The sequence below is a fragment of the Gracilinanus agilis genome, chromosome 4 (genome assembly GCF_016433145.1).
Source record: "Gracilinanus agilis isolate LMUSP501 chromosome 4, AgileGrace, whole genome shotgun sequence".
In the NCBI taxonomy this organism is placed as follows: Eukaryota; Metazoa; Chordata; class Mammalia; order Didelphimorphia; family Didelphidae; genus Gracilinanus; species Gracilinanus agilis.
Window position 1 is genome coordinate 472962792 of NC_058133.1, and position 53471 is coordinate 473016262.

At 40.1% G+C, this 53471-nt stretch overlaps 1 protein-coding gene across 1 annotated transcript; it reads right to left on the bottom strand.

Moving 5' to 3' along the window:
* Positions 1-384: 384 nt before the first annotated feature.
* On the bottom strand, positions 385-31061 carry FMO5 (flavin containing dimethylaniline monoxygenase 5). The gene is made up of 8 exons (XM_044672541.1): positions 30927-31061; positions 17057-17245; positions 13611-13773; positions 12602-12744; positions 10645-10844; positions 9300-9652; positions 4502-4574; positions 385-1549 (listed from the first exon to the last, which is right to left on the bottom strand). Exons 1-8 carry the CDS (start codon positions 31059-31061, stop codon positions 1204-1206), a joined length of 1602 nt encoding a protein of 533 aa, XP_044528476.1. The 3' UTR covers positions 385-1203.
* Positions 31062-53471: the final 22410 nt, after the last annotated feature.

The window sequence follows — 53471 nt, forward strand, 5'->3', positions numbered from 1 at the left end:
GAAGATTACCCAAGGTAACTGAGGAATCCTATAAAAGGATTTAAAGGACCGTGGAAGAGGCAGCATCTTTAAATGTCAGGTCAGCTCTGATTAGGAGGAAGTTGTACCTCTGAGGTTCAGTAATCACCTCTCCAGCACCCACAAAGAATGTGCTTTATTTAACCAGTCCAGTGTTGGGCACTGATCCCAGATATTATATAATATTGCACAAGAGTTGTTGCAAATAAAAATTGCCTCATGATGGGGTGTGGAAGGAACTCCTTTCTCAAAGGAGGACCATGAATTTTTTTTTAACCCTTACTTTCTCCCTTGGTAACAATTCTAAGAAGGGCAAGGGCTAAGCAATCAGGAAGCTAGGAAGTATTTGAGGCCACATTTGAACCCAAGTCCTCTCAACTCCAAGTCTGGCTCTCTCTCCACTATGCCACCTAGCTGCTCTCAGGAACAGTTACTCCTAAGGGAGAGGTAGAGAAACCAGCTCACCAAGGACAATTTCTGCCTAATGATGATGGCAGGGCTGGGACTCAAATGTGGCACATTTATACCTCACTCCTCTATTGGTGAGACCACAGGGGACAATTGGGTCAGAATAGAGGAGAAGTAGAGAAAAATCTTAAATTTTCCTCTGCCCTGGCTAATTCTAATCACAGAATGGCTTTCAGTTTTATCCTGATTACATAAAACCCATTTTATTTATTTTATATGATTACTATATATAACTATTAGCCTGAGCTAGTTTGTCTTAGTCTATCACTAAGGGGGAAAAGGTCTAATCGTGATAAGTGGAAAATTTGTGGCAAAATCTCAGGGGTGTCAGTGTTTCCAGATGAAACTCCTCTCCGGGTTTCAACAAATTCCCCGAGACAGATCATCACGGCTCCTGCCCCTTTCATGGTCACATCTGATCCATGGGACAATTATTGGCTGTCTCCCCATGGACATGTCCCTTTACTTGAGCTCCATCAACTACCCCACGTCCCACAGTTCTGTCTAGAGAAAGTGGTCCTGCTCCAGAACTTTGGGTCAAATACAGAATCTGGTGAGTGAAAAGAACTGAATCAATGAAAATTGGGAATAATTGGAAAGAGAAACCCAGAGTTGAAGAGTAGAGAGTAATTCCACAACTTTCTCTCTTGGCGATGAGAAGGCACTTTTGGATCCAGTTCCCCCATTAAAGCGGTAGCAAAAAAGACAGCTTAAAAGCTAAAAATAAGCCAACACAATGGAAATGAAGACTACAGCCAGCATAAATTTGCCAATCATCATCATGGAGGAGCTGTGCTTATTTTCCGCAATCACCCTTGTCTTCATTGGCTTCCGGATACGGTCATTCACCGTAAGGATGGCCTTTCGGGCGCCATCCCACTTCCCAGGGCCATGCACGCGATACTGCAGTGGGGTACAAGGTCCAAAGAACATATGATATGCCAATTTGGGATCGGTGAAGGCCAGGTTGAGCAGGTTAGGCCTTGCCCCCACCAGCTCAGCGAGCTCCTCCATGTATTCTACGAAGTCTGTCTGGATGGTATGGCGGGGGCTATCCACGTATCTATAGGAAGGAAGACAAAAGCAGCGGCCCTACATCAGTTCAACCAGTCAGTGACCCTCTCGTGAGCTCAGCACTGTGCTTAGACTTACTGGGAGACAGAGGGGGGATCCCACCTCTAGGAGCCCCCATCCTCTCTGGGAGACAAGACCAAGACAGAAAGCAGAAAAGGGTATGCAGACTGCATATAACTCAACACTAAACGGCGCTCTAGCAATTTAGAGAAAGGCGAACGAGCTGAGGGCTTGCCTCAATTGCTGGGAAATGCTTTAAATATGTGTCAGGGCCTCCTGCTGTAGTTTGAGTCCAGAATACCGACTTCCCCTCTCTTCTCCCTTTTCTCTGCCTAATTTCTAGTTCTTTCAAGGCTCAGCTCAAACTCTGTTTTCTCTGAAGTGTTTCCTGATCTGACCCAGAGAGAAGGGATTTCCCCCCTCTCTGAGCCAATAATGCATTTGTCTGTCTCATTGCTTATTCATTCATAGTCTATCTTGTATCAGTCATTGATGTGCAAGTTTGATCATTTTTCTATTCACCAACAGGCCAGTATTTAAGCATTTAATAAGCATTTAAAAAATTTAAGCATTTAAAAAAAATCCTTCCTTTAGGTCTTGGAATCGATGCTAAGTATAAGGCAGAAAAGTGGTGAAGCCTAGGCAATTGGGGTTTAGTGACTTGCTCAGATCACACAGCTAGGTAGTGTCTAAGGCCACATTTGAACCCAGGATCTCTTGCCCCCAGGTCTGACTCTCTATCCACCTGGCTAACTAAGTGGCCTGGAGTTGAGAAGACCTGAGTCTGAATTTGGCCTGAGTGACTCTGGGGAAATTGCCTCAGTTTCCTCATCTGTAAAATGGGAATAATAACAGCATCTACCTCCCAGGGTTATTTCAAGGATCAAATGAGATATAAAGCGCTTGGAACTTAGTATATACTATATTATTGGTATTGTTTATTAAGTGCTACTATGTGCCAGGCACTGTGCTAAGGGCTTAGGGGTACAAGAACAAAAGACAGTCCCAGCCCTCAAGGAGCTCCCCCTCTAATGGGTGCAACAACATGCAAACAACTATATAGAAACAAGCAGTACAGAAAAATTGGAAATAATTAACAGAAGGAAGGCACTAGAATTCAGAGGGGGTGGGAAAGGCTTCCTATAGAAGGGAGGATTTCAGGGGGGACCCAAAAGAAGCCGGATAAGCCTGTAGGCTGAGGTGAGGAGGAAAGGGGTTTTGGAGATGAGGGACGGTCAGTGAAAATGCCTGACGCCAAGAAATCAAGCATCCAGGACACCAGTGTCACTGGACAAAGGGCTCCTGGGGGCCTGTCAGGTGTAAGACTGGAAGGGGTAGGATGGCAGAGGGTATGAAGGGCCCCAAGGGGCCACCAGAATTTACGAAATAAGGAGATGACACCATCGGACCTGGCCTTTAGAGCCTGAATGGAGGGCTGATTGGAGCAGGGAGAGAACTCAAGGCAGGCAGACCCACCAGCAGGCTTTGGCTATAGTCTAGGCAAGGAGGGCTTTGTATTAGAGGGACAGCTCGGCCAGAGAGACAGGTACACATAAAAGAGATGTAAGAAAGGAAAAACTGACAGGGAGAGTTAGGAGCCTGGGGATCCAGAGAGATGGGGGGCTAGGAATAGTGCACGGAAGATAATGAGCTTGAGATGTCTACAGGGCGTCCCCCTCTGAGATGCCCCAGAGGCAGCTGGAGATTTCAGGCTGGCGGTCAGGGGCACCTGCCGCCCATTCTCCTTTGGGCTAGAGCAGTGATTCCCAAAGTGGGAGCCACTGCCCCCTGGTGGGTGCTGCAGCGATCCAGGACAGCGGTGATGGCCACAGGTGCATTTGGGGGGCGGTGAATAACTGTAAGGGGTGGTGATAGTATGTGACAGGGGGCTCTAAGTAATATTTTTTCTGGAAAGGGGGCGGTAGGCCAAAAAAGTTTGGGAACCACTGGGCTAGAGGAAAATAGTGTCAGTTAACAGGGCCGAGTCCCTGCTCAGTTAGACCTGCTGGACTCTGCAGTAATAGGGGAGTCCCGGCCTGTCCACACCTTGAAGCATGGCTTACTCTCACGTGTGGCCTGTCCATGGGCAAGACCAGTGCCAGAGGCATGAATGAAGAGATTTGTAGATCTGCCCTTCTAGGCTCCTTTTACCCCCTTCCTGCCTTGGATGTTTCTACCTGAACTGAGCAATAATGTTCTAAGCAAAACAACATTGCAACTAAATGCTTCATTTGTTCTTTTCCTTCTTGTCCCTGTTCATGGATCTCAGGTACAGAATTTGAGAAACTTCCCTGACCTGTCTCCTTTATCCCTACCCAGTTTGCTGGTAATTATACCAGACCTTTCTTGGTGCTATTGCTGAAATCTATTGTTCTCTCTCTCTCTGTGTCTCTCACTCTCTCTCTCTCTCCCTTCCTCTCTCTGTCTCTCCCTCTCTCTCTCTCTTTTTCTCTCCATTAAAAAAAATCAAGCCCCTACCTTCTATCTTAGAATCAACACTAAGTATTGATTCCAAGGCAGAAGAGTGGTAAGGACTAGGCAACTGGGGTTAAGTGACTTGCTCAGGGTCATATGGCTAGTAAGTGTCTGAAGCTCAAATTTGAACCCAGGACCTCCTGTCTCTAGGCCTAACTCTCTAGTCTTTAAACCTAGCTGCCCCATTCTTTCTCTATATTAAGAACAACTAGACTGATCAGGACAACATTCTGGTCTATATGAGGGGCCAATTAAATATTGCTACTGTCAGAGCTATATTACCTAGGTATGAAATGACAACATGTCTGACAGACTCAAAAAATGTGAGCACTGGAAGGGTCCTTAGAGATCCTTTTGTCCAAGCTCCTAATTTTAAAGACGAGGAAACTAAAATCTAGAAAAATTGTGACTTGCTTAAGGTCTGCTAGCCAGGAAGAGGCAAAGGTGGGATTTTAAAATGTCTTACCTTTTGGCCATTTCTGCTTTAGCTGCAGTGATTTCTTCCATCATTTCACTTTGTGAAGGCAAGGTCTTTAGTCCTAAGTCACAAACAAATGAATCAGACTTTGCACAGTGACGGTATCGTAGCCAGCGAGGTTTATCCGAGGCGTGATTATTGCTAATTGAAACAAACAGATCCTCAGATCCCAAAAGGTCAGATTCTCATCCCAGATGAATAGGTCAACAAGTACTCTAGCGCACACCGCACGCCTCCAGCGTAAGAATATGGCAGCCATGGTTCTCAACCTCAAAGAGTTTATCCCGTGGTGGTTTTAAGTTTTAACCCAAGTAATTCCATCTCAAGTTCCATGTGGAAGCTAAAATTATAACAGTGTTTAACTGGGAAGAGCTTCCTGTACCCCATAGCTGTCCTATGTGATCAGGTGTTTCTTTCTGGAGTTTAATTGCTTGTAGTATATATCATCTATATTCTGCTTTAATTATCTGCACCATATATCATTTTGTCTTGGAATTGATACTAAGAATCAGTTCCAAGGCAGAAGAGCAGTAAGGGCTAGGCAATTGGCGTTAAGTGACTTGCCCAGGGTCACACAGTTAGGAAGTGTCTGAGACCATTTTGAATACAGGACCTTCTATCTCTGGCTCTCTCTTCCCTGAGCCATCTAGCTGCCCCTTATCATATTTTTTAAGTGGATTTTTTTTTAACTGTGGGTTTATTTTTCTGTGCTCCCAGGAATTCCTGTACCTAGGGAGTCAGCTGGCAGAGTCCAGAGTGCTGGAAGGGGATTAGACCTGAGTTCATTCCCTGCTTTGCACACATGAGCCTCAGTTTCCTCATCTGTAAAATGAAGATAATAATAACACCTACTTCCAGGGTCGTTATGGGGCTTAAGGGAGTTGCTATTTGTAAAGTGCACTGCAAACCTATGTCAATGCTGGTTATTGGTATTATCTGGCTAGTGAAGCCATACAGTAAGTATTTCCCTTGATTTTTGTTGTTCTATATGATAGAAACCCTGCAGGAGAATTGAGTTGAGTTTGCATCCGGGATAGCTCATATTTGTTCAGCCAGTGATTGTGTCTCAAGAGCTTTTCTGTAAAGGGCCACAATAATACTCTACTCAATGGACTGAGCCACAGAAGAACCCCAAAGAGTCACTTAGTCCTTTGAAGCTAGGCGGCATGGTGAATGGGATGCCGGGCTGAGTGTCAGGAAGACCTGCATTCAAATCCAGCCTCAGATATTAATTAGCTGTATGATCCTGGGCAAGTCACTTAACCTTTGCCTGCCTCAATTTTCTCAACTGTAACATGGGGATAGTATCAGCTCCTACTTTCTAGGGTGGTTGAGAGGATCAAGGGAGATAATAATTGTAGGGCCCTTTGCACAGTAAGAATGATAGAAATGCTTATTCTTTTCTCATTTCCTCTTTACCTTAGCCAAACCTAGACTTAAGCAGGAATTGTTTCGGTTACATACCTGGGGAAATGGTCGTCTCTCTTTTCCTTAAAGGCATCTCAGTGGACTTGACTTTAGGGCAGATTGGGTTTTTCCTTACGTTGAACAAGAATTAGCTAAATCTCATTCCTGGCATCCTACCTCATTGTGGGGAAAAGATGCCAACTTCCACATTGTCTCCCTACCTCTCCTTCCCTCGCTCTGCTGGGTCCACCAAGTCATGATCCCCCTTCATGGAACTTTCCATTTCGGAAAGGTAACCTAGACTGGAGAGGACATAATTCTATTTAGGCATCCTTCCTCCCAAGATTGTGGTGAGGAAAGCTCTCAACTACCCTTAAATGTCAACTATCTTATTTGGTTTCAAGAGGAAACGTAAAGAAGCAAAACCAGCTCCCTTTTAAGAGTCCGCCTGATAACAATGGGGCATTAGGGAAGCTGGAAAAGGAGCCCAGTTACACAGAACCAGGGTCTAAGCCCAAATCCTCAGGAGACAGACAAGTCTCGCCTTCTAAAAGCTCTTTCAGGTGAAGGGCCAAAGGGGACTTCGCAGGCCAGGCATTTTGGAGATGAACACACAGTCCCAGAGACCAAGGGGGCAAAGTCAGGAAAAGGTCAAGAGGATTCTAAAGCACTTTGGCTTTGAACCCACATTTCTGGGTAATTACTGGGTAGATTTTATCCCGCATTATTTTCTGCATGAACATTTTCACAGTAGCCACCATGGAAATGAAAATTAATGACTCAATTGGTCAACAAATCTTTGTTAAGTAACAACTATGTGCTTGGCCTTGGCCTAGGTTCTAGGGATACAATGAGCTCCAGGAAAGCAACACAAGAGCCTGAAGATGCTCCTTTTAGAGTTGATTTATGAGCAATAAAATCCAAAAAACTCATTCCATCAGAACTTCTCTTTTCCTGTTAATGCCTCACACATCCATATACATATATGTACATATATAGAGATACATACATGTGTATACACCTGCATATACACATATATGAATGTATTATATATGAATTAATTAAATTAAAATTTTAATTTAAAGAAACAAACATTCTAAGGAAACTGAGTCTAAGCAATAAATTATACCATTTTTGTTAAGTGGTTAAACAAGAATGGCTGTGGGGTTTTTAAGAAGTCAAGCAGGGGTATTAGGTCTCAATTACACGGTGTCTTATAGCTTCCCAAGTGCTTTGCTTATATTTATCCCATTAAAGAAGTAGTAAAATAATGCACCTATTTTCTAAGTGAGAAAACTGAGACTAAAGAATTCATGGCCCATCCAAGGTCACAAAGCTAGTGATGCCAGGCCAGAGGCCTTGTGGATTGCTGGTAATGAATCCATAGTTATGGCAAAAGAACTTTCAGTCTGATCCTTGGGTTAAGTCAAGCTGCTTCCCCGGGTGAGAGATTTTCTCTCTCCCACTTGCTCTTTCCCTTTTATTTTTATTTCCAAATTGCTGTGTAGTGTGGCTTCTTACCAGCTTCCCCACCCTCCTGAGGCAGCTGCATTTCCTTTTACATGGCTGAGTATTGTGGGAGGCTAAAACCCGGTTAGAGATACTTAGAAGAACATTTCCTTTTAGAGGATAGAGTATCAAAACTTCACTTGCTAATAGTAACTGGTATTGAGGACATATTCCCTTGGCCTATTCTCCAGTATCTCAGGCTCATGTGTAGACTTCATTTGTGTTTAGATAGTTTCCTTCTTCTTATCAACAATTCAGTTTATCTTAGAGGTAAAGTTCCAGATTTCTATTTAAAATTGGGCTTGTTCCAGCCCAGGTGCTCTTAACCCATTTTTGCATCATGGACCCCTTTCACAATCTAGTGAAGCTAGCCTTCTCAGAATAATGTTTTTCTTTTTCTTTTTTTTCCTTTTCTTTCCTAGTCATAACTCTTAAGATAGAAGGGCAAGGGCTAGGCAAATGGGGTTAAATGACTTGCCCAAGGTCACAAAGTTGGGAAGCGCTTGAGATCAGATTTGAAACTGGGCCCTTTCTACACCAGGTCTGATGCTCTATCCACTGTGCCACCTAGCTGCCTCCACAATAATAGGAGGAAATGCTAAATTTCTGTTAGATGTTAGTGAAAATAACATATAATACATATAATACATTTTCAAGGTCATAGACCCCCTGAAATCTAAGTGCAGTCCATGAAGCCCAGGTTAAAGCCCTTATTTTAACAGAAGATTCTCCTCTTATATCAACCCACCTAGAAAAAGTAAACTGTTCACAAGAAATTGGCTTCCAGATCTATGCCATTAATGGGGAAATGATCCATCATGATTCTGGTGCTGGCAAATTTAGGAGAATAATAGGAGTCTTGGAAGTGTCCCGATTCCTTCCCTACTGTCTACTACTTTTTTGTGTTCCTTCATGAACAATTTCATGAGAGGATGGGAGGAGGAGGAGGAGACTTTTCCTAAATATTCCTGCCAAGACCTGTTCCAACCCCAGTTAGGGGTCATTATGGTGGAAGAACTCAGCACCTAGTAGGGAATCTGTCGGTGATGAGCCTTTATGAATTTAGCTAGGTTGGCCCCCAGAAACCAGACAGTCTGTCTCCAGGTCCATACAAAAAGGTTTTCTAGCATTATAATACCTATCCCAGCTTGGGCTCTCCCTGGCAAAGCCTTTGAGAACCCGGGTCCACCTTCATGCCATGATGAGACATGGTCTTCATGCTAATAACACTTTGTGATCACCCATTTTTAATGAAACCCACAAAAGCATTATCTCCATAAATGGCTTAAGGAAGCATGGCTCATACAATGATAATGATCGTTGTGATGATAGTAATCATAACTTAAGAGAAGTGATATGAAGAGGAAAAATAAAGCCCAGAGAGCCAAATTTATTGGAGTTTTGTTCTTGGCTTAACCAGGTTTCACTCTGTATTTGAAGAAAGCCTCTACTTTGCCTTTATATAGATGTAACACTGGTTTAATAATATGGATTTGCTTTTCAAGAATGTCATGAGATACAACCACCTAAGCCAGGTCATTATTATCTTGGGGTTGATGAAGTTTAAAAAAAAGTCTTGATAATAGTATTTCATTATAATTGTTTTCCTTTGTGTATCCTATGTGTTTCATTATATGTATTTTAAAAACATTTATCTTGAGAAGGCTTTGCCAGATTGTCAAAAGGGCCTCTGACACACACAAAAACTAGTTAAGGACTCCTGGTCTAAGCAATCAATAATCATATAGCTTTTAGCTGCTTAAAGGAAGAGTCTGAAATATAATTAAATTCAAATAATTTTTTGATGTTTCCCCAAATTATTGCATCAAATTGGTATAATAAAATTCCTTCCCACAAACCTATCACTTACCCTTAAAAACTTGTGTGGCCCAGCGGCCCTGGAGTTCTGAAATAGGCATGATGGCTCCAAGTGGCTGGATTAAGCCAATAATAGCGAGTGTTGGTTTCTCCAAGTTAGGAGGAAATACCTTCCTATACAGGGAAACCTTGTTCTTTACCACTCTGACGGAATCTTCAAGGAAGGGAAAGTCAAAGCTATAGCCGGTAGCAAAGACAACAACATCAATGTTATCTTCTCTTGATCCATCTTCAAAGATGGCGGCTGTCTCTGTGAATTCCTTTACATTTCCCTTGACTCGCACTCGGCCAGAAATAATTCTGTTGGGCAGGTCATCATTGACTGTTGGGTGCTGGCTTAGAGCTCTGTGTGGAGGTACAAGAAGAAGGAAGAAGAAAGAAAGGAAAAGGGGGAGAGACCATGAGAAAGAAAGATTATTTAGTACCAGGGAGATGAGATTTTGTTTGAGTTGAAGGGTTTTCAATAACATTCCAGTTCTTTCCCGGGGACATAGGGGCAATGTGTGCTAATCTGGCATATGTTTGTCTGTTCAGTAAGTGTGACATAAATGAGAACTTCATGGTGGAAAAGATGGAACCCCTGAATAGCCCAGAAAACTGAAGATAAGAGGAGTAAGAGGAAGACTGGAAAAGAAAAGTCTTGTAGGCAGTGTTAGCTAGAATGTAGGACTAACCTGGGTTTTAATATCACCTCTGACACTTATCACCTGTGTGATATAGGCAAATCACTTAATCTCTTAATTTTCTTATCTATAAATGGGGATAATAATACTTGCATTACCTTTCTATCAAGGTCAATATGAGGAAAGTGATTTGGAAACTTTGAAAACATTATATAAGGCTAAGTATTTTGGGAACATGTTTACAGGATCTACATGGAAGGTAGGCTGATATGATTTGAGTCAGGCTCCAAAAGATCAACTGTACAATATACCAAAAGTGTGTACTGTGGGAAAAGCTTAGGGATTTTCATAGACTACAGTATTGTGAGTCAACTGAGCTACCAAAATACACACCACATACATCACACACAGACACACACACACACACAGCTAATGTGATTTGGGATTGCATGAACTGAAACAGAATGTTCAGAAACAAGGAAGCGATAGGTCCATTGTACTCTGCACAATCACATCCAGGGTGCTCTGTTCAGTTCTGTGTACTTCAGTGGGAGAGGGCATTGGCAAGATGGGTTACTTATTACCTTCTACTGTTTACTTTTACTTGGGTAGCACGGATAGTCTGATTATTCTACTTATAGACAACTGGAAACACCTTTTTTTTATTCTATCCACTCAACTCCTATTCTCCTGCTTTAAACACTAGGAACATACCTGTGCTTGGGCTTTAGGCCATACATTTCGTGGTCAAACCTTGCATTCATCTGCTTTTCCAGAAATGAATTCAGAAGAGATAGGCTTAAGAACTTTGAGATAAGGTTTTTAAGTCGAGAATAGAAGACAACATCAAAAGGATATCCATTATTCCCAACACGATTCAGTACCCATGCTCCTCTCCTAGTGCTGAGGAAGACCTGGAAGAAGAGAAAAACAGTTTTATCAAGTCCCTGCTCAGAGGTATTCAATGACTCCCAACTGTCTACTGGATAAAAGTCCAAATCTCTTTGTTTGATATTCAGGACCCAACAGTCTACCTCCAATCCATCCATCCATCCATCCATCCATCCATCCATCCATCCATCCATCCATTCTCATTTTTAGCTACTCATATTTCCAAACTTTCCATTTCAGCCATCGTGTTTAACTCATTGTTCTCATATCACAAGTGCTACCTCTTTGATTTAATTCATCCCCTCTCCCCTGCTCAGAATCTTCTCTTCACTTCTCTCTGCCTATGCAAACCCTATTAAAATACAATTCAACTCTTTCCTGCATGAAGTCTTCCCAGACCATTCACTATAGCCAACAGTAACTTCTCTTTCTGAATAAGTCCCAAAGCATTTATTTTCTTTATCACTCATCTGGGTATTGAACATGGATTTCATTGTCAAATCTCTTATATTGTTGTTTTGAATGATTATCTTTTGTACAAACGTATTCATATTTTATTTTCCCAACTAGACTGAAGGTCTTGGAAAGCAGAGATTATGTCTTAGATTATGAATCTTCGATATCATTTCAATGGGGTACTTGTGGCATGGAGATACTTTTAAAAATTATTTAATAGACTCATTATCCCACTCACCACAGTGGCTCTTCCAAACTTTTAGAGCCCTCCTCATGCTTCTCCTTCCTTCACCCAAGATCTTAACTGAGAATTTTGTTTTGTATTTTGCTGAAAAATTTGACGCCATTTGACAAGAGCTCCCTCTTCATCTCATATCACTCAGATACTTGCCACCACTATGTCCTCTCTCACTCCTGTCTTACATGAAGACATGATCTTTCTTCTTGTTAAGAAAAACCTTTCCATGTGCCCAAGTGATCCCATGTTCTCCATCTCCATTTCAACTCCCACTCATCTTCAAAGTTCCTTTGGCTACTGGCTACTTCCCTACTGCTTACAAACATATGTATGGTTTTCCCACTCTCAAAAACCCTCCATTTGATTCATCTATCCACTCTAACCATTATTCTACACCTCTTTCCCCTTTTGGTGACTAAACTCCTTAGAGGTCTCACAGTTGCTTCACACTATCTTCTTAACTCTCTTCAGTTAAGTCTATCTTCAGACATCATCTTTCAACTGTAATCACTCTTTCCAAAGTAACTCAAGATCTCTCCATGATCAGATCTCATGGTCTTCTCTTAATCCTCATCCTTTTTGGCCCCTCTGTAGCCTTTGACAGTCAGTCTTCTGTTTCTCCTTGATACTCTCTGTGATCCAATGACTGGCCTCATTGTTGTCCTTCATAGAAAACACTCCATCTCTTGACACAACATATTTTCACACCATTACATTTCCACATTCTGATGCCTGAAGAGGCAGTGGTTGGAATATTTTCCCTCCTTACAGATCCATAAAATTCCACTTCTACAGGAACCCATTCCTGGTCCTCTTTTAAATGAAATTTTATTTTCAATTACTTGGAGAAACAATTTTTGACAATTGTTTTCTGACATTTGTGATTCAGATCTCTGTGCCCCACCACCTCTGCCTTCAACTAGAATGTAAGGCATTATCATTGACTTGATGTTACCTGGATCCCAAATATTGTCTCCATTCATAGGTGACTAAGCTGATTTTGGCTGCTTGATGGCACAGGTTTTCCCCTTTTCTGTGTGATGCTGGGTTGGGGTTAAACAAAGCAAATAATTCACTGACTCAAACCTGTTTGGCTGTGTGGCTGATCTCCACGGCAAGATCTCCTCCAGAATTCCCAATGCCAATCACAATGACACGTTTTCCAGCAAATCCCTGTGGGTCCTTATAGTCTCGGCTGTGAAAGTATTGACCTCTGAACTTCTCTATCCCTGAGGACCAAAGGCAGAGTGATTCCATGGAGGAGGGTAGAGACTAGCTTAAGTTTGTTTGATATCAACTCCCTTACGTGGAACCATTTGCACATTCCTTCTAGTTCTGCCTTCCATTAGCTTCAGCCCAGAGCTTTGTAGCTTTCATGTCATAAATAAGTTATTTAAACTTTGATTTGTCTTCCATGGGAATCTGTTTACCCCAACTCTTTTACTTTATCCTTTAAGTCCCTTTTGCCTTTTTGAATTCTGTTTCCCCTGGATCTTCTGAAACATCCTCCCTGAGGCCAGAGAGGGATCAATCAATATTTCCTTTTGACTGAGGAACATTTTTTTCCTTCATAGCTGAAAAACTCCAAATTTCTTCTACATTCCCACAAAGATATATTCATGACCATTACATGTTCATAAAAATTTGGTACAGCAGAAACAGAGCTGGAATTCAAGTCAGAAGACTTGGGTTCAAACACATTCCTCTTTTACTGACTATTATGTGACCTTTGGCATTTTATGGGATTCAGTTATCTCTATGATTCTTTCTCATTCTAAATCTATGATCTTATGATACCTCAAAGCCCCAATATCTCAGCAACCACAAAGGCAACTCTTTTTAGCATCTTCTCATTACTTTTGGCTCCCAAAAATGTTAAGGTAAGAGTGAGATAATAAAAGTTGGCTGCTTACCTTCCTTGTTGTTAATTTGATAACTAAATCTTTGACAAAGGTTAGAGTATGGTCCCTTCTTCAAGATAAAAATACAGAAAGTCAGGGCAAACTGCAGCTTCCTTTCTGACCACAATTCTCCCAGATCCAAATATAGTAATATATATGGAAAGCTCAAGGTTCTTTCTTCTTGGATAACTTACCTGGGAAGCACTCAAGAGGCATGTGGGCATTGGTATGATGACCAGTGCATACCATGACTCCATCAAAGACATTTGCTTCCTGTTTACCGTTAGATTCAGTGACTATATCCCATTGGCCTGAAGTGGCAAAATCAGGTCGCTTCTTCACACTGCAAACCATAGTCTGGAAAGAAATGGGATAGATGCTATAGACTAGTGGTTAGATTTCTAATCTAAGAAAGGATGAATATCCAATCCCAATGTTAGATTCCTTATTCTTGAGCCCAAAGGTATCCTCAGTGCAATGGGAAACCTTGAAGGGACAGCTTGTTTTTTGAAGGATTCTTCCAATAAGAACTATCTCACAGAGAGGACTATATCATAGGCCAAGTGCTAGAACCACATTCCTCACTCTGATGAATGTTTTTTTTTCTCTAAGGTCAAAGTGAGATAATTTTTACAAGGGAAGTTGGATAAATTCTAATAGTGCTAATCTACTGACTGAGTTACAGGGATCATGTATGATGGCATTCATGATTTCAAATCATTGTATCTGTCTACCATGATTTGTTTAGCCATGTTATTATAAAACTGCTACTATGAAGATTTTGGCACATATAGGACTTTTCTTACTTTGACTCCTTTTAGAATATATTTAGCAGTGGAATCTCTAGATGAAAGGATATGAACAATTCCAAGTTGTTTTCCAATATGGTGGGGCAAGTTCACAGCTTCAAAAATAATTTATCAGTGTGCCTGTTCTACTTCAATTCTTCTAAACTATTCCTAGTAAATTTTTTTTTTTTTGCCAAATTGCTAGTTGTGGAGTAAAATTTAAGAGATGTTTTCAGTTGCACTTATTTTTAGGACTTTGGAGCATATTTTCATAAAGTTGTTGAAAGTTAGCAATTCTTTTGAAAACTGTTCACATATAATAAATTGATTGCTTTCAATAGAGGAGGGAATGAGAGAATTTGGAATGCAAAGATTTAAAAAGGTAAAATTGTTTTTACATGTAATTGGAAAAAATATCAATCAGAACATAAAAACCATTCATGTTGTTTGACCATTTATCTATTGGGGAATGGCTCTAGTTTTTAATATATTTATATTAATTCCCTATATATTTTAATATTAGAACTTTATCAGAGACAACTGATCTAAAGATTCTTCTTCAAATTATAGCTTCCTTTTCTGTCTCAGCTAGATTATTTTTATTTGTGTACAAGTTTTAACATTTTTATATAGTAGAAATCATCTATTTTCTCTTTTAGGATCACCTCTCTTTTTTATTTGCTTAAGAATTCTCTCTCACCTAGCTGGGAAAAAAAGTTTTTTGATATTTTAAAAGATATATTCTTTTCTTTTTAGGACTTAAACCCATTTGGAATTTATTGTAGTGTATGGTGCAGAATGCTGATCTGAACTTATTTTCTAGCAAAATGCTTTCCAGTTTTCCTGGTTAAAAAATGGGTCTTATTAAAAAATAGGTCTATCTCTCTAAATAATTTTTATTCTTGACTTTACTGAACACTGAGCTACTGAATTAGTTTTGAATTATTTCTACCTACTCTATTCTACTGATTTACTTTTCTATTTTTAAACTTGAACTAAGTAATGTTAATGATTAATGCTCTATAATATTGTTTGAGGTCTAAAAGTCCACACTAATTCCTATTTTTTTTTCATTTTTCCATTGAGATTTTAAGCCTTTTGCTTTTCTAAATCATTGCCATAGCATTAAATATACAAATTAATTTAGTTTCAGCATTTTTATTATGTTGGCGTGGTTCCTACCACAAACAAAGGAGATTCCTCTAATTATTTGCCTTTATTTCTGTAAAGAATGTTATGTAATTGACTTAAATAAAAGTTAAGCATGCCCTCATATGTGGACTCTCAATTAATGTTTATGCTTTTTATAGTTATTTCAAATTAGATTTCTATTTTTATAATTTCTTCCTGGATTTTGTTATTATAATGTAGAAATACTGATGACATTTGTGAATTTATTTTGTATTCAGCTACTTCATGGAAGCTATTTATTGTTTAAATTAGTTTATTTGCTGATTGTGTGGCATTTCTGTTGTATCATCTGTCAATTAGAATAATTTTATTTTCCTTTTCCTGATGTTAATGTTTTAAATTTCTTTTATCTTATTATTGCTAGCATTCCTAGAGCTATATTAAATAGTAATGACAAAAGAAGAGCACGCTTGCTTTATCCTGATACTCATTAGGAACACTTCAAGTATTTATCCATAAAAATAATGCTAGCTCATGCTTCAGATATACTTCTTCTTAGGGGTTTTTGCATAAGCGAATACTATACTTCTCAACAATTATTTTTAGTCACCTGTGGATATAATTATGTTATAATTTTTAACATGCTAATAGTTTTCCTAATATTGAGTCATCTTTAGATACTGGTAGAAATCCAACTTGAACATAATAACTAATTTTTTGATCTCCCTCACTTCCTCTATGGGTCATTGAAAACATTCTTGAATGTCTTGGGTTGGGACAGCAGTTAGTCCTCTTTGTGATCCTTTATCTGAGGGTTTATTGGTTAATGAAAATAAGTTCATATCCTTTTATTTTTATGATACTCTACTTGTCATATCAGTTTAACATACTCAGAAGTTCCCCTGATATCCTCTCTAACAACATAAATTCATAGATCCTGGCATATATCACTAGTATAAAGGCATTTTCTTCTAAAATGTGGAAGGAAATTCAGGGAATAATATTTTATTTGGTCAAGTCCTTCCTTATCTCTTAGAAATGCTCAGATTCATGGCCATCTGTGAGATCACCCCATTCCATATATATTTTAAGAAAGAGACCACCCATCTTATCTACATTTTAAGAAAGAGATCATTCCATCTCATTTAAGATTGCTATTATATATCTCCAACTCTTCAGGTCGAGTTGACATTTCATTAAGAAAAAGAGTTATGACATCTAACCCCAGGAAACATCTAAGTGTCTAGCCAGATGGGCATTTAGTATTCTGGTATGGTACTTTAGGTCAAAATGGAATGGTAGAAGATGAGAGGGAAGAATCAGCGGGAAGGTAATTGACTTAATCTGGAAACTTACTGGAAACTATAAAAATTATGTTCTATTTTATTACTGTTCAACAATAAGAAGCAGCATGAAAAAGAGGAAAGCATACTAGGCCAGGGGTCAAAAGAATAGAGCTTTATTCACAATTATGCCAGACTTATTGTATGATCTTGGGCAAGTTACTTAACCTCCCCATGACTCAGAATATATTTCACAGGTGAAGAAATTCATTCCTAATCTATGTACTTCACAGCATTATTGTGAAGATCAAATGAGATAAAAAAGAAGTAAATGTGCTTTAAAATACTGATTGATATATCCTTGGAAGTCATATTTATCCTATAAAAACACCTGCAAATGTTATGTAATCACAAGCAGACAGACGCAACATCTTCTACCTTGAAACGGATGTACTTTATGAGGTCAAATTCCTTGGCATACATCCTGAAGTACTCCATGATTTGAGAATTGTGCATAAAGTTGGGAAAATCATCAGGGATGGGATAGTCACTGAAACACATCATTTCCTTGGAGGTATTGATGATTACAGATTTATAAATGCTGGCCCTTCCTTCTTCAGGATTCTCCTGCAGGAAAAATGAAACACATACAAAATCCTTAAAATTGATTATTGGAGTTCTCTACAGTTAGTGGAGATGTCATCTTTCCTGGATGATCAAAGACACTGGGGGGGACAAATAATGGTCAGATAGATCAAACATTGGGATCCACAGCTGTATAAATATAGGTAAGTGTCCTGTTTGTTCCTTAGTCTCACCAAATATTATACTTAAAAGTGGACCAAGAGGAGGAAGGGACAGGAAGAAGAAAGGAATGATTCTCTCCTTCAGATGAGGAGTTTTATAAAGGTTAATAAGCTGAAACCTACAAACTAAATTGAATTTCTTGCGAAATAGATGTTACATCAGCATCCTTTTAATCAACAAATATTTATTAAGCACTTGCTATCTGTCACATCCTCTGCTTTGGCCTGGGGATACAATGACAAAAATGGATTTGCTTCTGCCTTCAAGGAGCTTTCATTCTATGAGGGGAGATAACATATACCTCTACAGGCATATATATGATATACACAGTAGTTTGGGAAGGAAGTTCAACAGCTCTCCATAATCTGAAATAGCCCAACCTTTCTAGTCTCAGCATATATTCCCCTCTGTGAATGCCATACTTGAATTAAATTTGACTATTTTATCCTGGAGATGTTCTATGCTTTCCTGACTCTGTGCCTTTGATCATGCTGTTTCCTAAGTATTTCCTTATATTACCTTTTATTTTTATTATTTATTTATCTATTGTATTATATTATATACTATTCTATATAGCTATATATAGAATAGTATATAATATTTATTAAATTATTATTTCCTATGTATTATCTTCCTAAGGTCTTTCTTTGCTCTCTGTAACTGCTGAATTTTAAAGGCCAATATAAATATCATCTTGACTTTGAAGCTTAACAGCAAAGATCTCCTGTGAGTAAAAGTATCCAAAAGCCTCCCCTAGTAATTTGTTATACAATTCACTAAGGCACTTATCTATTGTATGTGACAGTTATCCATCTTATTTTAAAAAAGGTTTTTTTTAGTTGCCTATCTTCTGATGCTTTATGGCAGCATGGGAGGCAAGGAACTCCGGGTTCTTAGAGTCTATGCCAGCAGAACATGAGTTCAGATGGGTCTTACCAAGCTAGAAAGACTTTCTAAAAATGTCTGTCTGTTGTTAGAGGGCCAGATTACTAGCGAGGTTCAGAGAGACTCAAGATCAATTTGCCTATAAGATGGTGTTTGGTCACACGAACTTACACAGATCAGTTAAAGTCTATGTCACAGAACTTCAAAAGAATCTCAGAATTAGAGAGAACTTAGGGGGCAGCTGGATGGCTCAATGGATTGAAAGCCAGGACTCGAAGTCTGAGGTTTAAATCTGGCCTCAGAACTTTCTAGCTACATCACTTAGAAACATTCCACAGACAATGCAAGTCCCTAAGGTTGTATTTTTACAGCTGAGGAAACTGAGAGCCTCTGAGAGGCTGTGATTTATCCAAGGGCATACAGGTGGAAAGTGTCTAAGGAAGGAATCAAAACCAAGTTTCTGGATGTCAGGTTTTGTTTTGTTTTGTTTTGTTTTTTAAACCCTTGCCCGATCATTTAGAATCAATACTGTGTATTGGACATGGTAAGGTAAGGGCTAGGCAATGGGGGTTATTAAATGGCTTGCCCAGGGTCACCCAGCTAGGAAATGCCCAAAGCCAGATTTGAACCCAGAGCCTCTTTCTCTGGGTCTGACTCTCAATCTACTGAGCCACCTAGCTGCCCCCTGGACTTCAAGTTTATCACTCTTTCTCATTAAAAATTTTTTTAACTTAAATTTTTTAAATTTAAGAATTTTCCATGGTTACATGATTTAGGTTCTCTCCCTCCCCTTTTTCCCTCTCTTCCTCCCAGAGCTGACAAGCATCTCATTTTTTATCTTATCCTAGTATCTACTGATTTATTTGCTTATTCCTTCATTCATTTATTTTACTCTGTATTTTCTACTAACAGAAGAGGAATCACAAATCAAATCACTGTAGAATTGAATGCAATATGGTGAAACCAGGTCAGAGTCCTATCATTTCCCTTTTACTATGCCTTTCAATGCCTGCCTAAAAATGAATGAGTTCTTCTAGCTGCCAAGTCACACTGGTGACTCCAAATGACCTTACAATCCATTAAACCTCCACTCCTTCCCAATCTTTTTTCCACAAACTTCTGCTTAGCTGCAGCTTCCTACTTTTACTTGTGAAGCTCATTTTTTTTGAACCCCACAGCAGGATTGTACATTTATCCCTTCTAAACATCATCTTATATGATTCACTCCATCAATCTAGCCTTTCTTTCTGTATCCCGACTTTGTCATCCCAAATGTTAGTTTTACTGTTTGGCTTTAAGCTGGCTGAAATTTGATAAGTGTGGCATCTAGGCTGTTCCTGCCTCTAATCATTAATAACAGTTTTGAACTGCACAGGGTCAAGGGCAGCTTCCTGGGACTCTACATTAGAAACTTCACTCCAAGAGGAGATCATTCCAATAATGACTATGCTTTTGGTGTAGTCATTCAGAGTTCTCAATCTACCCAACTAGACAATCATTTAGTCCATTTCTATTGTGCCCCTAAGGATAGCTTGAAAGCCTGCAATTTCGAGCTCTGAGCTTATACAGAAATGAGCACCCACTCCCTCATAGAACACTAAGCACAGTTCCTACATGACTGCTATTATTAAGGTAAGTTTTTAAAAGCTTTTGTCTTCACTCTTTTCCCAGTCCCAGATAATAGCACTGTGATGCTGGGGTTGTCTGCTCATCCTGTTCCCCCCATTCTCTCTTTTTCTTTATCTATGATATCTACTCTTGAAGTATTCTCTCCCTTATTATTTCCTCATTTGTTTGTTTCTATTAATTACTAATAGAAAGAACTCTGTTTTCCTTCTGGGAAATTCTGAGGTATTGGAAGGAGGTTGTAGCTAGCCCAGGAGAGGGAGGCATTGGCTGGTCATGTGCTCTACATGTCCCTCTCCCAGGAATCTTTGCAAGTGAAGAAAAGGAAACTGAGAGATGACACTTTTACATATATGTGTGCTGGGGGATCAAGGGGTGAGTGACCAGGGGAAAGAAGCTGGGTATTCATGTCCTTTGGGGCAAAACTTTTTACCTGAAGTTGTTTTCCAAATGAAAAAGTTATAGTACCGAGGAAGCTATATGGCACAGTGGATAGAATGTAGGACTTAAGAGTCAGAAAGACAAGCATTCAAATCCTGCTTCAGACATCTACTAGGGTTGTGACACCATACAAGTCACTTGGCATTTCTCAGCCTCAGTTACCTTAACTATAAAGGAGATAATGGCATCAACCTCATAGGGTTGCTGTGAAGATCAAATGAGATAATGTATGTAAAGTAGCTTGCAAATCATAAAATGCTAGATTTCTTCCTCTTCCTCCTCCTCCTCCTTCTCCTCCTCCTCCTCCTCCAGCACAGGAGAGCTAAGTTCAGGTGACACTGGAAGACCCAACTGCTGAAACTGCTTCTATCAAGCAGATGAATCCCATATGTACCAGGAAAATCTGGAACAACATTGGTAAATGATCTTTTATCATCTCTGTAATGGAAAAAGGGAAATATGAATGAATGTTGCTAATGGAGGCTTGTACTTTAGGGCTCTGGGTGGTATCAGTTGGGTCTTCAGGCAAGGGAGGCTATCTTTGGAGTACAGGATAATTTGGGACAGCCAGAGATTGTGAGAGTCTGGCTGAAAGGTTTTATTCAGCCTCCCTGCTGTTATTCTAAGCTCCCTTGAGGGGAAGAGTAAAGAGCCTCTCCCTTCTGGAGAGCAACTCCCAGTGCACAGGAAGTGAAAGCTGGTTCACTTCCTACCCAAGATGGATGCCTGGTTTAGCCCTCAAGAAATAAAGGAAAGTTATTCTTTCCCTCTTCAGCCTTTGCCCTAGTTGTTGGCATAATGAATCACCAGAAGCTCTTTGAATAAAAGCCAAAGGGGTTTATTATTGCCAAGGGTAAGCTAAGGGAAGAGGGTAAGGTCTGGTAACTGCTGCTAAGGGAGAAGTTGGTGCTGAGGTCACAGAAGAGAGGAATCAGGCTGAGGGAACTGGCTCCTCAGCCAGGGATGAATTCACTGTCCTGATGTAATAAAGTTTAGCAGATTACTAGATGAGGTGATGGCTTGGTTTAAGGTTGTCCCTGCCTGCCTATAGAAGCTAATTCCTACGATCTCCACCCACCAAAAATACCCTCCTCCCAGGGCCCAATGGGGAGATTCAGGGAATAGCAAGATGTCAAGGGAGAAGTCAAGGGAAATCAGGCAAAGCCCAAAAAGCAGAAGCGAAAGCCCAAAGCCAAAAGCCCCTCCAGTTGGTTCTGCAGGAATATTTATAGTCTCAGGCTCCAACAGTTTTTGCCCGTGAGACCCCTGGCAGGCTGGGTCAACATTCCATTTTTCCAACTGTCAGGGTTGCTTCAGTTAGTTTTGCAAATGCAAGGGATTCTTGTAGCAACCCTGCATTATAATCTGCTTATTTGTCTTTTGGAAATTTGCATCTTGCAACATTTCCTGGTCCCTAAGATCTTGAGGAATTCTACTCTTACACTAAACTAACCACAACTATGCTCTTATCTCTAAGTTTTGCAAAATAAGAAAAGGGGTTTCTTAACTCCTATTTCTATTCTAAGACTATTCTAAGCTAAAGCTAAGATGAGTTCTAGGAAAGGCATAGGAAAGAAATGGGGATTTAAGTTTTGCAAAAATTTTGAACAGAAAGGAAAAGCAGATTAAATGCAAACATCAACAAACAGTTTTAAAGCAAAACATTTGCTAACTAAAACAAAGTAATAAATTCTAGCTATGTACTTTTCTAAATTCATGAACTAACAAAGTATCAACTAAGAAAATTTTAGCAAGTTTCTAAATTCTAATTCATTTTTCCCAAGTTAGTATATCAATATGTTAGTACACTTATGCCTATGTTAGAATTATTAGTAAGAATAAGTAAGCCTAAAACTATTTATAAGTCCTTTTGGTTGCACCATAGACTTAAGCTATTTACAATATTTATAAAGAAAAGTTGAGACAATTCTGACCCTATTCTAACTTATCAGACTAACTAACTGTCCCTGTGTGTTAGTAAAACTTATTGCTAAGGATTAGTAAGCAAACATTTACATATTTATATTCTTTAAAGAAATGTCAGGTGACTTGAGTAAAATGTGTCTGAACCAAAGTAAGAGGAAAACTCTATGCTAAGGCAGACAAACCCTTCTCTCTTAAGTGTAAATTTAGTGTTTCACATGTAGATGTGAAGTCAGAAAATGTTTTATGTGTTGTCCAGTGTGACCTGCCTGTGTAATGAAGTGTTTCATACTTACTTTTCTGGAATTCTTCTGCCAATTGCATGTACTGCATGGATGGAATTCTAAAGTGTTGGGTGCAGTGAGAATTCTGTTCGGTGTAAGTTGTGTTCTCCAAGTGCATGGATGCAACGCTGATCAGATGATCCTCTTCATAGCACAGTTGTCCCATATACCGATTGTACGTTCAGGTCACAGTTGTCCATTGTAGTCCTCAGGGTTGCTGTCCTTGCGATGATCTGAGAAGTCAGCAATGTTTCTGTTGTGTTGTATGATGTTTCCAAATGTGCTTGTCAACTTGCACAGGAACTGATGTTCTGTTGTATTGACTTGTGTCATGAACAAAGCTGAATGTCCATGAAAGGTGATTAATCTTTTCTTTCTTTTTCCTTGCAGTTTAATAAAGATGATTACAGGTAACAGGAGTTCATCATGATGTCTTTTGTGCTTTCATTTATTCATAGATGTCACTGTCTAGGTCTTGGATTGATTGAAAATCAAATGTTGTGTCTTCTGCCACTGATTCTTTTTTACTGTCATGATGGTTTATGGATGATTCTTCTATGTTGTAACTGGTTTTGGGATAATCATTTTGGTGTAAAATTTGGTTGCTTACTGGTTCTTGCTCTGACTCTGGTTCTGATTCTTGCTCTAATTCTTGTTCTGATTGTTGCTCTGATTCTGTGGTCTTATGTATAGGTCGTGGACTTGCTGTGGTCTTACTTGGCTGGCTGGTTGGTGCTAATTGATTACTGTGTTGTATAATGACTGGGTCTTGTTGTTGGGACATATCTTTTGCTGGCTTGACATGAGTGACATGGAACCAAGGATCCCTCCCTTTAACCTTTTTTTTTAAACTCTTAACTTCTGTGTATTGGCTCCTAGGTGGAAGAGTGGTAAGGGTGGGCAATGGGGGTCAAGTGACTTGCCCAGGGTCACAAAGCTGGGAAGTGTCTGAGGTCAGATTTGAACCTAGAACCTCCTGTCTCTAGGCCTGACTCTCAATCCACTGAGCTACCCAGCTGCTCCCTCTCCCTTTAACCTTGATTGCACTAGGGGTCATCAAGATTATTTGCGATGGACCATGCCATTTAGGTTCTAACACAGACTTCCTGGTAAAGTTTCTGATGTAAACATAATCTCCAGGTTGGAAGTTGTACAGATTAAAATCAAAGGGAACTCTCTAATGTATCAAAGCCAGTTTATGAAGTTGGTTTAAGCGCTGTTTGAGTAATTTAATATATTCATAGAACTTGCATTCCATACCCAGATGTGATAGGTTATGGATGCTATAAGGTGACTTGCCATGGTAAGGTGGGTGTCTATATACCATTTCAAATGGTGATAAGTGAGTTATGCTATTGGGCTGGCATCTAAAATGGAATAGTGCCAATGGTAATGCATCAGGCCATTTCATATGTGATTCTGCACAGATTTTAGCCACTAGGGTCTTCAAAGATCGATTCACTCTCTCAATCTGTCCACTCAACTGGAGTCTGTATACAGAGTGGAGATGCTGCTTGACTCCTAGGGTCTCATAAATTGTAGCTAAAATCTTGTTCATGAAGTGGGAACCAGAATCTGAAGCAATGTATAGTGGAATAGAGAATCTTGGTATTCTCTCAGTAAGACTTTCACAACAAAGGCTGAAGTATTGTGTCTGGCTGGGAAAGCTTCTGGCCATTTGGTTAATCTATCCACTATCACTAATGCATACCTGTAGCCCTGACACCTTGGCATGATGATATAATCGATTTGTAGGCATTCAAACGGTGTATAGGCTAGTGGTTTGCCTCCCAGACTGTGGACTTTGGTAACAGACTGGCTGAATTGCATACAAATTCTGCACCTCTGAGAAACATTCATTACAACTTCATATATGCCCCTTGCATTCCAATACCTAATTATAAAATCTGCCAGGCCCAGAATTCCATAATGCCCTTTTTGGTGTAATGCATTGCAGAAGGTGAAATACAGGGATCTGGACAACATAGGTTTTCCATTTGCCCCCAGCCAAACTCTGTTAGCTAAGTATGCACCATGGTGTTTCTTCCAATCTGTAGCAATCCAGGTATACATTAATTGTGATATTATTTTAAGAAGTACTAAAAAAAAAACTTAACTCTTATACTGCTAATGATTGATCTCTGTAATCTTGAGTCAAATTGAACCTAGACCATGCCAAATCCCTAGCCCTTCCCTAAGGCTACACCCCAGAGGAGAGGTCAGTTATCTCAGTCTCCTTACTTTTTCTTCAATGATCATTAACATAGGTATCAAACATCAGTAGATGCCTTAGGCCATATCCGCTCTGGATCCGGATCTTAGCTCTACCTATTGTTTCAGGTTTTGGCAGTTTGCATCTTATGATGATTACCTCACAATGTTAATGTATCAGGCCACTGGCCTCTCCCCTTCCCCCCATACTGTTGTAACTCCAATAAAAGTGACAAGAAATCAGTTGGCAAGAGAGCTCTTGACCATCAGAGCTTACTCGCTGTCTGTCTACCTTGTACCAAAACTTTCTGTGTCTGTGTGTCTTTATTCTCCCCTTATGTTCTCTTTCCATTAATCTTTAACCCATAACCCATTTTCACTCAGTCCTTGGTTCCCCTTTCTAAGTGTCCAACCCACTAGGAATCTTCGTGAAGCTACTGGACGGCTTCACAATCCTTCACTTCCTTTGGGGAGTATGCGTTTTTGAGATCATCTTCCTCCACCAAAGATAAGTTTAGAATTGAAGGTGGTCCATACCTCACCCCGAATTTGGCTGTAATGTCTCACGTCTGTTCCCTGATTCCACTGGCCTTTGGGTTTTGGTGTGGGCCTTGCAATGAATGATAGATTCTTGGGCTGGTAATTGGAGTACGTCTAACAACTGATTTATTAAGGATCCATATGCTATCTATTTTCCATTTGATGTTATGAAGCCTTGGTTCTTCCAGAGTTCACCAGAATGATGCACCACTCCGAATGCATACCAGGAATCAGTGAATACGTTAGCTTTCCGGTTTTCAGCAAGCTTCAGAGCGTGAATCAATCCGACTAATTCTGCCCCTTGAGCACTCATAGTAAATGGTAATGATGAGTACCAGAGGGTTTCGGAGGCTGTTACCACTGCTGCACCGGTAAATCTCTGATTGTCTACTAGATATGATGATCCATCTGTGAAGAGCGTCAAATCAGGGTTTTCCATGGGTTTTTCAGATAAATCTGCCCTTGTCTTATGCACGATGTTAAGTGCATCCTCACAGATGTGTAGACTTTGTCCTTCCAGAGGTAAATCTGGGATCAGAGTCACAGGATTTAAGTTTCTGTACTGGTGAAATGTGATGTTTTCATTAGCCAACAGGATTGCTTGGTATTGTGATAGTCTTTGGGAGATGAATGCTTGAAGTATAGTGTTTCTTAAGAGTAGATTCCACCTGGGATGGGGAAAATACTTTTAGCTCACCCCCTAATACCAAGGAAGATGCTTTTCTAATCATGATGGCTACAGCAGCAATCGCTCTCAAACAACTTGGCATTCCACAGATTACTGAATCTAGTTTTGAGCTGTAATGGGCAACTGGTCTAAGGGTATTTCCGAATGACTGTGTGAGAACATTAGAGGCTATCCCTTTATCCTCATGCACATAAAGGAGGAAAGGTTTGTTATGGTCAGGGATTCCTAGGGCTGGTGCTGATAGAGTGAGTGATTTTAATTTCTCTATAGCATGAATATGGTCTTTGGATAATTTTAACGGTTCTGGAACTTCCTTCCTGGCTAGCTCTATCAGAGGTTTAGCGATGAGAGCATAATCTGGAATCCAGTTTCTATAGTAACTTGTTACTTCTATGATTGTCCTGAGTTGCCTCTTGGTTTTAGGCAAGCTCAGCCTCCGTATGTCTTGTGTTCTCTTTTGGGGAAATCCTTCTGGAGCCTTTTTCCAAGATGAATCCTAAATAATCGACTTTTGTTCTCACAAATTGAAGCTTGGATTTGGAGATTTTATGGCCCCTTTTGCCTAGCTCTTTAATCAAGTGCATGCTGTCTGTATAGCAGACTTCAGCAGATGGTGACATTAACAGGATGTCATCAACATAATGTACCATCTTGCTGTCTTGTAAAGTGATCTACTCAAGGTCTCTCTGCAAGATTTGGCAGAAGACAGAAGCTGAATCTGAAAAACCCTGGGGCAAACGGGTCCATTGGATGGATTTGCCCTCCCATATGAAGGCGAACAGCTTCTGGCTATCACTGTGTAGGGGAACAGAGAAATAGGCAGAGCTCAGGTCCAGAATGGTAAACCAAGTAGCTTTGGGTGGTATGGCTGCTATGATTTGAGAGGGACTTGGTACCAACGGCATAGGTCTTCTGCACATGGTCATTGATAGCTCTGAGATCTTGTACTAAATGCCATTGAGTCTTCCCATCAGGAGATAGTTTGGCTTTCTTCACAGGCATGATTGGAGTGTTGTACTGTGAGAAGCCATATCTTAATATACCCTGCTGCAATAAACTCTCTATGATTGGTTTCACTCCCTCGATCGCCTCTTGGCTTAATCTGAACTGAGGAATTCTTGGTGGTAAACCTTCTTTCACCTCTATTCTTACTGGTTCTGCAGACAATATTCTGCCCACCTCATTAGAATTTTTACCCCATACATAATCAGGAATGTTGTTGGGAACCTCATAGATGATGTCACTTTGTTGGTAAATTGGTTCCTCACTACATGGGTCTAAAAATAAAACGGGGTGGTGTTTCAGAGATCTCTTGGGTAGGTGGAATCTCTTGGGTAGGCGGAGATAGATCTGCCCATCCGGTTGGCATTGGATGGTGGCAGCTAATTTACACACGAGATCCCGCCCCACGAGGTTCAAAGGACATGATGGAATTAATAAAAAGGTGTGCTGGAGAGTTAGAGGGCCGAATTTTATCATTTTTAATTTTAGTTTTGGGACTTGTTGAGCTATCCCAGAAGCATCTCTCACTCTCAAGGAACCTGATATTGGCATCCTTTGGGAGCCTCGCGTAGAATGGAGCATGTTGCACCAGTATCCAGGAGTCCATCATAACATATCCCCCTGATTTCCAAGGTAACAAGGGGTTCCCCATTGCTATTGGAATTTACTGGTACTAGGGGCAACAAAGAATCCTCAGTTTTATCTGTGCACTTGGTTTCGATCCAGTTATGTGTATGGTCTTTTGCAAGCACTTCTTCAAGTCTTGCTTGGTCAGTGTCAACTAAACCTGGACTTCCTGTAGCACCAACAGGCAAGTCAAGTTTAGGATCAGAACAGAATTCAGGCTTAGAGAGCAAGCTCTCTGACTCACTGAGAGCTGGAGAATCTGTAACCGTGGTTACTATCTGTGTAGAGTTTACAGAATCTTCATGTTGGCTTTTATTAAGGGCTGCAGAAATGGAGGTTTGATCTGATTCACCATCCACTCTGTTGTCTAGAGAACTGCCAAGCCCCAAATCAGGAGTTTTCTCATTGGTTGTGTCAGGGAATATTTGATAGATAGTTTGTGTTCCCTTCCACACCTCTGGTACGACTCCCAACTCAGAAGCTGACTGGAGTTCACTATCTAGCCCTGCAGTCTGTGTGGCTGAAGTCAGTTGATTTGTGTCTCCAACTACTGAACAGACTTCACTGATGTTGTTCATAAGCACACTAGCCACTGGAGATGACAACTGCCCCCTCTGCCTTCCCCAAGCTTCTGGTTTGAATTCTTCAGCTAAGGGGTTGAGAAAGGTAGATGTAGAATTTTCTGAGCAGCTGCCAGCACCCTGTAATGCAGTTTTTTTTAACTCAGCACTTTTAAAGTCAAGCCTCTGCCAACATTCCAATGGTATTGCTCTCTAACTTCATTCTGAGACTTTGTGTCTAAAGCAAGTGAATGGGTTTGGATATTGGGATCTGACTCCATTTTTCCAACTGTCAGGGTTGCTTCAGTTATTTTTTTTTAAACCCTTAACTTCTGTGTATTGGCTCCTTGGTGGAAGAGTGGTAAGGGTGGGCAATGGGGGTCAGTGACTTGCCCAGGGTCACACAGCTGGAAAGTGTCTGAGGCCAGATTTGAACCTGGGACCTCCTGTCTCTAGGCCTGGCTCTCAATCCACTGAGCTACCCAGCTGTCCTGCTTCAGTTAGTTTTGCAAATGCAAGGGATTCTTGTAGCAACCCTGCATTACATCTCTCATCTGGTTGCTTTCTTGGACTTCATGATCTTCAGAAAAGGAAGTCAGGAAAGATTTGTGACCAGTTAGAGCTCTTCAAAAGGAAGTTTGCCTTGAGAGGTAGTGAGCTCCCTTTCCTTAGAGGTCTTCAGGTAGAGCAGGGGTTCTTAATTTTTCTGGATCCTTTGTCATCTAGTGAAGCCTATAGACCCCTTCTCAGAATCATGTTTTTAAATGTATATAAGAGAATACGTAGGATTGTAAGGGAAGCCAATTTACTGAAAAGTAGTTTTCAAAGTATTAAAAAAAACTTAATAGACCCCAAGTTTAAAATCCCATAAGCAGAGACGGAATGACAATTTACCAATTATGTTATAGTGGAGATTCCTATCCTGTATGGTTGGCCATTGTCATACTTCCCCAAATTCTGTGATTTTGGAGTAATAGTTTTCATCTTCGGAAAGAAACATACCTAAGCCTGTGGCTACAGACTCATTTTATATATTTGATCTCATTTTATTGTGTAAGATCCATTTCTTTATTTGGCTTAAGATTGGGGAGTTTTATTCCCACTTAACCCCTTACAGGGATTCTGTGTCCCTAAAATCCATTTCAAGAAGTCTACTAAAGAATCATCCTCAAAAGCAATACAGAAACTGAGCTTTATTCAAAGAGGCTTCTCTGGATTGGTGAAGAATGAACAACAATTCAAATCCAAGCAAGAATAGAGTCAGACATTAACAACAAAGTCAACAGTCTCCATTCTCATGGTCCAAATCATTGCTTTTATTATTTAAAGCATAGCCACCAAACAATCTTTTAGACTATGAGTCAGGCGATAGAATTAGACTGGTCTATAATAAATTACTCAGGCCATCCTATATCTATAATATTGGAAGTTCATGTCCAGGAGATCAGTCATGCCTTTCCACATTTCCTTTTGGACTACTATCAGTCCCAGAGAACTGGTCATGATCCAATATGGCTGAAACAGCTTTTTTCTTGCAAATCAGAATAAAATATCACCCTTGGTCTATTGAGTCTTGTTAGCTCCTAAACGGTATTTATTGCTGTGCTACCAGCAATTACTTTACATAAGAATTTGGGGGGGAGAGATGCCATTGAGGTAGAGGGTTGGTGCAGAAAAGGAGTTATGGGTATTAGATTTGGCAATCCTTACTTTACTTAAGTATCTTACTTTACTTAAGAATAATTGGTGACCAAACTGCCAGGACCATAACAACATTTGATACCTAGCCATGGGGTATAATGACATTTGATACCTAGGCATACTGTTAAGATTAAAAATGACAAACAATACCCACATGTGGGCAGGAAGTTGAAAGAGAGATGAGAGCAAAAGGAAGCAGAGTTAAGTAAAGTCAATATTAGAAAATGGAAGAGAACAACATGAAGGTCATACTAAGTAGAGTAGAAAAAGAAAAACAGAGCCCTCAGTCAGAGGATTCAATATAGATGAATAAATGTATAGTCTGCCCTTCTGATAGATTATCAGAAGGAATGAATAATCACCATTGACATTCTTTTCTCCTGGGGTGGAGGTAGTGGGCTTGCCACAGTTTTTATCATGCTTTTAATATAATCTTTTAATTACATTTTATATATATGCGTATATATATAAAATAACCACCTTTCAGCCTGATATCTCAAGCTTTACAAATGGCCTCTTACTTAATTTCCCCTGGGAAAATTGAGGCAGAAGCCCTAGGGTCATGGGATGACTTCATGAACAGATAACCACTGCTTTTGACTCCTTGGTGGGAATATCAATCTAGCTGTGGTAAACTGGTCCTGTTGAGTTCCTGTATCTATCAAAGGGAGTTGAAATATTTCCAAAGAATCTCTATCAAGAGATCTTCCCTGCCAACCTATCTCAGTAAATGATCGGAAATTAGGCAATTTTCTTTGGGCAGATGATTCTTTAAGGGAGCTATAGCAGGTTTTATTCCATAGTGGAGAACAAAAGGGTCCTTTTATCCAAAAGACCAAACATGCTACGGTCCATGGGGTCACAAAGAGTTTGACAACAAATGAATAAATAGACAACAAAAAAATACAATGCGGCAGTAGTAGCATCTACCACCGCATTACCCGTAGGATACTAGGTACTACAGCACCCAGATAAAGAGAGCATTTTGAGGATAAAGGAAATGGGCAGCTTACCTGAAACCTCCAAAGTCCTCCAATGTCATCGGTCCTTTCGAAGCAGACTGGCTCGAGGCCTTCTTCCAGGCAACATTTGATAGAGCTGAGTCCACTCACACCTGCTCCAATCACAGCAATTCGCTTCTTGGCCATTTTCTCTGGAGAGATTCACCGGGGAAGGGTTCCACCTGTTAGAGAGAATGGGAGAAGAGGAATCCCTGAGCACAGAAGAGAAGCAGAGAATCTTGGAGTTAAGGGGACAAACCTGGCAGACTTACAGCATCTTAGAGTGGGAGGAAAACTAGAATACTCCTGGACCCACAAATTCCCTTCTACAATAGCTCTCAGAGCCTGCTCAGTGGCTTTCAGTTTTTGTCATTCAAACATGTGCAGAGACCAGAGTTGTCTCAGGAAAACCAGATGTTGTGCTCTCCCTGTTTAGCCATTATCAGATACTAAGAAGGGCGATAGATTTGAGAGTTAGTCTTTGGTCTGCAGGGTTCTTTCTATGGTAGATGAGAGAAGCTGGATTGTGGGGACATGGGTCCAGAAGGTCCCTGAGCTTACCTCCTCTGTAGTCCTGTCTTAATCAGGTCTGTGAGCTCTGGCACTCACTGTTGTTGACAAAGAAGGATGCAACTCCAAAGCCAATATCAGAAAAAAGCTGGGGAGGAGCTCCTTTGCCCCACCTCCCTAATGATTCCGCCCACTTCCTCAGAGCAGGCTGGGTGATTAAATTATTTTTTCCTGAGGTGGAACAAAAATCCCAAGCAGTGAAAAACATTGTTTTTACGTTTGGTTTTGGACTGGACCTATAATTTCACTGGCCTAAGGAAGTCCAGGTGAGGAAACTGCCCCTTTATCTGCTCTGAAATGCAGAGTCTAGAGAAGGAAGTGGTCACACACATAGTAGATATGTGTAGAGGCATGATTTGAACAAACCACTATTTCAGACTGCTGATCACCTCAGGGAGTAGGGACAAGAGGGAAGATGAGAGGGAAAGAATTTGGAACTCAATTTTTTTAAAGGATATTAAAATTTGTTTTTACATGTAATTGGGGAAAAAGAAAACATTATATTAAAAAAATGATAGATACAGAGCTGGAAGGGATCTTACAGACCATCTTATTTTACCAATGAGGTCCAGAGAGGGAAAGGTTAAGGGAGTTGTGCAATGTTGCATAGACAGTTAGCAGCAGAGCTGCAATTTGTTTGTTTGTTTTTTTAAACCCTTACCTTCCATTCTGGAGTCAATACTGTATATTGGCTCCAAGGCAGAAGAGTGGTAAGGGCTAGGCAATGGGGGTCAAGTGACTTGCCCAGGGTCATACAGCTGGGAAGTGTCTGAGGCCACATTTGAACTTAGGACCTCCCATCTCTAGGCCTGGCTCTCAATCCACTGAGCTACCCAGCTGCCCCAGCAGAGCTGCAATTTGAACCAAGCATCTCTGCCTCCAGATTTGGCACAACTTTCACTGAATCCCTCTCCTTCCTTAGCTTTCCCTTTCTGTATTCTTTTCTCTCTCTGCCTCCTCCCTCTTCTTTCCCTTGTAGGCACCCAAAGTCTCTTTTGAATCTCTTTCTTTCTCTCTTGTGAGTCTTCTCTCAAGGGAAAACTATAACTAAATTAAAAACATTTTTACACCATATTGTGACAAGTTTGCCAGATTTTCTAGGAGTATTTGCTTTTTAAACTTTTTCCTAATTATAGAAAGAAAAGCTTAATTTCTGCTTAAGGGGATATATCAGCCAGGAAGGCCTTTTCTTGGGGCTTCTGAAATGAAACCATTTAGGCAATAGCCAATCAATGAAATTCTTTAAAACTCTCAGCCTGTTTTCTCATCTGTAAAATGGAGGGATTAGATTAGATTAGTGTTTCTCAAACTGTAAAAGTGGTAAGGCTGGTGAATACTCAAATCAGCTTTGTTGTTTGTGTGGGTAGTGCCTGATGTAGGTGTCCAATCAACACTTAGATGGAAGATTGATAGAAAATATTAATTTCTATCATACAAAATGTAAGATTGAAAAGTTAGCTGCTTCCTGGTCTAGAATCAAGAAGTAAATTTGTCCAAAAAGTCATGCAAGTTGGGTTTCTAGCCAACATTTTGCCTAAGAGTCTCCTGTGGAAATCTGGGATTCCTTATGACACAGTTATAGAATCACAAAATTTAAGTCAGAAGAAATGACATCAGTCAGTCATCTAGCCCAACCCATACCCAGGAAAAAAATCTCCACTATGACATATTCAACAAAAGATCATCTAGTTTTTGCTTAGAGATCTCTAATGAAGAATATTCTGGTATCTTCCCTCAGGTAGTCCATTCCAGTTATAGAAAGTTGTTAGCTACACACACACACACACACACACACACACACACACACACACACACCCTCTAAATTTGCCTCCTTGAGATTTCTACCCATTACTCCTATTTTATTGCTATGTTTGGCTTTTAAAGTTTGGCCCCTTCCAGTCTTTACTATTATCCTTAAACATTGCTCCCATCTATGCCTCATGTGTTCTGGTTACACAGACCAACTTATTGTTCCTTACGTACAATACTCCTATCTTCAGTCTCTTTTCCTTAGCACTGGCTCTCCCCAATGCCTGGAATGCTCTTGCTCCTCACTCCTGTCTCTTATAATCCCTGGCTTCCTTTAAGACTCAGCTCACCTTTTTGTAGGAAATCTTTCCCAGCCCACCCTAGTGTTAATGCCCTCCCCTCTAAGTTTACCTTAGAGCTTCTTTGTGTGTATCTTGTGTAGACCTATGTGTGTTCATGTTGTTGCCCCCATAGAATAGTCAACTCTTTGGGGGTAAGGTGGATAGTATTTGGGTGTGGAGGCATTTTTACTTTTTCTTTTATAGCCTTAGTGTTTAGTATATTGTTGTTGTTGTTCAGTCATGTTCAACTCTATGTGACCCCATGGGACTTTGTCCACTGGTTTTTCTTGGCAAAGATACTGGAGTAGAGTGTGCCATTTCCTTCTCCAGTCTGTTTGTTTTATGGAAGAGGAACTGAGGAAAATGGGAATTAAATAGCTTACACAGGGTCATGCAACTAATCAGTGTCTGAGGATGGATTTGAAACTCATGAACTTTTTCCAACCTCCAAACCTGGTGCTCATTCACTGAGTCACCAGATGCCCAAATAGTAAGTGCTTAATAAGTGTTTTCTGATTGATCAATTGAGTACTAACTATGAAGCTAGGAAGCCTTAAGACCAAGTCCTGCCTATAAAAGCATAAGCTATGCAGCCATGAACAAATCACTCAGGGCCCCCAAGCAATTATCCAAAACTTAAATTTACAGGAGTTTTCAAATATGTTTTTCACAAATTAAAACATTAAAAATAAGCAAGCAAACCACAACTTATTCCCCCTCCAAAGAATCCCAGATTTTCTTCAATGACCTGTGAGATTATTGAGAGAGGGACTTCCTTTACCTACACAGATAGCAACATTTCTACAATGTGACTTGTCTTTCAGAATTATTGTCATCAAAAAATTCAACATGTCTCAGTTGTCCTGGATGTTGACGATCTTGTGGGGCTTAACTGGAATGGTCCTGGGATGACACAGTCAGTCACAGGGCCCTGCTGGAAGCTTTTCCATCTTGGCAGAATTTAAGATCAGTTGGGAATAGCATTTGGAAGCCAGAGTCATCTCTGAAAACACAAGGGATGTAGGTATACATCCTTTTGTACCAGTGCTGATTATAGATAATGAAAACGGTTTTGAGATGAAAGAGGCATGTCTCCAGGTTTTAGTACCAAATCTCCAATATGGAAGACTCATACTTTCATCAATTCTTTTAGTAGTTCTGATGTACATTGTGGGTATGTTACCAAAATAAAAAAAAATAGTTTCAAAGTCTGACAAAATTGCAAAGGTACTTACAAATAAAATTCTTGACTTTTTAAACTTACGGTGAGAAACTGAGCAGTCTGTTAAAATCTTGGCTTACACAGTGAAGTTGCTCTTCATTATGTGAGCCAGAACCTTCTGAAGTACTTTACAAGGTAAGCAATTGATTCTGCTGTTGTTCCCAGCAACCAAAATACTTACTGATCAGAAACAATGACATTCTTTATCAAGTTAAACTATTGTTAGAGTTGGTATAAAATTAACTGCCCTGAGATGCTCATCTGAAAATTTGAAAAATTCAGCTTCCTGTTATTTGGTAAGGTGAGTATAATGCATCTTACATAATTATTTTAAAAGATTTGACAGTAGGGGTTTTGCCATAGTTATGCCAGTGAAATAAAAGAAAGGTAAGACCCAAGCAAGGAGTTTGGAAATCACTGATTACATGATCCCCAAAGTTCTGTTCAACTCTCACATTCTGGGACTGATCAGGTTTGATCTCAGTATCAGAGGCTGCATATCTGAAATTGGGCTGTCTTTCCTTGCCCTCTTCCCTCTTTCTTTTCTCCTGCATGTATCTAACACTCTCTCTCTCTCTGTCTCTCTCTGTCTCTCTCTGTCTCTGTCTCTCTCTTTATCTGTCTCTGTCTCTGTCTCTGTCTCTCTCTCTCTCTTTCTCTCTCTCTCTCTCTCTCTCTCTCTCTCTCTCTCTCTCTCTCTCTTTATCTGTCTCTGTCTCTGTCTCTCTCTCTCTCTTTATCTGTCTCTCTCTCTCTCTCTCTCTCTCTTCATCCTCTCTTTTGCTTTGCTTATTATGTTTTTGTTTGCCAATGGCACCCCTAGGCATTATTGAACCCTCTCGAGATCTGCAGTTTCTCTGTGCCTTTCTGGATTCAGTTGACCAATGCAGAGGATTTTAGGACACAGCCCTGACTGCCCTTTGACTCCAAATAATCTTTACCCAGCAGCATCTGATTATCAGCCCAGAGAAATAGCATTCACTCAAAGGTTATTATGTTCTTCAGTTACCTATTAAAAAAGTATTTTCTATGCAAATAACTCCAATGCCCATTGATCTCCTTCAATCTAACAATCATTTACAAAGGACCTACAATGTAGAAGGTACAGTGATAGGCATACAAAGCAAAAAAAAAAAAAAACAAACAAAAAAACCCCCAAACCAGTTTCTATCCTCTGAGAGCTTAAAGTCTCTCATATCTGGAGAAACACAACCTGTAGACAAATAAGCATATCCATGTGAGGAGCTCTAACAACTAGGCATACCAGGAAAGGGTTCCAGAGAGAATGATGAAGGAAGCCACAGATTATAAGCAGTGGAGCTGAGTAGTAGGAAGTCCCCCTTTTCCATGCACGGGGGACAATTTGTACAAAGGTCCCAGAGGAAGGAGATGGCAAATAGCAAGCAGCCAAATTTGGAGAAACAGAAATCTACCATCTACCTTGAAGCAGGACCCTCCCAGGTGTTGTCTCCCCCAAGTATAACGTGAGCTCAAGAGTAGGGATTGTCTTAGTGCATAATAATAATAGCAATAGCTATTATTATAAATGGCACTTACAATAATTATCTCATTTGCTACAACAACCCTGAGAAGTAGGTGCTATTTTACTTCATTTTACAGATGAAGAAACTGAGGCAGAGGTTAAGTGACTTGCTTAGGGTCACACAGCTAGGAAGTATCTGAGGCTAGATTTGAACTGTAATGCAAGATTGATGCAAGATCTCTTGCATTTGCAAAATCACCCTAGGCAACCCTGGCAGTTAGGGGAATGGAACTTTGACCCAGCAAGGGCCTGTCTCAAGACCTGACTGTTGGAGCTGGGACTATAAATATCCCTAGAGAACCAACCTGGGGGTTCTGATTTCCTTGACCTCATCCAGACATCCAGCTACCCCCTCGACTTCCCCTTGGGGCCCCGGGAGGTGGGATTGGTAGGTTGTGGAACCTTCCCCTTGGGGCCCCGGGAGGTGGGATTGGTAGGTTGTGGAACGTGGGAAGAAATTAGTTAAGTTAGGCTAGCCAGGACACCCCTAGGCCAAATCATTACCCTTTTTTGTCAAACTGGTAGACCACTCTATATCAGGGCAGTGGAATTTATCCCTGGCTGAGGGGCCGGTTCCCTCAGCCTGATCTTACCTTCTGAGGCCCTCTGCCAGCACTGGCCATTCACCCATAGCAACAGCTTCTCCAGACCCTAACCCTCTTCCCTCAGTTTACCCTTGTGTTTAAAATAAACCCTTTGTCTGAGTCTGAGAGTTTCCATAGTTCATTTATAACATCAATCAGGGCTAAGGGGCTGAGGAGAAGGAGGATAGCTACCACTTGTCTCCAGAGGGGGTTAGACCAGGCATCCATTTTGCTCAGGAGGTGTGACAGGTTTACTTCCTCTTGGTTTCTAGTTTCTCACCAACAGGAAGGGGCTCCTCACTCCCCACCTTAAAGGAGTCTACAGTCAGTAGGGAGCCTGTCTGGACATCTCAGCTCAGGCCCACACATCCCTGGCTGTCTCAAATCAACAAATACTGTAGTTGTAGGTTCCCTGGCCCAGGAGACTACCAGCTCCCCTAACATCAGCCCGTCTAGCCCCTTATTACAGAACTCAGCTCTGGCAAACTCTACAGTGCCCCCTAGCTATTCCTTGTATATCTTTTGATACTACCTCCCAGAGTAGAGTAGTGCTTACATAGGACAACAAGTCAGCAGAAGGGTAGCAATGGGGAATTAGGAGAAAACTAGAATTCTCAATAAAATGTAAATTTTTGTCATTTAAATACAAATATGAAATGTAAATCACAGTAAAATGTAAATGGCGAATGATAAGGGTATAAATAACATTGTTCCCAGATGCATTTTGCCTTTAGTGGGGATAGGAGTCTAAACTATAGGAATGATAGCAGTAGAATTTCAGGCAGCAAGGAGGAGCTACATTTGGGGGGCAACAAGACCTTTTCCCCAAATCCACGTGGTATTACATCTCCCAGGTAGCTTTACCTGCATGTAAAGATGCCTCTGACTATGTATTTCTCACTTCCCCAAACAATGTGACAATATGCTTACTGTCCATTTACTTAATTACACTTTTCTTAAATTGTTTTCATTTAACACTCACACACAATTTTACAGGTTCTGTTGTCCACCTGGAAAGTAGGCATTTTGGGAAAACTCACTCCAAACCATAGATCCGAGTTCATTTCTCAACTCTACCAGTAGTGGGTGCAGGTTCAGTCACTTATTAGCCATTTACATTTAGCCATTTACTAGCTTTTGGGCATGGCTATACCTTTAATCAAGATACATTAGGAAGAACAAACCAAGATGCTGCTAGAATGAATGGAAAATATACTTTGCGTCACCTGGGGCAAACACTTGACTTTTTGTTTTTCTGAGTATTTTGTTTTCCCCGTGTGTTATGTTATGCCACAGACTCCCGAGTCATGAGTTTCAAATAAATAACACACAATCCTTATTCTAGTCAGGCAGCATTTCTTGATGTTTTTTGACTTTATTCCTGTTTCCATGTCCTTGCTCATGCAGACAACCCTATCTGATTTTATCCACTTTAAGTTCTAATAGAAGTCCCATTCTTTCAAGATTTCTCAAGTTACTCTAACCAAAATTGATATTTTTTTCCTCTGAACAATTACTGTATTTATAGTTAGACACAGTTTTGCTCTTAATTGTTGGGTAATCACCATGTTATTTATATTTGTCTTCTCAAAAGCATTGGTAAGTACCACAAGGGCAGTCTTTTTTGTTTGTTTGTTTGTTTGTTTAAACCCTTAACTTCTGTGTATTGGCTCCTAGGTGGAAGAGTGGTAAGGGTGGGCAATGGGGGTCAAGTGATTTGCCCAGGGTCACACATCTGGGAAGTGTCTGAGCTCGGATTTGAACCTAGGACCTTCCTAGTCTCTAGGCCTGACTCTCCATCCACTGAGCTATCCAGCTGCCCTAGGGCAGTCTTTTTGAGGGGTGTCTCCTAAAATCAGAGCAGGCTGCCAAACTTGTAGGAGCTATTCAGTAAATATTTGGTGACTGATTACTGTAAGAGGAAGCACATTCAAAATGAAAGTCAAAAGATCTACATTGGAGAGGCATCTCAACCACTTAACACCAGTATCATGGTGGGCAAAGTCTCAAACTTATTGAATCTCAATTTCCTCATCCTCTGTCCTGGTCACACCATATAGATATGCTCTCTCTAGGGTTGTTGTTGAGTTGTTCAGTCATGTCTGACTCTTTATGACTCCATGGACCACAGCATACCAGGCCCTTCTATCTTCTACTATCTCTCAAAGTCTATCCAAGCTCATGCCTATTGCTTCCATGACCCTATCTATCCATTGCATCCTCTCATATTCCCTTTTCTTTTTGCCTTCAATCATTTCCAACATCAGGTCTTTTCCAGTGAGTCCTGTCTTCTCATTATGTGGCCAATGTATTTAAGCTTCAGCTTTAGCATTTGACCTTCCAATAATAGTCTGAATTGACTGATTTGATTTTCTTGACAGCCAAAGGACTCTTAAAAGTCTTCCTCAGCACCACAGTTTGAAAGTGTCAGTTCTGTAACACTCATCTTTCCTTATAATCCAACTCTTGCAGTCATATGTTGCTACTAGAAAAAACTAGAATCACTTATCTCTCTCTCTGTTAAATCCTTTAATCTCCTAGGACTAAATACCAACGTTATTGAATATACATCTTCTTAAAGTTAAATTAATAATAAAATAAATGTATGGATAATTATTTATATTATCTTAGCTGTGAGAAAGATCACAGTTAGTCCCCTGAAATTCCCACTTTAAGAACAGATGACTGATTTTTTTTTGGAAAGCTTATTCTAAATTAAAAACCAAATGAAATGACCCTTTTCATAGTCATAGTAAATAGAAAAAGACTTAATTGTCCATGAAACTGCAGATATTTATTCTGTTCAATTTGCTTTCCTATTAAAGAACAGAATAAATTCTGTAATTTTTACCTTCAAGAGGGTTGTCCTTTTCTGTGTCTCTTCTCTTCCTCTTTGTTTATTTTCATATTAAATTACAAATTACTAAAATTTTAATCTCTTTCTCATTAATTTCCATGAAGCCATAATGAACCCTTATTCCAATTCCAAATATTATTTTTTGAATAAGTTGGAGAAACATACTTTTCCAATACTAGTTACTCATCTGTATTAGTTCTCAATCTCTATTAATGTTACTGAATATAACATTTATTAGCATGAGATTAATAATAAAACAAATGTATAGATAATTATTTATAACATTTTGGCTTTGATAAAGATTATATCAAGTTATTTTAAGCCTCAATATAATTACAAATGACTTTAATTTTTTTTTAAACCCTTACCTTCCTTCTTGGAGTCAATACTGTGTATTGGCTCCAAGGCAGAAGAGTAGTAAGGGTAGGCAATGGGGGTCACATGACTTGCCCAGGGTCATACAGCTGGGAAGTGTCTGAGGTCAGATTTGAACCTGGGACCTCCCATCTCTAGGCCTGGCTCGCAATCCACTGAGCTACCCAGCTGCCCCCGACTTTATTTTTTAAAAATGTTTTTATTCTGAATTTAAATGCCAAATGAAATGAAATGGTGTAATTCGTGGAGCAATGGGCCAGAGTTAGAAAGTCTTGAGTTCAAATCCAGCCTCAGTCATTTACTACTCTGTGACCTTTGGCAAGTCATTTAACCTCTGTCAGCCTCAATTTCCTCATCTATAGAATGGGGATAATAATAGCATCTACCTCACATGGTTGTTGTGAGGATCAAATGAGCTAATGTTTGTAGGCATATAACTGCTTGGTCCTTTCTCCCCTTCCCAAACGAAATGGGCATTTCCATATTCTTAGTAAACTAGCAGAACAGAAAAAGAAGATCATACATGAAACTGAAGATCTCTATTAAGTTTAGCTTGCTTTTCTTTTAAAGTATGTACTACATTCAACTGTAAATTTGCTTTCAAAGTAATCCTTCTTGCCTGTGCTTCTTTCTGAGTTTCTTTCTATTCTTTCACTTGCTAAAAAAAAAAAGTGATGTCAATGATTCTTTCTCTTTCCCCCCTCTGTTTCCATTCTACCCTTCCCCTCACTGGGTAAAAAGAAAAACCAAGCCCTTACAAAAATATCCACAGTCAAGAAAAATAAATTCCCACATTGTCTTTGTCTGAAAATGTAGACCACATGTCATATTCTGTATCGTGAGTCCTCTCTGTCAAGTCGTGGGTAGCATGCTTCATCACGAGTCCTAGATAGAAGCATTAAATTCAGTCTCTCGGGAAATGCCATTTTTAGTTCTTTTCACTTTTCTTCTTTTCAGTCACCATAGGCAAAAGTCCCTCCAGAACAGCACTTATAAACTTCTGGTTCTCAGATTCTTTAAAGAATTCTTTCTGTATGTTTCATAAAATAACAATTGAGACAATTCTAAAACACCCAGAACTTTCTGTTTTATCCACTCATTCCTTATAGATCAGTGTTAATGTCCTCCCACTCTCCCTGGTTTAGAGGGAAAAGTACTCTTAGAAGGACAGTAACAACCGTAGTGTCCGATCTCCCTCTCCACAACATTCCATTGGGTTCTTAGTAACTCTACTCTGTGTGGGAGGCTACAAGAACATTTCCTCGTAGAGCCAGAAATGATCAGTCCCTGACTTGGGAGTAAGTAAATCAAGTAAATACAAATCATTAAATATGTTGCTATTGATGATAAACATTATATCCATCACTCCCTCTAGGCTACATTTTATCCAAATTGGTCTTCTTGCTTTTACCGCCTAACTGATATTTCTTCTTTTATTTCCAAGCCTTTGCAGGTCTGGTATGCATTTCCTCCTTGCCTCTGCCTTATAGAATCCCTGGTTTTCTCAACGCTCATTTTAAATGCCAAAGATTACATGAAAATTTTTTTCAATATCTCCACTCTGCATCCCACTATCTTGTAGGTACTTATTCTTTGTTATTTTTTAAAATTAATTTATTTATTACCAATTACATGTAACAAGTTTCCACACAAGTTTTCCTCTAAGTTATATGATTGAATTTATCTTCCTCCTTTCCTTTCCTCCCCACTCCGGGTGCTGGCAGGCTATTCAGTCTGGGGTATTGTACATATACTTACTTATGCCCACATCACTTCTGCTAGAATATAAGCTTCTGGAGGGTGGGGGCTTTTTCACTTCTGACTTTGTGTCCAGAAAGCCGATCAGTCCTGGACACGTACTAGATATTTAGTAAATGCTTGCTAATTGATCGAAAGGTTCTCATTTCAGGCAATGGTTGCCTCGTTATGGAGAAACCCACAGATTTCTGGACTCAGACACTTCCTAGCTAGATATCCCTGAGTAAGTCATGTAACCCCCATTTCCTAGCCCTTACCACTCTTCTGCCTTGGAACCAATATCCTGAGGAAAGGTGAGTAAATGAGGCATAAATTTAGGAGTCAATAATGCATTAAGGCAATGAATTAAGTCTGCTTGGAAGAACAAATTTACACCCCTAGAAAAGAGACAAAGATCTGAAAATTACCCACGAGGGAGTAGAGCTAAGAGTTGATATGTGACTGGCACTCAAAGTTCTAAGATCCTGGTAGAAAGAAATAAGAAGGCAGACGGTATCTAGTGTTGGGCAGGCCATGTTTCAGGTGCAATGAAAGTAGATGAAAGTAGATCTCTAGTTCATTTTGATTATCCATTTTTTTGGTGCATTTTTATATAAGTTCCTGAAATTGTCTCCTGTCTTAGATTTTGATTCTTTGATTTTAGGGTGCCCCTTCAGCTTGGCCATTAGATGGAACCTTTCTTTTTCTTTCCTTTTCTTTGCCTTTAAATCCCTCTTCATTATATTTTCAGACTCCAGTAAGATACATTCTTCCTCCCTCCCTCTTCCCTCTTAATTTCAGTTTTAGAATAATAGTAAGTATCAGTTCCAGGGCAGAAGAGCAACAAGGCTTAGGCCTAACCAATTGGGGTTAAGTGACTTGTTCAGGGTCATACAGCCAGGACATATCCACAGTCACATTTGAACCCAGGAACTCTTGTCTCCAGACCTGGCTTACTATCAACTGAGTCACCTACCTGCTCCAGTAAGATATGTTCTTATCTTCAACAAAGACCAGGAGTCAGTTATGCCAGTGTTTTAAACTGTGGTCCAAATGGCTATAAACTTGTTTCCACATTGTTGTTGTTGAGTTGTTTTTCAGTTGTACCTGACTCTTTATGACCCCATTTGGGGTCTTCTTGGCAGAGATATTGCAGTGGTCTACCATTTCCTTCCTTAGCTCATTTTACAGATGAGGAAATGGAGACAAATGGAGGTAAGTGACTTGGCCAGGGTCACATAGCTAGTGTCATATTCAAACTCTGGGAGCTGAGAGCCTCACCTTGATCAACAGGGGAAGACAGTTGAACATCAGAATGTTCCCAGAGGCCATGAGATCAGGAGGGAAAGGCAGTTGGCCAGAAAGGATATAAATACCCTGGCAGCCCCCTGACAGGGACCCTTGGACCCCTTGTCTTTTGGGACCTTGGCTTTGCTTTGGCTGAGCCTTGCCTAAATTCTTGCCTTGAACACTTGATCTTGAACTTGACCTGTGGGTCAGACCGTGGATCCTCTGATTCTCTCTGAATCCCTAGATATTTAGGTACCCAAACCATCTATAGATATTTAGGTATCCCGGGGCCCGGGGGAGGGGGAATCCGGGAAGTGGGTAGGAGAAGAAGAAGAGGGTGGTAAGGGTGGTATTTCCTGAAGGCTGTAGGACTGGCACAACAACTAGCAGTAAGAAGCTGAGAGGAACCATCATCAATATTTGTGTTATCCAAACAGTTTGCTTACTCTGGTTTGGCTGTGGCCAGGCTGCGCCAGAGGAGGTGAAGAACAAGCCAGTATTACTGAACAGCCTGCATTCCTGAGGGATTATTGTCATAGATTTAGTGACAGGGTTTCCTGATTCCTGATCATTCCTTTCCCTTGTATACAACATAGATAAAAGTTATTAAGTACAATTTTCAGGTAAAGAAATCAAAAGTATCAATAAGCACATGAGAAAGTGCTCTAAATCTCTAATAATTAGAGAACTGCAAATCAAAACAACTCTGAGGTATCACCTCGCACCTAGCAGATTGGCTAAAATGAAAGAAGGGGAGAGTAATGAATGCTGGAGGGGATGTGGCAAAATTGGGACATTAATGCATTGCTGGTGGAGCTGTGAACTGATCCAGCCATTCTGGCTGGCAATTTGGAACTATGCTCAAAGGGCTATAAAAGAATGCCTGGGGGCAGCTGGGTAGCTCAGTGTGGAGTGAGAGTCAGGCCTAGAGACAGGAGGTCCTAGGTTCACCAGCTGTGTGACCCTGGGCAAGTCACTTGACCCCCATTGCCCACCCTTACCAATCATCCACCTATGAGACAATACACCGAAGTACAAGGGTTTAAAAAAAAAAAGAATGCCTGCCCTTTGATCCAGCCATAGGGTTTGTACCCCAAAGAGATCATAAACAGACTTGTACGAAAATATTTATAGCTGCGCTTTTTGTGGTGGCAAAAAACTGGAAAAGGAGGGTATGCCCTTCAATTGGGGAATGGCTGAACAAAATGTGGCATATGCGGGTGATGGAATACTATTGTGCTAAAAGGAATAATAAACTGGAGGAGTTCCAGGCGAACTGGAGAGACCTTCAGGAACTGATGCTGAGCGAAAGGAGCAGAACCAGGAGAACATTGTACACAGAGACTGATATACTGTGGTAAAATCGAATGTAATGGACCTCTGTACCAGCAACAATGCAATGACCCAGGACAATTCTGAGGGATTTATGGTAAAGAACGCTGCCCACATTCAGAGGAAGGACTGCAGGAGAGGAAACATATAAGAAAAACAACTGCTTGAACGCATGGATTGGGGTGGACATGATTGAGGGTGTGGACTTGAAACTACCACACCAATGCAACTACCAACAATTTGGAAATAGGTCTTGATCAAGGACACATGATAAAACTAGTGGAAATGTGCATCGGCCATGGGTGGGGGGAGTGCGGGGGGCGAAGGGGAAAGTAGGAGCATGAATCATGTAACCATGTTAAAAATGAATATTAATAAATGTTTAAAATTTTAAAAAAAGTTATTAAGTACCTTCCTGGAGTAGTTATTCCATCACCACTCTGGGGAGGGAGCAATGCAGTCAGATGAACCATTATCCAAGGCTGATAGAGCCCAATACCAATAATCAATCAACCCCAGGTGAGACCTGAAAGGGTTAACCATCCATTGACCTTTAGGGATCCTACCTGGGCACTGTTATAAAGAAGGGCAGTTATTATAACATCGAGCTCGGTGGCAGGACTCGGGTGTCCCTGTACCAGCCACTAGGGAAGCAAACCAAAGCTTCCTCAGAGCAATATCACAGATTAATATAATAACTAGCCTTAATAATATTAGCAGTTTAGAGATCATCTCCCTTTATTTTTATAACACTAGTGAGTGTCTGAGACCAGATTTGAGTTCAGGAAGGTGAGTCTTCTCAACTCCAGGCCTAGGACTCTATCCATTGTACCACCTAGCTGCCTTTGTTTTCAAAAACGATTTTCTTAATCTCTACTTCACTCCCCAAATCTGCCTTTACCTGATAAGCAGCAGCATGAAATGTTAACTTTTCCCCTAAGGTTTTCAGCTGCTTTATAACTTTTAGCACTTCTGCAAAAGATTCCTTTAGGCAATATCCCAATTGAGATCATGGAGCTTTCGTAAGAAAGGACTCAGGACTAGAATTTTGCTAAAACTGGGTATACCTTGTTCAAAGGGAACAGAGGAGGTAAAAAGGGACAGCAGTAAGGACAGCAATGTGACAATCTACTAGAGGTCACGCAAGGACTAGAGGGGAGAAGCAGAGAGGGTGAGGATGGGGGCTTGAAATAACCAACAATCCATTGCTTCAGCCTACTCATTGAAGGAGGATGCCACATTTCTGCTCTGTGGGGGGAACAGGTCTAAGAGGAAGGAATGGGAGACCCAGAAGAATCAAAGATTGAGGCAGGAGAAAATAATTCTACATCTTTGAGGAGGTGCAATTTCCAGACCTGGTGAGTCCTGAAAAGACGAGTCTGAAACACGGCGGGAAAAGTTGGGATTGAGGGGACTGAGGAATGATATGGTCAGGTCATCAGAGGTGATGTGTTATATTAAAGGAGGTCACTAACTCTATTTGATGTATATGAAGTTGGAGTACAAAGAGATGATAAGATGATACTTCTCCTTTATAACAGTTGCCCAGGCAGGATCCTTCAGGTCAAAGTGGTTTATCCCTTCAGAACCCACCTGGGGTTAATTGATATTATTAAATTGGGCTTTTCAGCTGAGATAATGTTGGTAATCTGACTGCGTTGGCTCCCTTCCCAAAATAAGCTTTTGAAACTGATTTAGGAAGGTACTTTAAACTTTAAATATATTTGGTAAGAAGGATAATGGTAAGGATTGAGGTATTAGGAGACCCTACTTAAATTGCTACTGATGAATCTCTAACTGCAGGCAATGAAGAATCAAAATGTTAGCTTCCTTCTGGTTCAGCCTGGCCAGGACTAAAGCAGAGTAGGTAAACTTCTAGGAAATCTTCAGCTTCTTCTGTAGATCTTAAGCCTTAACAGTTGAGATATATCCACCCTTTCCACCCTCTTCTTCGACTCCTGGCCACTTCCCGGATCCCTCCCGTGCCCTGGAAAACCTAGATAACTAAGATGATGAAACTCCTAATATCTAGGGGCAGTAGACACAGAGATGGTGGTCAAATACAAGTTGATAACGGTACAGGGAAACAAAGGAGGAGCTTGCAGAGTAGTGTTTGCAACTCTCTATCTCCAAGACCAGGATCCACACTGATCTCTAGCCTCCGGACCAGTAAAAGACCCCAGAACCTCTCCCAGGGTTCTCAACTGCCCCCTCTTGCATCCCGCATGCCTCTCTGGGAACATTCTATCCAACTGACTCATCTGTCAATCAAAAGTGAACTTCAAGCTCCCAGAGGTTCAATATAACAGATGTCAACAGATATACTGAAGTACCTAAGAATGGTGGCAAGGGAGAGGGTAGAGAGGGAGTCAGGAGCTTGATGTCATTGAGAAGATTGGTAGAGCAATATGGAGGTTTTCAGATGATGCCACTAGTGTGTTTTAAAGTTCTGAATTAATGTTCTTATCTTTAAAAGGTTTTGATTTTTTAATTTCCATGCAGGCCAACTTTTGCATAGGAGCTAAAAAAAAAAAAAGCTACATACAAATACACACGGAGTGAATTTTCTATTACTCTTGCTTATGGGAGGGAAGGAAAAGAGAACCTATTATGTGCCAGGCTCTGTGCTAAGCATATTTTACAAAAATTGTCTCATTTGATCCTCTCAAAAAGCCTCCAAGGTAAGTGCTATTATTATCCTCATTTTACAACTAGGGAAACTGAGGAAAGGGTGTTTTTTTTTATTAGTGATTTGAGCAGGGTTGCGCAACTAATAAAAATTTTGTCTAAGGCAGGATTTTAAATTAGGTCTTCAAGACTCTGGGCTTAGCACTCCAGCTAAGCTGCCTCTAATGTTCCTCAAGGAGTCGAGAAGTGGAATAAATAATCCAAAGGGATAATTAAACCCTAAAAAATATACAAGAATGTTTTTTACTGTTGTTTTTACATTTAAATATAGCTTTCTAATATTCTGGAAATTTATAATTTTTGTACACTATGCAAATATTAATCAAATCACCACAAAAGGGCGGAAACTGGAAGAAATTAGAGAAAGTTTCATTTCTTTCCTGCCAACTTAAATCCTCTCTTATTCTCTAATTCTTGCCATGAAAAGATGACAGATGTAAAATAGCTGCTTAAACCAGGACTGACCCACATTTTTTCTGGAACACATTCTGTTCCATGATCCTTGGCTGGATAAAGATCTTGTTTCTATTAGTCAAATAGAGGAAACACCTACTAGATACAAGCTGCTACATACCCTGGATTTGGAGAGAGCAGATTCAAAGGATCCTGAGAGGAGGTAGGTTTCCAAAGTAAGATTCTGCAAAGGAAGTTGGCTCAGGAAACAAGAGAGGTTCTTTTGATATATGAGATAGAAACCGAAAAAAAAATTCCTGCAAAAAGAAAAAGGGGGAGCCATCTAAAAAGATGGAGTCAGGCAGACGCCAGAAGAACCCATTAACCAATTTAGATTGTAAAAAGCACCGATAGGAGCTGGAAGTAGAGCAAGTCAATGAAGGAGGAGGAATACAAAAGAGTGGCATAGATCCTTTAGGGTACAGCAGTCAGGCATGCTAAAGCTTAGAATGAGCTGAGTGTAGTGATGAATGTTAAGGGGATTTTAGTGGACCACAATGAATGAATGAATGAATGAATGAAAAGAGATCTATTAAGTACTTACTACATGCCAAGTACTATGCTAAGTGACAGAGATATAAATGAAAGCAAGCAAGACAATTCTTGGCTCTCAAGTAGCTTATATTCATTCTAATAGAGAAAGATAATATACAGAAGAAAGTGATGGCCAGGGAAGTCAGAGGGAATGGTGATTAGAGTCATAAGGCAAGTGACTGACCTGTCCTTTCCAGAAATGGTACTCCTGATTTGATTAAAGTTTTTAGAGCTAGCTGAAACAGTGATATGGCAGAAAGGTTTGATGTGATGGTAAATCGAAAGTAAAAGGCAGTAGGAAAAAATAAACTAAATAGAAACAATAAGCTGTTCTATGTCTTAAAGCACCAGCTAAAAGTCAAAGCAATTAAAAACACTTACTTTTTCTTGTTGATCAGTCAATCCTTTAGAAAGGGAAAGAAATATTGATGAGTATTGCTATTCAGGTCTTGGAAGAGATGGAAAACTTGAAAAGCAGTTCTTAAGTTCTCAATGTTCCCAATAGATTAGGAGGGAATGTCTGAGAAAGTCTGAACATGTACTTTTGGTTTGGGGAGATCAAATTTCAGAGCAGAGAGGATGGCAGATATGACATATCACAGAATATTAAAAGAACAGTTGGTTCAAGAGAGATGGGAGTTTCTTAAGAATGAAACGCTGACTACACAATTGTAATTGGGTGTGATAGGTAGCGAGAAAAAAGGAGGATTCTAAAGAGGCTGACACAGTCACAGAGAGAACTAACTTACAAAGTTAGGTCTTTATAAAATTAAATTATTTTTCCCTCAATTATAAATTAACACAAATTTTCAACATTTTAAAAATCTTGCCCCATATAATTTCTTTCCCTTCTCCCCTCCTGCTTCTTGAGAAAGCAAGCGATTTGATATAGATTATATATGTGAAGTCTGACAAAACATTTCTATATTAGCCATGCTGCAAAGGAAAACACAGACCAAAAAAACCCCAAGAATAATAAAGTAAAAAATAAAGTGTGATTCAACGTGCATTTAGATTCCATCATGAACTCAGATTTTAAAGGGGCATATACCAGAGAGGAAAGTAAAGAAAAAATCATAGGATCATAGGTCTAGAGCTGGTAGAGACCTCTGAGATCAATTTGTCTAACTTCCTCATTTTATAGGTGAAGAAATTGAGGTCCAGGGATCTTATCTGCTCAAAGTCACACAGGTAGTAAGGGTCAGAGTTGGATTTTAACCCAGGACCTTCCCACTATACAAGGTTCTTTAAGAAAAATATCAGGAAAGCTATTGCCCAGTATGAACTTAGGTTTCTAACATATACCAACAACAGCAATTCTTTTTCTGTCCCACTCTAGATCTAGTCACTTCCAAGTCTTGTTTAATTTTTGCCACAACCTCTCTGATCTCCCTTCTTTCCACTCTTACAGCAAACACCCTAATATAGACCTTTTTCACTTTTCAGGCCTTCTTTATTCTGTCTTCTGTTGTAGGTATCAAAACGGCAGCTGTGGGGACATACTGACATGGGCATTGTGCAGAGATGGCAGCAACCCTGTACCCCTTGACTCTGGCAGGCTGTGAGCAGGGGAATTCCCTTCCCCCTTCCTGCCCTTGAGACCCCCAAGGCAAGGACCATTGTCCTTGGAATTCCTTTGAGTTGAAATAGGCAAAGAGATACACCTCCTGGACACACCCGGACAGTCTAGGCCCTGAGGGTCTAGGACAGACCCTGCACCAACTCCCAGCCTGAGTGCAGGGAGTCACATACACACTACCAGAAAGGATACAAAAGAGCGAGAACTGGGGGACTCGGGGAGAGCCTCCCATGGCTGCTCCACTCATGCTGTCTTGCTGGCCATTAATCCCATCTTACTAATAAATCTTTCTTTTTTACTTTTAAGCTAAGTTTGGAGTCCTCTCATTCTTGAGAATGGTTTCCTTCCTGAACCCAGGGGTTCACTAATTTGCTCCCCTATAACAATACTGCCTGCAAAATTTCCAAGTACAGCCTGAACTAGATTAAAATGCAGTTGGGAAATATTTGACAAAATAAATAAAAATACAACACAACATAGATAATGTTAATTTCTAGTTTTCTCATGTCACCACTGTCTTAAACAGCTGGCAAGTTGATATTCCTAAAGTCTAGGTCTGACCATTGCCTCTAGAATAAAACACACTTCTTTTTGACATTTAAAGCCTATTATAATCTAGCTTCAAACTATCTTTTTAAGTTGATTATTATTGTTATCCATAATAATATTAACAAGAACATTTATTTATATAGCACATTAAGGTTTGCAAAGGGCTTTACATATGTTATCTCATTTTATTACTAATTACTTCCCTCAAGAGTTCTACCTTCTAACCAATCTGCCTACCTCTATTCCTGACATTACACCTTATGCTTCCAATCCTTTGCTTTGGCCATACTCCATACCTACAACAATCTACTTTTCCTCCTCATCTTTGTCTTTTAAAATCTCCTTCACATCCTTCAAAATCTCAGTTCAAGGTTGCACCAATTACATGAGGTCTTTTCTTTTTTAATCCCCTCAGCTGTGAGTGCACCCTTGCTAAATTACTTTATATTTATTTTATATTTAGTTATTTGTGTACCTGTTGTTTCCCTTTTGTTGAATGTAAGCTCCTTGAGGGCAGGCAAGTTTTTGTCTTTTATGCCAGGCCAAGCACAATAGATCCTTAATACATACTTGCTGAATTTGAAGGGGAAAGACCAAGTTGAAAAAACCTGGGTTTAGAGTCAAAGAACTTAAATTCAAATCCTGAATTCAAACCCTCTGCAAATAACTTCCTAAGTCTGCCCTATCTTGTTGTTCAATCACATTCAACTCTTTGTGATCCCATTTGGTTTTTTTTGACAAAGATATCTGAGTGGTTTGCCATTTCCTTCTCTAGTTCATTTACAGATGAGGAACTGAAGCCAAAGGGGTTAAATGACTTGCCCAGAGTCATTTTGAATTCAGGAAGATGAGTCTTGCTGTCCTGTACTCTATGTGCTTTGCTGTTTAGCTGCCCTAAGCCTCAGATTCCTCATCTCCAAAATGAATGGACTGTACTAAGTGGTTGCTGTTAAAGTCTGTCTAGCTTTCAATCTAATAACAAATATTTATTAAAGTACTAAGCAGGATGAATTATATTAATATGAATATGACCCTGTGAATAAATCATCTAGTTCAACGGTCAGCAACCTTTTTGGCCGTGAGAACCATAAACGCCTTTGGAAGGAGAAGGATGGGGGTGAAAGGTGCTAGAATATGGGGCAGGGGCTGAAGGGCCCCCTGGGGCACATCCTGGGGCTCTGCCGGGACTGGCTGGTCAGGAGGTGGAGCCAGATATGGCTTGAGAGCCCTATGTTGCTGACCCCTGATCTAGTTCAAACTGCTCAGTATATGCATATATGAACAATGATATATACATACATACTTATGTGTATATATATATATATATATATATATATATAGAGAGAGAGAGAGAGAGAGAGAGAGAGAGAGAGAGAGAGACATTTAATAGGCCAAAGAAGTTAAGCAATTTGTCAGAAGTCATATAATACCTTAACTGAAGAAACAGAAGAATACAAAAGCATGAGCAGTTCTGTAAGACTAGGATGGGAAGCAAAAAAGTTCAGAATGAACTAAGGCTGGTGAGGAAAGCTAAGGATAGGGGCCAACTAGGTTGCACTATAGATAGAAAGCCAGAGGGTAAGGGTTAAAAAAAAAATTGTTGTTGTTTTTTTTTTTTTCTTTTTAAGTTATACTGGAAGAAAAGGAAAGACTCAAGAAGGTTTAGGAATGCTGCTCAGCTGGATAGGATAGCAATTGATAATAGAAAGATGGAAAAGCAGCTAAATGTCTCTTATTTTATGTTTTCTTTTTCCTTTCCTTTCCTTTCCTTTCCTTTCCTTTTTTTTCTTTTCTTTTCTTTTCTTTCCTTTTCTTTTCTTCTTATCTTACACCTTAAAACTAATATTTGTTTTAAGGCAGAAGAGTGGTAAGGGCTAGGCAATGGGGGGTTAAGTGACTTGCCCAAGGTCACATAGCTAGGAAGTGTCCGAGGTCAGATTTGAACCCAGGACCTCCCATCTCTGGACCTGGCTTTCAATCCACTGAGCCACCTAGCTGCCCCCTTCATCTGTTTTCTTAGCCAAACAGAATGATGTTTAGATTAGAAAGGACAGACCAAAAATAATCAGGAATTGATTCCTAAGATAAGTTAGAAGGTAGAACAAAAACACAGTGAGTCAAGATGAATTTAAGACCTATTACCGAGCCAATGTCAATGACCTCTGAAAAATCAAAGGGAATGGGAGAGATACCACAGAAATGAAGGACAAATGTTTCAGTTCTTATATATCCCATTCCAAAAGGGAGAGAATGTAGTATACAAACTATAGAACAGTAAAGTTGACATGGACTCTTAGAAGTTTTGGAATATATTATATACCATTCAAGATACATTTTGTCATTGTTTCTGGGTGTTGCATCTAAATGGCAGGATGACTCACAGGTACTCCTCAAGTAGTGGCACAAAACTCTAGAGAAAACAGTTAAATACTGATGAGAAATCAAGAAAGGATGAGGATTAAGAAAAGACCATTACATCTGGCAACTGGCAACTTTGAGGAGACTGATTTCAATTGAATGATGAGCTTGGAAGCCAGACTGCAGAGGGCTTACATTACATAAATGTAGATGGCTTTTTCAAGGTTAGCTGCAAAATGGGAAGAGATAAAAGATGATAGGTAGTAGGACTGGCAGGAGAGACAGAGAGACAGAGCAAGACAGAGAAATAGACAATTGGAGGAAGGATGATAGTGTGAGTAATCTGGGGGAGGAAGGAGCTATAGAATCAAAGACACATTTAGATTATATAAACAAGCATTACATAAAAAAGCAAATTATAAAGACAAGCCTATACATGTTGTCCCTGCCTACAATCAACCTCCTAGCTTGTTTGTTATAAGGTTTTTGGCCTTCAGCCTTAGGAATCTTTGTGTGTAGTTTAAGATTTTAGGAAGATTATGATATTTACTCTGATCTTAGGGCTATTTCTGGTAGTAGGAGAAGGGAGAATATGTACCCTTCAAGAGAAATTAAGCTCCCGGAAAACTGAGTTAATTCAGGGAACAGATACATGCCAGAAGCTACAATGTCTTCTTATGTAATATAGGGGCAATTTATCCCATTTACCCCATCTCCTCTCCTCTCCTCTCCTCGTCTCTCTCTCTCTTTCTCTCTCTCTCTCTCTCTCTCTCTCTCTCTCTCTCTCTCTCTCTCT

Coding starts and splice junctions, on each gene's coding strand:
- FMO5 (XM_044672541.1), bottom strand. CDS start 31,061: ATGGCCAAGAAGCGAATTGCTGTGATTGGAGCAGGTGTGAGTGGACTC. Junction 9,653..10,644: donor GGCCTAAAGCCCAAGCACAG/GTATGTTCCTAG, acceptor ACCTCCACACAG/AGCTCTAAGCCAGCACCCAA. Junction 4,575..9,299: donor GGCCACACAAGTTTTTAAGG/GTAAGTGATAGG, acceptor TTTGTGACTTAG/GACTAAAGACCTTGCCTTCA.